Consider the following 72089-nt stretch of genomic DNA (forward strand, 5'->3'; position numbering starts at 1 on the left):
ACTGTCTGGTACCCTGGGTTACTGTCTGGTACCCTGGGTTACTGTCTGGTACCCTGGTTTACTGTCTGGTACCCTGGGTTACTGTCTGGTACCCTGCTTTATTGTCTGGTACCCTGGGTTACTGTCTGGTAAACTGGGTTACTGTCTGGTACCCTGGTTTACAGTCTGGTACCCTGGGTTACTGTATGGTACCCTGGGTTACTGTCTGGTACCCTGGGTTACTATCTGGTACCCTGGGTTACTGTCTGGTACCCTGGGTTACTGTCTGGTACCCTGGGTTACTGTCTGGTACCCTGGGTTACTGTCTGGTACCCTGGGTTACTGTCTGGTACCCTGGGTTACTGTCTGGTACCCTAGGGTACTGTCTGGTACCCTGAGATACTGCATGGTACCCTGGGTTACTATCTGGTACCCTGGGTTACTGTCTGGTACCCTGGGTTACTGTCTGGTACCCTGGGATACTGTCTGGTACCCTAGGGTATTGTCAGTACCCTAGGGTACTGTCTGGTACCCTGGGATACTGTCTGGTACCCTGGGTTACTGTCTGGTACCCTAGGGTACTGTCTGGTACCCTGGGATACTGCATGGTACCCTGGGTTACTGTCTGGTACCCTGGGTTACTGTCTGGTACCCTGGGTTACTGTCTGGTACCCTAGGTTACTGTCTGGTACCCTAGGGTACTGTCTGGTACCCTGGGGTACTGTCTGGTACCCTGAGGTACTGTCTGGTACCCTGGGATACTGTCTGGTACCCTGGGATACTGTGTGGGACCCTGGGTTACTGTGTGGTACCCTGGATTACTGCGTGGTGCCCTGGGTTACTGTATGGTCCCCTGGGTTACTGCATGGTACCCTGAGTTACAGCATGGTACCCTGGGTTACTGCATGGTACCCCTGGGTTACTGCATGGTACCCCTGGGTTACTGCATGGTACCCCTGGGTTACTGCATGGTACCCCTGGGTTACTGTATGGTACCCTGGGTTACTGCATGGTACCCTGGGTTACTGCATGGTACCCCTGGGTTACTGCATGGTACCCCTGGGTTACTGCATGGTACCCCTGGGTTACTGCATGGTACCCTGGGTTACTGCATGGTACCCCTGGGTTACTGCATTGTACCTTGGGTTACTGTACTCACCTAGTTGTACTCACCTAGTTGTGCTTGCGGGGGCTGAGCTCTGGCTCTTTGGTCCCGCCTCTCAACCGTCAATCAACAGGTGTACAGATTCCTGAGCCTATTGGGATGATCATATCTACACTTGAAACTGTATATGGAGTCAGCCACCACCACATCACTTCCTAATGCATTCCATTTGTAAACTACTCTGACACTAAAAAAGTCCTTTCTAATATCTCTGTGGCTGATTTGGGCGCTCAGTTTCCACCTGTGTCCCTTAGTGCGTGTTCCCCTTGTGTTAAATAGCCTGTCTTTATCTACTCTATCAATTCCCTTGAGAATCTTGATACTGCATGTCCCCCCTAACTCTTCTGTCTTCCAGCGAAGTGAGGTTTAATTCCCATAGTCTCTCCTCGTAGCTCATACCTCTCAGCTCGGGTACTAGTCTGGTGGCAAACCTTTGAACCTTTTCCAGTTTAGTCTTATCCTTGACTAGATATGGACTCCATGCTGGGGCTGCATACTCCAGGATTGGCCTGACATATGTGGTATACAAAGTTCTCAATGATTCTTTACACAAATTTCTGAATGCCGTTCGTATGTTGGCCAGCCTGGCATATGCCGCTGATGTTATCCTCTTGATATGTGCTGCAGGAGACAGGTCAGGCGTGATATCAACTCCCAAGTCTTTTTCTTTCTCTGACTCCTGAAGAATTTCCTCTCCCAGATGATACCTTGTATTTGGCCTCCTGCTCCCTACACCTATCATCATTATATTACATTTGGTTGGGTTAAACTCCAACAACCACATGTTCGACCATTCCTGCAGTTTGTCAACTGGTACTGTGTGTTCCCCTGGGTTACTGTGTGGTACCCTGTGTTACTGTATGGTACCCTGGGTTACTGTGTGGTACCCTGGGTTACTGTATGGTACCCTGGTTTACTGTGTGGTACCCTGTGTTACTGTATGGTACCCTGGTGTACTGCATGGTACCCTGGGATACTGCATGGCACCCTGGGTTACTGTGTGGTACCCTGGGTTACTGTATTGTACCCTGGGTTTCTGTATGGTACCCTGGGTTACTGTATTGTACCCTAGGTTACTGTGTGGTACCCTGGTGTACTGCATGGTACCCTGGGATACTGCATGGCACCCTGGGTTACTGTGTGGTACCCTGGGTTACTGTATGGTACCCTGGTTTACTGTGTGGTACCCTGGTGTACTGCATGGTACCCTGGGATAATGCATGGTACCCTGGGTTACTGTATTGTACCCTGGGTTACTGTATGGTACCCTGGGTTACTGTATGGTACCCTGGGTTACTGCATGGTACCCTGGGCTATTGTATGGTACCCTGGATTAATGTATGGTACCCTGGTTACTGTGTGGTACCCTGGGTTACTGCAAGGTACCCTGGAATATTGCATGGTACCCTGGGTTACTGTATGTTACCTTGGGTTACTGCATGGTCCCCTGGGGTACTGTCTGGTACCCTAAGTTACTGTATGGTACCCTGGGTTACTGTGTGTTTCCCTGGGTTACAGTGTGGTACCCTGGGTTACTGTATGGTACCTTGGGTTATTGTATGGTACCCTGGGTTACTATATGGTACCCTGGGTTACTGTGTGGTACCCTGGGTTACTGTATGGTACCCTGAGTTGCTGTATAGTACCTTGGGATACTGCATGGTACCCTGGGTTACTGCATGGTACCCTGGTGTATTGCATGGTACCCTGGGGTACTGCATGGTACCCTGGGATACTGTATTGTACCCTGGGTTTCTGTATGGTACCCTGGGTTACTGTATTGTACCCTAGGTTACTGTGTGGTACCCTGGTGTACTGCATGGTACCCTGGGATACTGCATGGCACCCTGGGTTACTGTGTGGTACCCTGGGTTACTGTATGGTACCCTGGTTTACTGTGTGGTACCCTGGTGTACTGCATGGTACCCTGGGATAATGCATGGTACCCTGGGTTACTGTATTGTACCCTGGGTTACTGTATGGTACCCTGGGTTACTGTATGGTACCCTGGGTTACTGTATTGTACCCTGGGTTACTGTATGGTACCCTGGGTTACTGTATGGTACCCTGGGTTACTGCATGGTACCCTGGGCTATTGTATGGTACCCTGGATTAATGTATGGTACCCTGGTTACTGTGTGGTACCCTGGGTTACTGCAAGGTACCCTGGAATATTGCATGGTACCCTGGGTTACTGTATGTTACCTTGGGTTACTGCATGGTCCCCTGGGGTACTGTCTGGTACCCTAAGTTACTGTATGGTACCCTGGGTTACTGTGTGTTTCCCTGGGTTACAGTGTGGTACCCTGGGTTACTGTATGGTACCTTGGGTTACTGTATGGTACCCTGGGTTACTATATGGTACCCTGGGTTACTGTGTGGTACCCTGGGTTACTGTATGGTACCCTGAGTTGCTGTATAGTACCTTGGGATACTGCATGGTACCCTGGGTTACTGCATGGTACCCTGGTGTATTGCATGGTACCCTGGGGTACTGCATGGTACCCTGGGATACTGCATGGTACCCTGGGTTACTGCATGATACCCTGGGATACTGCATGCTACCCTGGGTTACTGTGTGGTACCCTGGGGTTACTGTGTGGTACCCTGGGGTTACTGTGTGGTACCCTGGGTTACTCTGAGTTACTGTAGGGTACTGTTTGGTACCCTGGGTTACTGTGTGGTATCCTGGGTTACTGCAGGGTACCCTGGGATACTGCATGGTACCCTGGGTTACTGTGTGGTACCCTGGGGTTACTGTGTGGTACCCTGGGTTACTGTGTGGTACCCTGGGTTTCTGTATGGTTCCTTGGGTTACTGTGTGGTACCCTGGGTTATTGTATTGTACCCTGGGGCACTGTATGGTACCCTGTCGTACTGTATGGTACCCTGGGTTACTGCACGGTACCTTGGGGGTACTGCACGGTACCCTGGGCTACTGCATTGTACCCTGGGGTACTGCACGGTACCCTGGGTTACTGCATGGTACCCAGGGGTACTGTATGGTACCCTGGGTTACTGCACGGTACCCTGGGATACTGCACGGTACCCTGGGGTACTGCACGGTATCCTGGGGTACTGTTGGAAATTTCCAACGCTAATACCACACTGTTGTGTTATTATTAATTATTACTAAATCTACTAATCATTGTAGTAATTAAAATTAACCAAACGTAGAATTCACATGTACTAATAATTACATCTGTACAATAAGGCTAGAATTCTTACGTCACCAGACGCCAGTATTGCGTCAGATTCCATTGTAATAAACACATCTATATCCAGTGTGTCTGAGAATTGAGTTTGATTCTCTATAAAACAACGGTGTTCTGTGTGATAATTATTTACAGATAATTATTTACAAAATTTAACGTCACACGTGAATGCCCTGGAGAGACTTTAATTCCTCTCCATTGCTTGTTTACCATCGTAAAACGGGCGAATAATAATATTTAACTCCTCTGAATAATAAACCCGTCCTTATCCGAGCATTTCAGTCACAACTGCGAGAAATGATAATATTCGTAGTAAATAATTTGTGTATCAAATGCGGGACGCGGAGCGGGGCAGGGGAGACGCCAGTACACGAGGCGACGTTCACGGAGAGAGACGCCATTACCCAAGCCGCCGGGGTGGACGCCACCAAGAGCGGAAGACGAAAGTCGCCACTGTGAGGTGTGAAGAACAGTTGCAGATAACAACTTAGCTGGTGTCAGTGTCACTTTATTCGCCGTGCTGAATTGTCAAGAGATTTAATTTGACATTCAGCCAGGAACCTGTTAATTTGTTCCTTGTAACCCAACGTGACCGGCCAGAGAAGCGCGTCAACATCTAGGCAAGGCTCGACACCACGTGTTCGTTACGACGCCTGAACCTAGGACGCGAACTTCGGCAAGCTTTAACTTACACAGTGCCCTATTAGCTAAGTACCCTTATTCCTGTTTGATGCATCATTTAGGATAGGATATAGCTGGGTAGCTTGTCGTCACGCAGAGCGACTATAAAAAACCACAGGTTATTATCCGTCTTCATTCTCTATTTAATTTTCTTGAACATAGATGTCTAGCAGCTTAATATGTTGCTACTGAATATATTTGATTTGCAGCGTGTGATGAATTCTCCGAGCTGCCATTTCCCGTGTTAATCATCTCCCAGTGTTCCATGATGAGTCCAGGAGATTCCGAGGATGAGTCATAACAGATGTCATGGAAACGTCTTCAAGCTAAGACCCTTTTCCGTATTCTTTAAATTATATTATCTGTAACACATTATTATACGGATCACTGCTGTTTTGGATTAACATGTGTTTATTATAATTATTAATTTCTCATGTTCATAATCTATATTCTTATTGGTGACAAATACAATGATTCTATAATTGGTCATAGGATTAGATTATTGCATAATGAACTGGTGCACGAACCACACTAGTTCCTGGACATATATGAAGTTCCAGTAATAACCCCCCAATGTAGGTGTTTGAGGCTTTGATTCAGTTAAATTATACAGCCCATTAATTATATAAGTGATCATATTCTCTAGTATTTTATCCATAGTTACTGGTTCATCTAGGAATTTTCTAATGATCATATTTTATTAGTTTACCTCTTTACTATAAAAGCGGGTGGTCCTTCGTAATAGAATTTCATTACATTAATATTTAAATAAATAGAGTCAAGCCCCAAATGTCCCACATTATGGTCCTTATCGAACCGGATAAACATAAATCCTAGAGACCTAGAGACTGAATCCTAAATCCTAGAGACTGCTATGGGGAGTATATCTTCGCCAGCTTCAGAGTCAAGGGTGCCGAGTCTGTCCTGTCTGTGGGTGCTGTTTATAGAATTCCTAACACTGATGTGTCCGAATTCAACTCAAACCTTAGAAATCTAATACTTGATAACAGACTGAACAAAAACCACCTAATTATTGCAGGGGACTTTAATATTGACCTCTGCGAGTCAGAACACCCTACTGCTGTTAGCTTCCTCAACTGTATGAATTCCTGCTTCCTCATACCCTTAATCACTAGACCTACTAGAATCACTGATAGCACTGCCACGACTCTAGATCACATCTGGACAAACATAACCTCTCCGCTTACTTCAGGTATAATCACCGATAGCACTACAGACCATTACCCCACATTTCTCTTAACTAACATTAGCAAACCACCTCTTGAGTCAAGAGAGATACGTTTTAGACTACACAATGAAACTGCTATAGACAATTTTATAACTGCTGCTGATAATGTCAACTGGGAGTCCGAGTTAGGTAACATAGAGGACATCAACCTAGCAGTGCAATCTTTTCTTCAAAAAACTCTTAGCCTTTATAATACCCACTGTCCTATGCTTACAAAACAAGTCACAACCAAAAGGCTTAACAATCCCTGGCTTACAAAGGGAATACTTAAATCTATTAATAAAAAACATGACCTTGAGAAGAAGTATAGGTTAGGAATTGTCTCCAAAGAATTCTCAAAGAATTACTCATTATTGCTATCTAAGATAATTAGACGAGCCAAAACTAAATACTACGAAGATAAATTTACCCAAATAAAGAGCAACATTAAACAAACTTGGAGAACAATTTCACAAATATTGGGATCAAAGAAGTCTTTCAATAACAAACCGACTCTCCTGTCTAATAACGATGGTCAGCTTTCAGCCTCTGATTCTGCTATTGAATTCAATAGGTTCTTCTCTTCCATTGGTTCATCCCTTGCTAATGATATTCCATCTTCCAGTACTGACATTAAGGACTATCTTACAGGTAACTATCCACAGTCTCTGTACCTAAAGCCTATTAATTCCACTGACGTCAATGAGATAATCCTTTCCCTTAAAACCAAGTCTGGTGCCCTTGAGGAGATACCAACTTTAATCTACAAAAAAGCCTCCAGATCTTTAGCCCCTGCTATTGCTTTGCTCTTCAACAAGTCACTTGAACTCCAAACCTTTCCAGATATTCTAAGAAAAGCGAGAGTAACGCCTGTCCACAAATGTGGTGATCTCACAGATGTTAACAACTACAGACCTATATCAATCCTGCCAAACTTGTCAAAAAATTTTTAAAAACTAATCTATAAGCAGCTTTACTCATATCTAGCCAAACTCAATATACTTAGCCCTTGCCAATATGGCTTCAGACCCAAAAAAAGCACCAACGATGCACTTATTAGTATGCTTAACTCGATTCATACAGCTCTTGATAAAAATGAGTTCCCTGTTGGGTTATTTGTGGACCTGCGTAAAGCTTTCGATACTGTCAACCACCAAAACCTTCTTCTTAAATTACATCATTATGGAGTCAGAGGACACTCCCTACAATACCTCAAATCCTACCTTACTGACAGGCTCCAATGTGTTTCTGTGAATAATACAATTTCTCCCACCCTACCCATCAACATTGGAGTTCCCCAGGGCAGTATACTTGGCCCTCTCCTCTTTCTCATCTACATTAATGACCTTCCAAATGCCTCCCAACACCTCAAACCAATTCTATTTGCTGACGACACAACCTTCATTTACTCCAGTCCTGATCCCCTTGCTCTAAATGCCACAGTAAATACTGAGCTAAATAAAGTCCATCTGTGGCTAACTGCCAACAAACTCACCCTTAACATTGACAAAACTTTCTACATTCTGTTTGGCAATAAATCCTCTAATCAAATAAATCTCAAAATAAACAATACCCAAATTTGTAACAAATTAGATGGCAAATTCCTTGGCATTCTCATTGACCACAAGCTGAATTTCCAGGGACACATTCTAAACATATCAAAAAAAGTTTCAAAAACTGTGGGCATTCTTTCTAAGATCAGATATTATGTACCACGCCCTGCCCTGGTTACTCTCTATTACTCCTTTATCTTTCCATATCTCAACTATGGTATTTGTGCTTGGGGCTCTACTACCCAAAATCACTTACGTCCTCTAATTACTCAACACAAAGCTGCTATTTGGACAATATCCAATTCTGGCCCCAGACATCACTCGGTACCCCTACTCAAATCTCTGAATATGTTAGACATTAAGTCACTTCACATTCTCTCATGTGTATTATACATATATAAAACGCTAAACTATAATGCCAATCCTGATCTCAAAAGCTTCATAGAAGGTTGTAACAGAACCCATGAGCACCACACCAGAAATAAATACAGTTTTGATATTCCTAGAGTACGACTTAATCAAACCAGAAATGCTCTACAAATCAAGGGGCCCAGAATGTGGAATGACCTTCCCAACCATGTTAAAGACTGTACCTCTCTCAACCAGTTTAAGTTAAAAACGAAGCTATACCTAATAAATTCCCTGTAACCTACATTACCCCTCTGTTGTCAACCCTTGTATATTTTTTGTTTTTGTTTTTTTATCAAATCAACACTGTTTGATTGTAATTTTCTGTAATAATTTGTAATTGTATTTGTGCTGCTTTTTCAACAATGTTCCCCCCTCTTTTACCTCTATTTTTATTTGTGCTCAACACATTTTATTTTTTTTACCCATTAGTTTTAAGCTTTAGTCATTAATGTTTTTCCTGCCCGAAACGCTTTGCGTAATAGTGGCTTTAGGCATTGTATGTACTAGCTCTATCTATAAAGCCAACAAACTCTGTAAAATCTCTTTATGTATGTACCTTACCTAAATAAAAATTATTATTATTATTATTATTAAATTATAATTATAAATACTAATTATTAATAACTAATCCTTGTGTGATGTAGTCTAGACTAACCATTTAATTAATTGTGTCTGCCAACAGCGTAACACATAAGTTAGTCTAAGTCACACCAATTCATTGCTACTTTCACCTCATGTATAAGGTAGCACTAGAGGAACACAGTCAATTACCCACAACACTTAGACCTATACCTCATACTGAAGTAAGAATCTTTAGGTCACCAGGAGCAACAGCTCATAACTTTTATAACAATTCCACACTAACACCTGCGTTAGAGTGGCCTCACCATCTAACCATTATATACTTAGATGGTAATGACATCCATCCCACTCGTCATCCAGCTGAGGTGATCAAACACCTTAAAGCCATAATTTCTTCTTCTTCTTTCAAGCTCATCAGTAATTCGGTAGTATTCACGTTAGTGGAACCTCGCCAACCAAGTCAAGATAATCGTTGGGGAGTAACACCAGAATACTACCAGAGAGCTGCTAAGTACATAAATTTCAGGCTGAAAAAACGAGTGAGATTGGATGCCACTTATATCCAATTTACAGCCAGACCTTATAGACAAAACCTGACTAGAGATGGTGTACACTTGTCAGGTGAGTCTAGGTTGCATGTGGTTGACAAGTTGATCAACACCATCAACTATCACAAACGGCTGTGGCTAGCAAGCCAAACTTAACTGGTCATAATTGTTTTCACTTGTGTGTGTAAGTACACCCTTATAAAAACAAAAAACCCAAAAATACAGCACAATTATATTCACCTTACTGCACCACAATAATCTTTACCAATCTTATTAGGTAGAATTTAGGCTGAGATTGTGCTGAATTTGGTACAAGCCCAGACTAAATAAATTTATAGTTCTTAGGTAGGAATTATCACGACTAGATTTAAGCTAGTCAGTAGTGTATGTATTATATTATTTGTGCTGACCCTATCCAGGGTGGGATTAAATTTGGAGATAACTCTGATTGGAGTGTCTCCATAATATTTCATCTTGTACTCATTATTTGTATGTATCTATTTTGTGTATTGCTGGATGATCCCCATTACCTCTGATGGTGATATAGAAGAGCTAACCGGACGAGAACTAGTGGTGAAGTTCAGGCAATGCACAAAATATCTAGCTACTTGTTGTTAGGTAGGTACATTTAACCTCAAGTGAGGTAGAGTATAAATTAGCCACATTAAATTAGGCTACATTTAATGTTACTTGTCAACTAATGAACAAGTACCCAAGCTTCATTAGTAATACATATACTAATTCCATGAAGTTTGGACCCAAGCCCAACATGGCTACTCCTGAGCAATTAAGGAGAACCTATATTGGCCTTAAAGGTCATTTGACCAGACTAATTAACAAGGCTGAGGGCTTATCTAAAGATACTCCCATTGACTCCTATCACTTAGAGACATCAGTAAGAGTAGCTGAACTGAAATTTGATCAGGTTAGATCTACCAGTCAGTCTTATCTTACTCTACTGAATACCACAGAAACTGATCCTGATGAAGTAAGTCAAATTGTAGACGATATTTCCCAGTATGAAGATGAGACTCAAGATAAACTTTACATGCTATCTAAACTAGCAAAACAATCTGGATCCAATACCAGTAACACAGGGTCTCAATTCAGTAATTCAGTAAACTACCAGAGGTTCGTTTACCTACTTTAGACCTACCTACATTTTCAGGATTAGATACAGAAAATTGGGACAATTTTTGGACTTCATTTGAAGTTCATATACACAAGAAACAGTCTCTTGACAAGGTTTCTAAATTCTCATACCTGCTTAGTCTTCTCAAAGGAGAGGCTAAAAAGGTCATACATAACCTAACTCTCGATGAGAGTAATTATGAGGAGGCTATAAAACTGTTGAAGTTAAACTATTGCAACAAAGAATTGAGTATAGCTACCCTCTATTACCAATTGCTAGATCTGAATGCACCAAATAGTAGACCAGAGTCACTTCAAAGCTTCAGACTAGAAGTAGAGTCTCTAGTAAAGGCCTTATGTACTAAAGTTAATATACCAGCTTCAGAATGGTCAATCAAGTTACTTTTGCAGAGGAAATTACCTCGAAATGTCTTAACAGAGCTCTGCTCACACTATAACACCGAGTTTCTCACTCTTGACCAAATATTCGAGGGATTGAGAATAACGGTTAACAGGTTGAAGACTCATGATAAAATTAAACCCGAGTCTAAACCAACTAATACTGACACTTCAGTCAAACCCAAACAGGCTTTGAATAAGTCTAGTAAATATAAACCCAAGACTACTCCATCCACTGGGAAAAGAAGTGGAAATGTAGGTACTTATTCGGTGTCTCCTTCTGAGATAACCAATGACTTGTCCACTAAAGAGACCAAGTCAACTAACCAGAGAAAGTGTCTGTTCTGTAATCAAGGACATGCCACTTACCAATGCTCTGTTTATCCTACTTATAATACTAGGATTAAAAGGTTGCAAGAAATACACAAGTGCACCAGGTGCATGGGCTCTCATGATCCCAAAAAATGTGTAGTGCAGCTACGTTCCTGCAATAGATGCAACCAAGGTGTACATCACTACGCCTTATGTAGAAAATCTTCTACACCAACCATGACCACTGGGGAGAATTCCACGAATTCTACCACAGTGCAATATTGCAAAGTGCATCAAGAAATAAATGTACTTGCTACTGAGTCAGGCAATAATACCACTCTGCCTACAGCTCAACTTAGACTAATAAACCGGAGATCTAGAGTTAACACTAGAGGTCTTTTTGATCAAGGATCACAGAAAACCTTCATTACACAACAGTTAGTAGAGCAGTTAAATTTAAAACCTGCCAAAAGTGTGAGGTTAAATATTTCTGGTTTCTTGACGAATAGTGGACCTCGTGAATACCAAGTAGTTAAGGTATTAGTGAGACTTGGATCTTCCACTAGTCCAATACAAGCGGTAGTAGTAGATAAACTTCCTACAGACCTACAGGTCACAGGGTTAGCTCGCACTGCGAAACATCTTAGACGAAACCGCATGAGGCTAGCAGACTACAAAATAAATTCTGACTGCCTCACTGATGTTGGAATACTTATAGGCGCAGATCATTATTACAAATTTATAACTGGATGCACCAGACAACACGGAATGAATTTGTTGTCGTCTGCTGGAGGCAAATTGCTTACGGGACCGGTGCTTTTCCGACATAATCCAGCGTCAACAAACCAACAATCTAATAACATAATAGTGGCGTGACTGGGCTTGGAACAGTCACCCCTACGTTTCAGAGAAATATCTGAAGATATTGAGTCTGATCCACCTGTACATCGTTTGTGGGATTTAGACACTTTAGGTATTATCCCTGAACAACCAAGCCCTGATGATATGTGAACTTACCAGCAATATCTGGATACAGTTGTCTATGAAAATAAACAATATTGGGTAAGACTCCCATGGAAGTTGAATCGTCCACAACTTCCAGTTAATTATTTTATGGCAGCCTCACAATTGCAGTCTCAATTAGCACGACTACAGAAGCAGCCAGACAAACTGAACATGTATCATCAACTCATCCAACAACAACTTAACAGTAAATTTATTGAAGTTGTTGATAACGATGACCGAAAATTAGGTCATTATTTACCTCATCACGCTGTGGTGAAAGACTCATTGACAACACCTATTCGTATTGTCTTTAACTGTAGTGCTAAAGTAAAGCCAAGCAGTGTGTCTTTAAATGAATGTCTCCAAACGGGACCTAGCCTAACACAAAGGCTACATGATGTGCTGTTACGATTTTGCACTGGTATTTTCGCCTATACTGCTGATATCAGCAAAGCTTTCCTCCGAGTAGGTTTGCAGGAGGAAGATCGTAACTACACAAAGTTTCTCTGGATTAAGGACCCACTGGATCCTAACAGTGAGATCATCACATATCGTTTTGCCTCAGTATTATTCGGAGCTACGTCCTCACCGTTTCTTTTACAAGCAACATTAGACACACATTTGAGGAAATCAAATAGCCCTTATAAGGCAGACATTAGCGGCAACTTGTATGTCGACAATTTCCAGGGAACAACTAATGATCAAACTAATTTGGTAGAAATCTACCATGAGGCTAACCGTGAGCTATTAGGAGCCAATATGCCACTACAGTCATGGGCCTCAAATAATGAATTACTAAACCAGGTAATCGAGAAAGAATTTCCAGGTTATCAGGTACCCAATCAATTAAAGGTTCTAGGCGTGGAATGGAACACCAGTACTGACGAGATGAATGTCAAGTCAGTACAAACCGATAACTCAACCCTTACCATGAGAACATTGCTCTCGTTTGTCAGTCAACCATTTGACCCTTTAGGCTTAGTCCTATATTAATAAGGGGCAAACTCCTAATGCAGGAGTGCTGGCAGAAACATATGGGATGGGATGATCCGTTACCAAGTGAGTTACAAGCTAAATGGCAGATACTCTCAACGGATTTTAATCAGTTAGGTGTTTTGAAATTTCCTCGTAATGCTTCAGGACCAAATTTACCCACCAATTTGCACGTTTTCTGCGGTGCCTCTGGCAAAGCATATGGCACTGTAGCCTACTTAGTTAATAGTGCACAATCAATTTTGCTCACATCTAAAGCAAGAGTTGCTCCCATTAAGAAGAGATCTTTACCTCAAATGGAGTTGACTGCTTTGCTGGTGGGAGTAAGATTGGCTCATTGCCTGACAAAGACACTCAATAATATCCACTTTGGTGAGATTGTCGTGTGGTCAGACAATGAGGCAGTCTTACAATGGGTAAGAAACAGCAACAACAAGACTCCCTACGTCAGTAATCGTGTTAGGGAGATTCATGAGTTATGTGCTGGATATAAATTCAGACATGTTCCTACTAAGGACAATCCTGCAGATTATTTATCTCGAGGATTAACGATAAAACAACTTATCAAGTCTTCGCTGTGGTTCAATGGACCTTCATGGCTTGTTGGTGGTCAGTGGCCCAAACAAAACCCACAAGTCATAGTGACCAATATCACCACTCCCATGAAAGAACCAGAACCTCGACGAATCTTAGCCATTGATCCTCACAATTATTCTAATATAAGTAAGTTATTAAGAGTGACTGCACATGTGTTTGACTTTCTTGCTAAGATAGGAATTCGACATAAGTTTCCCAATCCTATCCTCTACTGGATCAAACGTGCACAACAAGAGACATATGGAAGCGAATATGAAAATCTTCCAGATAAATTAACTAAGTCTCTAGGTATCTGGTATGATGCCAACACTCATAATATACTAAGATGTGGAGGACGTTTGCTTCATGCAAAAATTGATTTGGACACAAAGAATCCAATTCTTCTACCTCGTCACCACATCGTCACTAAACTTCTTGTTTTACATCACCATCAATATGGTACTTTACATGGTGGAGTGTTAGATACTCTCACCGACCTTAGACAAAAGTACTGGCTTCCTCAAGGCCGTCAGACAGTCAAGTCAATAATTAAATTCTGTGTAATCTGTAAAAGATACGATGCTAGAGTATGTCCTTATCCAGGACCTCCTCCACTCCCTGAAGAAAGAGTAGTTCATCTTCGTCCCTTTGAAACCACCGGTGTTGATTACACAGGAGCCTTACTTCTCACTGGCAACCCAGATAAGATTCCAGTGAAAGCAAACATTTGTCTCTTTACGTGTGCTACAACCAGAGGCGTACATTTAGAAGTGACTTCAGATATGAGTGCTGAAGCCTTCATCCAGGCTTTCCGCAGATTTGCAGCTCGTAGGTCTTGTCCCAAACTATTGATATCGGACAATGGTTCCAATTTTGTGGCAGGAGAAGCCTGTCTGCGAATCACTGGAAATTTATAGCACCAAGAGCCCCTTGGCAAGGTGGGTTCTATGAGCGAATAATAGGCACAGTCAAGAAGTGTTTAAGAAAAACTTTATACAGACAAAAGGTCAGTTACTCCGAGCTCCAAACCATTGTTGTGGAAATCGAGGCGCGAGTCAATAACCGCCCATTAACCTACCTGTCTGATGATTTCACCCAGAGAGAGCCTCTGAGTCCCTCACACTTGATCCATGGAGGTCTACTGAGCCCTCTCATCCCTTTAGCCGAAGAGGACCCCGTAGACCCGTCACATGTGACCAGAGGTGACTTGGTGGAAAGCTACCAGCATCTCTCAGGGGTTATTAACAGGTGGAATGAGGTGTGGACTCGAGAGTACCTCACAGCTCTACGAGAGTACCACTACGGAGCTTCGAGTCCTTATAATAAAGTGCACCTAAAACCAGGGGACCTAGTACTAGTCGATAGTGATGGACCAAGGTCAGAGTGGCCCATAGGCAAAATTGTTGCCATTCATCCAGATCATCAAGGTGTCCTGAGAGTAGTGAAAGTTTTATGCCGAGGCAACACTACTCTAAAAACTTTAGAGAAGCTGGTTCCTCTCGAATTGGCTGAACGAGAGTATCAACCAGAACTAGCTTCCCCAGTAGTTTCCGAGGACAGTAATGCTGATCCTCCGAGCAACCGCCCCACTAGAGCTGCTGCTCAACAATGTAAGCGGAAACTGCAAGCCTATTACAGCTCTGACCAAGAGTAATTCCTTTTACATCCAATTTAGATAACTATGATGATACTGTGGTGTGATGTCAAGTAACAAACCATTACAAGTCACTATGACCCAGGACATTCTCATCACCGTGGATTCTGTTGTTTGAATTGTGTAATTTAAATCTTTAATTGTTGTATAGGCTATAAATAACATTATTTATCTAGAGTATCTGAGAGTTTGCAGACTTTGAGATTTTGTAACATACACATTACATGTCATAACGACACCAGTCACAGAGTCTAGTGTAAGTTCTTAGTTATCAGCTTTAGGTAATTCTTAATAACATGTTCCATTTAACATGAAATCTGCAAGACTTAAGTTTCTTGTATGTCCTTGACAAATACGGGACATTCGTTATGTGTGTACTAACATACTAACATACTAATATTAATATTAACTTCTGGATGGGTGTGTCAGTACTCCACATTACACTGCGACCCGATAAATCTCCCCCCGGAGTTATGTTGGAAATTTCCAACGCTAATACCACACTGTTGTGTTATTATTAATTATTACTAAATCTACTAATCATTGTAGTAATTAAAATTAACCAAACGTAGAGTTCACATGTACTAATAATTACATCTGTACAATAAGGCTAGAATTCTTACGTCACCAGACGCCAGTATTGCGTCAGATTCCATTGTAATAAACACATCTATATCCAGTTTGTCTGAGAATTGAGTTTGATTCTCTATAAAACAACGGTGTTCTGTGTGATAATTATTTACAGATAAACTGATCCCTAACTCATGCCAAATAGAGCGTTTATAGTTATAACTGTTATCTGGTAATAAATTTAACGTCACACGTGAATGCCCTGGAGAGACTTTAATTCCTCTCCATTGCTTGTTTACCATCGTAAAACGGGCGAATAATAATATTTAACGCCTCTGAATAATAAACCCATCCTTATCCGAGCATTTCAATCACAACTGCGAGAAATGATAATATTCGTAGTAAATAATTTGTGTATCAAATGCGGGACGCGGAGCGGGGCAGGGGAGATGCCAGTACACGAGGCGACGTTCACGGAGAGAGACGCCATTACCCAAGCCGCCGGGGTGGACGCCACCAGGAGCGGAAGACGATAGTCGCCACTGTGAGGTGTGAAGAACAGTTGCAGATAACAACTTAGCTGGTGTCAGTGTCACTTTATTCGCCGTGCTGAATTGTCAAGAGATTTAATTTGACATTCAGCCAGGAACCTGTTAATTTGTTCCTTGTAACCCAACGTGACCGGCCAGAGAAGCGCGTCAACATCGACACCACGGTGTTCGTTACGACGCCTGAACCTAGGACGCGAACTTCGGCAAGCTTTAACTTACACAGTGCCCTATTAGCTAAGTACCCTTATTCCTGTTTGATGCATCATTTAGGATAGGATATAGCTGGGTAGCTTGTCGTCACGCAGAGCGACTATAAAAAACCACAGGTTATTATCCGTCTTCATTCTCTATTTAATTTTCTTGAACATAGATGTCTAGCAGCTTAATATGTTGCTACTGAATATATTTGATTTGCAGCGTGTGATGAATTCCCCGAGCTGCCATTTCCCGTGTTAATCATCTCCCAGTGTTCCATGATGAGTCCAGGAGATTCCGAGGATGAGTCATAACAGATGTCATGGAAACGTCTTCAAGCTAAGACCCTTTTCCGTATTCTTTAAATTACATTATCTGTAACACATTATTATACGGATCACTGCTGTTTTGGATTAACATGTGTTTATTATAATTATTAATTTCTCATGTTCATAATCTATATTCTTATTGGTGACAAATACAATGATTCTAAAATTGGTCATAGGATTAGATTATTGCATAATGAACTGGTGCACGAACCACACTAGTTCCTGGACATATATGAAGTTCCAGTAATAACCCCCCAATGTAGGTGTTTGAGGCTTTGATTCAGTTAAATTATACAGCCCATTAATTATATAAGTGATCATATTCTCTAGTATTTTATCCATAGTTACTGGTTCATCTAGGAATTTTCTAATGATCATATTTTATTAGTTTCCCTCTTTACTATAAAAGCGGGTGGTCCTTCGTAATAGAATTTCATTACATTAATATTTAAATAAATAGAGTCAAGCCCCAAATGTCCCACAGGTACTGCATGGTACCCTGGGTTACTGCGTGGTACCTGGGGTATTTCCTGGTACGCTGGGTTGCTGCATGGTACCCTGGGAAACTGCATGGTACTCTGCGGTACTTCATGGTTCATCTGTTATCACGGAAACTCGAAACATTTAAAATCATTTGAAAATAATTGGGGGAAATACCAAAGTGCCTGAGAAAGGCGCCGTTTAACTGTAAATATAGAAAGTGGGATGAGGGGGAAAAACTGTTATTCGTGTGTCAGGATGAACGTGAGAGAGGGAGCAGCACCCGACATGAACTAGGACGAGCGACGACCGGAGTTGTGCAGCTATTGGTGAACACGGATCACCAGTTAGGAGTGAAGGGAGGACCCTACTGGTGGAGCTTTGTGGTGAACTGTTGAGCAATACTGCAGGATGTTGTGCAACACTACCGGGGTGTACTGAGCGGGGCTGTGCAACACTAGGTACCTGGGTGTACTGTGCGTGGCTGTGCAACACTAGGTACCGGGGTGTACTGAGCGGTGCTGTGCAACACTAGGTACCGGGGTGTACTGAGCGGTGCTGTGCAACACTAGGTACCGGGGTGTACTGAGCGGGGCTGTGCAACACTAGGTACCTGGGTGTACTGTGCGTGGCTGTGCAACACTAGGTACCGGGGTGTACTGAGCGGTGCTGTGCAACACTAGGTACCGGGGTGTACTGAGCGGTGCTGTGCAACACTAGGTACCGGGGTGTACTGAGTTTGGCTGTGTAACACTAGGTACCGGGGTGTACTGAACGGGGCTGTGCAACACTAGGTACCGGGGTGTACTGAGCGAAGCTGTGCAACACTAGGTACCGGGGTGTACTGAGCGGGGCTGTGCAACACTAGGTACCGGGGTGTACTGAGCGTGGCTGTGCAACACTAGGTACCGGGGTGTACTGAGCGGGGCTGTGCAACACTAGGTACCGGGGTGTACTGAGCGGGGCTGTGTAACACTAGGTACCGGGGTGTACTGAGCGTGGCTGTGCAACACTAGGTACCGAGGTGTACTGAGCGGGGCTGTGCAACACTAGGTACCGGGGCGTACTGAGCGGGGCTGTGCAACACTAGGTACCGGGGTGTACTGAGCGGGGCTGTGTAACACTAGGTACCGGGGTGTACTGAGCGTGGCTGTGCAACACTAGGTACCGAGGTGTACTGAGCGGGGCTGTGCAACACTAGGTACCGGGGCGTACTGAGCGTGGCTGTGTAACACTAGATACCGGGGTGTACTGAGCGGGGCTGTGCAACAATAGGTCAGGTACCGGGGTGTACTGAGCGGGGCTGTGCAACACTAGGTACCGGGGTGTACTGAGCGGGGCTGTGCAACACTAGGTATCGGGGTGTACTGAGCGGGGCTGTGCACCACTAGGTACCGGGGTGTACTGAGCGTGGCTGTGCAACACTAGGTACCTGGGTGTACCTAGCGGGGCTGCGTAACACTAGGTACCGGGGTGTACTGAGCGGGGCTGTGTAACATAAGGTACCGGGGTGTACTGAGCGGGGCTGTGCAACACTAGGTACCGGGGAGTACTGAGCGGGGCTGTGCAACAATAGGTCAGGTACCATGGTGTACTGAGCGGGGCTGTGCAACAATAGGTACCGGGGTGTACGGAGCGTGGCTGCGCAGCAATAGGTCAGGTACCGGGGTGTACTGAGCTTGGCTGTGCAACAATAGGTACCGGGGTGTACTGAGCGTGGCTGTGCAACAATAGGTCAGGTACCGGGGTGTACTGAGCGGGGCTGTGCAACACAAGATACCGGGGTGTACTGAGCGTGGCTGTGCAACAATTGGTACAGGGGTGTACTGAGCGTGGCTGTGCAACACTAGGTTCCGGGGTGTACTGAGCGTGGCTGTGCAACACTAGGTACGGGGGTTTACTGAGCGTGGCTGTGCAACACTAGGTACCGGGGTGTACTGAGCGGGGCTGTGCAACTATAGGTACCGGGGTGTACTGAGCGTGGCTGTGCAACACTAGGTACCGGGGTGAACTGAGCGGGGCTGTGTAACACTAGATACCGGGGTGTACTGAGCGGGGCTGTGCAACACTAGGTACCGGGGTGTACTGAGCGTGGTTGTGCAACAATAGGTACCAGAGTGTACTGAGCGTGGATGTGCAACAATAGGTACCGGGGTGTACTGAGCATTCCTGTGCAACAATAGGTACCGGGGTGTACTAAGCGTTGTTGTGCAACAATACGTACCGGGTTGTACTGAGCGTGGCTGTGCAACAATAGGTACCGGGGTGTACTTAGCGGGGCTGTGCAACAATAGGTACCGGGGTGAACTGAGCGGGGCTGTGCAACAATAGGTACCGGGATGTACTGAGCGTTGCTGTGCAACAATACGTCAGGTAACGGGGTGTACTGAGCGTGGCTGAGCGTTGCTGAGCAACAATAGGTACCGGGGTTTACTGAGCGTGGTTGTGTAACAATAGGTCAGGTACCGGGGTGTACTAAGCGTGGTTGTGCAACAACAGGTACCGGGATGTACTGAGCGTGGCTGTGCAACAATAGGTACCAAGGTGTACTGAGCTTTCCTGTGCAACAATAGGTACCGGGGTGTACTGAGCGTTGCTGTGCAGCAATAGGTCAGGTACCGGGGTGTACTGAGCGTGGCTGTGCAACGATAAGTCAGGTACCGGGGTGTACTAAGCGTTGGTGTGCAACGATAGGTCAGGTACCGGGGTATACTGAGCGTGGCTGTGCATCAATAGGTCAGGTACCGAAGTGTACTGAGCGAGGCTGTGCAACAATAGGTACCGGGGTGTACTGAGCATGACTGAGCAACAATAGGTCAGGTACCGGGGTGTACTGAGCGTGGCTGTGCATCAATAGGTCAGGTACCGGGGTGTACTGAGCGTTGGTGTGCAACAATAGGTCAGGTACCGGGGTGTACTGAGCAAGGCTGTGCAACAATAGGTCAGGTACCGGGGTGTACTGAGCGAGGCTGTGCAACAATAGGTCAGTTACCGGGGTGTACTGAGCGAGGCTGTGCAACAATAGTTCAAGCACCGGGGAGTACTGTGCGTGGTTGTGCAACAATAAGTCAAGTACCGGGGTGTACTGAGCGTGGCTGTGCAATAATTGGTCAGGTACCGGGGTGTACTGAGCGCGACTGTGCAACAATAGGTCAGGTACCGGGGTGTACTGAGCGTGGCTGTGCAACAATAGGTCAGGTACTGGGGTGTACTGAGCGAGGCTGTGCAACAATAGGTAAGGTACCGGGGTGTACTGAGCGTGGCTGTGCAACAATAGGTCAGGTACCGGGGTGTACTGAGCGAGGCTGTGCAACAATAGGCACCGGGGTGTACTGAGCGGGGTTGTGCAACAATAAGTCAAGTACCGGGGTGTACTGAGCGTGGCTGTGCAATAATAGGTCAGGTACCGGGGTGTACTGAGCGTGGCTGTGAAACAGTAGGTACCGGGGTGTACTGAGCGTGGCTGTGCAACAATAGGTCAGGTACCGGGGTGTACTGAGCGTGGCTGTGCAACAATAAGTTAGGTACCGGGGTGTACTGAGCGGGACTGTGCAACAATAAGTCAGGTACCGGGGTGTACTGAGCGTGGCTGTGCAACAAATGGTCAGGTAACGGGGTGTACTGAGCGTGGCTGTGCAACAATGGTCAGGTACCGGGGTGTACTGAGCGTAGCTGTGCAATAATAGGTAACGGTGTACTGAGCGTGGCTGTGCAACAATAGGTACCGGGGTGTACTGAGCGTGACTCTGCAACAATAGGTACCGGGGTGTACTGAGTGTGGCTGTGCAATAATAGGTCAGGTTCCGGGGTGTACTGAGTGTGGCTGTGCAACAATAGGTCAGGCACCGGGGTGTACTGAGCGTGGCTGTGCAACAATAGGTACCGGGGTGTACTGAGCGTGGCTGTGCAACAATAGGTACTGGGGTTTACTGAGCGTGACTGTGCATCACTAGGTCAGGTACCGGGGTGTACTGAGCGTGGCTGTGCAACAATAAGTATCCGGGGTGTACTGAGCGTGGCTGTGCAACAATAGGTACCGGGGTGTACTGAGCGTGGCTGTGCAACAATAGTTACCCGGGTGTATTGAGAGTGGCTGTGCAACAATAGGTACCGGGATGTACTAAGCGTTGCTGTGCAACAATAGGTCAGATTCCGGGGTGTACTGAGCGTGACTGTGCAACAATAGGTCAGGTACCGAGGTGTACTGAGCGTGGCTGTGCAACAATAGGTCAGGTACCGGAGTGTACTGAGCGTGACTGTGCAACAACAGGTACCGGGGTGTACTGAGCGTGGCGGTGCAGCAATAGGTCAGGTACCGGGGTGTACTGAGCGTGACTGTGCAACAATAGGTCAGGTACCGGGGTGTACTGAGCGTGGCTGTGCAACAATAGGTACCGGGTTGTGCTGAGCGTGGCTGTGCAACAATAGGTCAGGTACCGGGATGTACTGAACGTGGCTGTGCAACAATAGGTCAGGTACCGAGGTGTACTGAGCGTGGCTGTGCAACAGTAGGTACCGGGGTGTACTGAGCGTGGCTGTGCAACAATAGGTACCGGGGTGTACTGAGCGTGGCTGTGCAACAATAGGTCAGGTACCGGGGTGTACTGAGCGAAGCTGTGCAACAATAGGTCAGGTACCGAGGTGTACTGAGCGTAGCTGTGCAACAGTAGGTACCGGGGTGTGCTGAGAGTGACTGTGCAACAATTGGTCAGGTACCGGGGTGTACTGAGCGTAGCTGTGCAATAATAGGTAACGGTGTACTGAGCGTGGCTGTGCAACAATAGGTACCGGGGTGTACTGAGCGTGACTCTGCAACAATAGGTACCGGGGTGTACTGAGTGTGGCTGTGCAATAATAGGTCAGGTTCCGGGGTGTACTGAGTGTGGCTGTGCAACAATAGGTCAGGCACCGGGGTGTACTGAGCGTGGCTGTGCAACAATAGGTACCGGGGTGTACTGAGCGTGGCTGTGCAACAATAGGTACTGGGGTTTACTGAGCGTGACTGTGCATCACTAGGTCAGGTACCGGGGTGTACTGAGCGTGGCTGTGCAACAATAAGTATCCGGGGTGTACTGAGCGTGGCTGTGCAACAATAGGTACCGGGGTGTACTGAGCGTGGCTGTGCAACAATAGGTACCGGGGTGTACTGAGCGTGGCTGTGCAACAATAGGTACCCGGGTGTATTGAGAGTGGCTGTGCAACAATAAGTACCGGGATGTACTAAGCGTTGCTGTGCAACAATAGGTCAGATTCCGGGGTGTACTGAGCGTGACTGTGCAACAATAGGTCAGGTACCGAGGTGTACTGAGCGTGGCTGTGCAACAATAGGTCAGGTACCGGAGTGTACTGAGCGTGACTGTGCAACAACAGGTACCGGGGTGTACTGAGCGTGGCGGTGCAGCAATAGGTCAGGTACCGGGGTGTACTGAGCGTGACTGTGCAACAATAGGTCAGGTACCGGGGTGTACTGAGCGTGGCTGTGCAACAATAGGTACCGGGTTGTGCTGAGCGTGGCTGTGCAACAATAGGTCAGGTACCGGGATGTACTGAACGTGGCTGTGCAACAATAGGTCAGGTACCGAGGTGTACTGAGCGTGGCTGTGCAACAGTAGGTACCGGGGTGTACTGAGCGTGGCTGTGCAACAATAGGTACCGGGGTGTACTGAGCGTGGCTGTGCAACAATAGGTCAGGTACCGGGGTGTACTGAGCGAAGCTGTGCAACAATAGGTCAGGTACCGAGGTGTACTGAGCGTAGCTGTGCAACAGTAGGTACCGGGGTGTGCTGAGAGTGACTGTGCAACAATTGGTCAGGTACCGGGGTGTACTGAGCGTGACTGTGCAACAATAGGTACCGGGGTGTACTGAGTGTGGCTGTGCAACAATAAGTACCGGGGTGTACTGAGCGTGGCTGTGTAACAATAGGTCAGGTACCGGGGTGTACTGAGCGTGACTGTGCAACAACAGGTACCGGGGTGTACTGAGCGTGGCTGTGCAGCAATAGGTCAGGTACCGGTGTGTACTGAGCGTGGCTGTTCAACACTTGGTCAGGTACTGGGGTGTACTGAGCGTAGCTGTGCAACAATAGGTAACGGTGTACTGAGCGTGGCCGTTCAACACTTGGTCAGGTACTGGGGTGTACTGAGCGTAGCTGTGCAACAATAGGTAACGGTGTACTGAGCGTGGCTGTGCATCAATAGGTACCGGGGTGTACTGACCGTGACTGTGCAACAATAGGTCAGGTACCGGGGTGTACTGAGCGTGGCTGTGCAACAGTAGCTACCGGGGTGTACTGAGCGTGGCTGTGCAACAATAGGTCAGGTACCGGGGTGTACTGAGCGTGGCTGTGCAACAATAGGTCAGGTACCGGGGTGTACTGAGCGTGGCTGTGCAACAATAGGTCAGGTACCGGGGTGTACTGAGCGTGGCTGTGTAATAATAGGTCAGGTACCGGGGTGTACTGAGCGTGGCTGTGCAACAGTAGGTACCGGGGTGTACTGAGCGTGGCTGTGCAACAATAGGTTCCGGGGTGTACTGAGCGTGGCTGTGCAACAATTGGTCAGGTACCGGGGTGTACTGAGCGTGGCTGTGCAACAATAGGTCAGGTACCGGGGTGTACTGAGCGTGGCTGTGCAACAATAGGTCAGGTACCGAGGTGTACTGAGCGTGGCTGTGCAACAATAGGTACCGGGGTGTGCTGAGAGTGACTGTGCAACAATTGGTCAGGTACCGGGGTGTACTGAGCGTGACTGTGCAACAATAGGTCAGGTACCGGGGTGTACTGAGCGTGGCTGTGCAACAATAGGTCAGGTACCGAGGTGTACTGAGCGTGGCTGTGCAACAATAGGTACCGGGGTGTGCTGAGAGTGACTGTGCAACAATTGGTCAGGTACCGGGGTGTACTGAGCGTGGCTGTGCAACAATAGGTCAGGTACCGAGGTGTACTGAGCGTGGCTGTGCAACAATAGGTACCGGGGTGTGCTGAGAGTGACTGTGCAACAATTGGTCAGGGACCGGGGTGTACTGAGCGTGACTGTGCAACAACAGGTACCAGGGTGTACTGACCGTGGCTGTGCAGCAATAGGTCAGGTACCGGGGTGTACTGAGCGTGACTGTGCAACAATAGGTCAGGTACCGGTGTGTACTGAGCGTGGCTATGCAATAATTGGTCAGGTAACGAGGTGTACTGAGCGAGGCTGTGCAACAATAGGTAACGGTGTACTGAGCGTGGCTGTGCAACAATAGGTAACGGTGTATTGAGCGTGGCTGTGCATCAATAGGTACCGTGGTGTACTGAGCGTGGCTGTTCAACACTTGGTCAGGTACTGGGGTGTACTGAGCGTAGCTGTGCAACAATAGGTAACGGTGTACTGAGCTTGGCTGTGCATCAATAGGTACCGTGGTGTACTGAGCGTGGCTGTGCAACAATTGGTCAGGTACCGGGGTGTACTGAGCGTAGCTGTGCAACAATAGGTAAGGGTGTACTGAGCGTGACTGTGCAACAATAGGTCAGGTACAGGGGTGTACTGAGCGTGGCTGTGCAACAATAGGTCAGGTACCGAGGTGTACTGAGCGTGGCTGTGCAACAATAGGTCAGGTACCGGGGTGTACTGAGCGTGGCTGTGTAATAATAGGTCAGGTACCGGGGTGTTCTGAGCGTGGCTGTGCAACAGTAGGTACCGGGGTGTACTGAGCGTGGCTGTGCAACAATTGGTCAGGTACCGGGGTGTGCTGAGAGTGACTGTGCACCAATTGGTCAGGTACCGGGGTGTACTGAGCGTGACTGTGCAACAATAGGTACCGGGGTGTACTGAGTGTGGCTGTGCAACAATAGGTCAGGTACCGGGGTGTACTGAGCGTGGCTGTGCAGCAATAGGTCAGGTACCGGGGTGTACTGAGCGTGACTGTGCAACAATAAGTACCGGGGTGTACTGAGCGTTGCTGTGCAACAATAGGTCAGGTACCGGGGTGTACTGAGCGTAGCTGTGCAACAATAGGTAACGGTGTACTGAGCGTGACTGTGCAACAATAGGTCAGGTACCGGGGTGTACTGAGGGTGGCTGTGCAACAATAGGTCAGGTATTGGGGTGTACTGAGCGTGGCTGTGCAACAATAAGTACCGGGGTGTACTGAGCGTGGCTGTGTAATAATAGGTCAGGTACCGGGGTGTACTGAGCGTGGCTGTGCAACAGTAGGTACCGGGGTGTACTGAGCGTGGCTGTGCAACAATAGATCAGGTACCGGGGTGTACTGAGCGTGGCTGTGCAACAATTTGTACCGGGGTGTACTGAGCGTGGCTGTGTAATAATAGGTCAGGTACCGGGGTGTACTGAGCGTGGCTGTGCAACAGTAGGTACCGGGGTGTACTGAGCGTGGCTGTGCAACAGTAGGTACCGGGGTGTACTGAACGTGGCTGTGCAACAATAGGTCAGGTACCGGGGTGTACTGAGCGTGGCTGTGCAACAATAGGTCAGGTACCAGGGTGTACTGAGCGTGACTGTGCAACAATAGGTCAGGTACCGGTGTGTACTGAGCTTGGCTGTGCAACAATAGGTAACGGTGTACTGAGCGTGGCTGTGCAACAATTGGTCAGGTACCGGGGTGTACTGAGCGTGACTGTGCAACAATAGGTACCGGGGAGTATTGAGCGTTGCTGTGCAACAATAGGTCAGGTACCGGGGAGTATTGAGCGTTGCTGTGCAACAATAGGTCAGGTACCGGGTTGTACTGAGCGTGGCTGTGTAACAATAAGTACCGGGGTGTACTGAGCGTGGCTGTGCAACAATAAGTTCCGATATGTACTGAGCGTGGCTGTGCAACAATAAGTACCGGGGTGTACTGATCGTGGCTGTGCAACAAGAGGTCAGGTACCGAATGGATGGGTGAAGGGATGGAGAAATGGATGGATAAATGGATGGATCAATGGATGGAGAAATAGATAGATGAATGGATGGATTAACGGATGGATAAATGGATGGATCAATGGATGGAGAAATGGATAGATGAATGGATGGATTAATGGATGGTTAAATGGATGGAGAAATGGATGACACGTGCGCGCCCCATGACACACACACACGGCTCAGAACACATACACGACGCATGACACAGGCATCGTGTCACACAGATCTCCAGGACTTCTAGAAACATTGATGCCCTATGACGCAGCACACATGCCCCTTGACACATTGATATCACATGATAGGTGCTTTAAAACCCCATGATGCCGCATGACACACACGTCCTATGACACACACATGACACTCATAACTCACTCCCATGACACATCGGCAGCCCAATGATAAACACGCACCCGTGGCATTCAGGAGCTTGGATACATACAGATGACCCGTGACACAGTCATTGGTGTATCCAGTGTCCTGATCACACACATGGTCACACAGACTAGGGGGATACATGGCTCATCAGAGCCACAAGAGAGGTGCGAGAATAACAGTCTTGGCGGCCAGGGAGGACACGGCGTCAAGACCATTCCCAGGAGGACAATTACAGTATTGTTACCACGTCGACCCGTCGTCTGGGGGAGGTACACAGTGTGAGCGATTTACCCTGCTTCTCCCAGTATATACTCCAGTGTCAACACAATCCCGGACTACAGTATATGTTCTGGTGGCTTAGCAGCTCTACCCTAGCTCATAATATATATGTGCCGCCGGATGAAAATATATAAATAAACACAGGTTAAATGTATGCTATATTGTATAGACGTGCTATATTGAGGCTTATATGGGGGGTATAATTTGTACATGTCAGGGCTCACATTACGGCTGTTGTTACATTGTTTGATCAGAGCGGACTCAATCACGTTTTCATCAACGAAACCCTTTCTTTTAACAATGCATTTCGCCCCTCTGAAGTCGATAGAATGATCACATAAACTGGAAAGTAAATACAAGGCACTGGAGTGCTGGGCTGTACGAATAGCATATGAATGTTGTTCAAAATTTGAGGAAAGAGATTTACCAGTCACGCACACGCGCGCGCGCACACACACACACACGCACATACATATATGTATATGTATATATATATATTATCAGGGGGATTGGATTTATAAAACTGGTTATTGAATCAAACTGATACTTGCTTACCGACGAACAGAGACCCCAACCACTCCCTGATAAAAAATATTACCAACCACGGCAACCACATTCCTCCTGCCGTCAGTCGACCACCAATGGACACTGCAGTGCTTGCAATTAGTTAGATCACCCTGTAATCGTCTCGTTCTCGGAGAGGAGGTTCAGCGTCACCTTTAATCAGGGGAGCGGCTCCCAACTGGCTTAGTTGTCGTGAGTACACACCCACTCGAGCCGCCGTGACTCCCCCCCCCCCAACACACACACACACACTCTCCTTGCTATATGATGATCTCCTAATTCCCCTTTGTGGTGTCACTGACCTCTGTCCACCAATTTGAACCTCTCTCTCTCTCTCTCTCCATCCATGAAACCTCATCAGGATAAGGGCAACAATCAACTGGTAACATACAAACATTTATCACATAAAATATAGAAGAAAATATATAACAATAATATTGCAGTGCAACCTCCTAGGCTGCTACCAACCGATAACACTTCAATATTCCACCAGGTCTCCATCACTAGTAACTGTATTAGGTTGCTGCTCAACCTTCAGCACACAACCTACTGCCCCCTCAGTGCTTGCGGCTCAAATACCTGGTACGGCTATATATAACACACACATATATATATATATATATATATATATATATATATATATATATATATATATATATATATATATATATATATATATTATGTAATATGTAATGTCGTACCAAGTAGCCAGAATGCACTTCTCGTCCTATTATGCAGGGCCTGATTTGCCTAATAGGCCGAGTGATTATCTTTATTTATACACAATTGTTTCCAATTAGTTTATTTGAAATATTATTATTATTATTGTTATGGTTTTGGTCAGACAACCTTCGTCCACATGGTTTATATTCTCTGCCAGTAACAACAACAAAACATTATCAGGTACATGAAATATTATTAACAAGATCATAAACAAAAGAGCATCTGCTCCAAACATGCTACCTCCAACATCTGTATTACTCAATCCCAACATTCCTCCCCTTTTAAATAAACTATATCCCTACAGGTGAAGTCTATCAGGCGGTCGTATGACTCTTCCTGATTTTCTCAACTGGGAGTCCTGACCTGTTACTTCTGGGAAACATTCTTCTGAATTACTCCTTGTAGAGTCCATAGGGTTAACTGTATCCCCATTACCCTCTACTGCCCCTTGCTCTGCCTCCCGGTCTCCTGCAGGTGCTGCTATCCCTTCATTATAAGGCTGGATATCACTAGTTGCCCCACCCCCACCTGAAGGGTCTTCAAAATTCCCTGTGAACCTTGGCATGAGCTGATCGGCATGCCTTTTCCAATTAATGTTCCCAAAACTCTGCACTTGCACAGTGAAGTTCCTGCGGCCTAGGACCTCCCTAATTTTCCCTTACACCCAGGGCTTTCCACTTCCAAAATTCCTTGCATCTACTGCATCCCCCTCATTAAACAACAATTCCTCTCCCTGAGCCAACTGACTGGCCAAGCTAGTTACCGATTTCTCTTTATTGGGATCTGTCTTTACTGCTTCCATGTGCACTTTAAAGTGTCTATTAAACAGTAATTCAGAAGGAGATTTACCAGTAGTAGACCCCCTCCCCGCTCAGCTCGTTGTCGCCGTGTGGGGGCTTCGTGGGCGGCTGCCGGAGTGTGATGCTCCTTGGGACTGTCCTCTGTCCTTTTCTAGCCTTGTGCTCCTGCTGCCGTCCTCTCCAATTCTGCTGGGCACCTTTTCCTTTTCCTTCTGTTTCGTTTTTCTCCCCCTCTTCTACTATCTGCTTGCCGTTTCCTGCCGACCTTTTGCTCGTTCTGGTTCTTCCCTTGGACTTCTTCTATTTTGACGCCCGGGTGCTTGAGGAGGCATACTCATGCACCCGTAGAACTGCAGTACCCGACGTCGAGAGCGAGGGGACCCTTTTATTGTCAATCCCAACTTCGTCACTGAACCCGATCTCGACGGACTGTCGGTTTCTTAAGGTGGCGTTTGTGGGGCGTATACTCACGACGCACCCCTAGGAGGCCCCGACAAGATCGGCGATAGCTTCTTGTTGGGTGTCCTGCCTCTAATTGTGGCTCCATGGTGGGTGTGGGGGCACATTCGTGAATGAATTCTTCTTCTCGTCAAGATGATAACCCCTGTTTCGGCTGCTTCTGGCTTACCTTCTCAGGCTCGTGGGGTGGGCGACCAAGCCCCCGAGTCGGTCCGTATTGGAAGACCGGGCTCTGTAGCCTCCGCTGCATTGGGCCCCGACCTTGCTTCTCCTTTGGCCTCTCTGACTCCTTCCCCTGGGTCCCCTCCCTCCTCTGTGGTTGGGTCGAGCCCCAAGCCCCAGTGGTGACTACCTCGTCCCCTGGCGCGGCTCCTTCTCTAGTTGTAACTACTGCGCCTTTTAACCCCTCTCTCTCTGGGGGTTCTCACCGCCGTCCTCGTCACGGCCGCCCTCGCTCGATTCCTTCCAGTTCTGCTACCTATCAAGCCTTGTTTGGTCCCGCTTCGTGGGCCAAATATTTTGATCTCCTCCCTCTTGATTCTGCGCCTCCTGACGATTTCTCCCTCCATCGACATCTCATTGATTCCGTGGATGCCTCCATTACTTTCAACCCCACTCGTCTCGGTACACGTGTCGTTGCTGCTCCTTCTCAGGATGCTGCTTCCCGCTTGGCTGCCTTATCCTGCCTTGGCGAGACCCCCGTTCGGGTCTCGAAGAACGCTCAGTTGAATGCCAGTGTTGGCACTATTTTGCTCCCGCCCCATGTTGCGACCGGTGTTCGGGACCTGCGCGACTGCCACGACGATATTCGACATATCCTCGCTGCCCAGGGCCATTCTATTCTCCAGGTGGACACGTTTACTCGTCCCCCTCGTGGTAGTCGCCGTCAACCCCTCCGGGTTGTGAAGATTACCTTTGATGGTAGGACCCTTCCACCCTCTGTCATTCTTACTGGTGCCAGGTGCTCTGTCCAGGAGTACATTCCTTCTCCTCGGCTCTGCAACAAGTGCTGGAGGTTTGGGCATGGTGCCCTCCGCTGCTCCGGGACTGTCTCTCTCTGTCCTTTGTGTGGTGGCGAAGGTCACTCTAAGTCGGAGTGCACTTCTCCACAGGCTCGTTGCCTCAACTGCGGTGAGGCCCATCCTACCTTCTCCCGTGCGTGTGTCCATTACAAGCTTGAGGCAGCCGTCCTCAACCTGAAGCACCGGGAGCGTTTATCTTTTCCTGAGGCGAGGCGCCAGATTCGCCGGCTCCCGCCTTATGCTAATATCTCTTATGCACACGTGTTGCGCTCTTCCTCTCCTCGTCCTTCCCGCCTTCCTCAGACTCACAACCGTTTCCGGGCCTTGGACCCTGATGCGCCCACTGCCCCCTCCTCTGTTCCTTTGGGTTCTCTCCCGAAGGTTCCTCCTCCTGGTCCTCTGTCTTGGGTTCCCCTTCCTTCTACCCGGTCTGTCGTGTCTTCTGTGTCTTCTTCCTCGTCCCCCTCCGATCCTCCGTCCCATCCTCTTCCTTCATCAATCGGCTCTCCCCACCGCCTGTCGGTGCGGGCGGATGTCCATCGCTCTCCTCACGGCCGTCGTGTGTGCTCTCGTTCGGCTTCTCCTGTTGAGACACTGGAATCCGTTGCCCGGTACGTAGTTGCTGGGACACCGGTCTCTTTAAGTCAGAAGCGTAAGCCTGGCTCCTCTCCTTCCTCTTCCCCGGCAGGTAAGAGGGCTTCGCTTTCTTCCTCAGCTCCTCCTTCTGGCTCTGTTGCTCCTTCCCCTCCCGTTTCAGTGCTTGCGCCCCCTGTTCCTGCTATGGAGGTTTCTTTGGCCCCTGCTTCCCTTTCGGTTGCTGCTCTTGCTGGGGTGCGCTCCCCTCTTTCTACTCCCCCTCCTCCTGCTGCTGTCCTTGACTGCTCCTCTCCGTTGTCTCCTCCTCTTCCTCCTCCTCCGGACCCTGCCCGCCCACCTCTGATCTGTTCTCCCGTTTCCTTCCCTCCGTCTTTGCTCAGTTTACCCATGCCCCCTAACCCTGACTTTGCTGACCCTGATCCCGACCCTGATATTCTTTAACGTGCTCTGTTGCTCTTTCGCCTTTGTTTCTTCCTTGTTCTCTGTTTTTGTCCTTTCTCTTCTCGTCGTTGTCCATTCTTCAATGGAACGTTCGAGTTTATTACGCCAATTTCCTCGAACTCCAACTTCTGATTTCGCGGTTTTCGCCCCTTTGTGTCTGTCTCCAGGAGCCAATGCTTGGTGCTCGTCCTGGTCGTTTTCGTGGCTATTCCTTTCTTTCCCCCCCCCCCCCAGCCATTGCTGAGGCTTCTAATTCTTCTGCTCTCTTGATTCGGGCTGATGTTCCCTTTGTTCCTTTACTTTTTCCTTCGCCTCTCCATTGTTCTGCTGCTCGTATCTTTGTGGGGAAATGGTACACAGTTTGTTCCATTTATCTCCCCCCGAGTGTCCTGCTCTCTCTTCCTGATTTGAAACACCTCCTAGACTCCTTGCCGGAGCCAGTGCTCCTGCTGGGTGACTTCAATTGTCGTCATTCTCTTTGGGGTGACGTTCTGACGAATACCCGGGGTCGCCTCCTTGAGCCGTTTCTCCTCTCTTCTTCCCTGTCTCTTCTGAATTCTGGTGAGCCCACTCATTTGGACTCTCGGACTCGCACCCTTTCTTGTCTTGATCTTTCTCTCTGCTCTTCTTCTCTTTACTTGGATTTCACGTGGCAGGTTCTTGATGACCTCCATGGAAGTGATCATTTCCCCATCCTTGTTTCCTTTTTCTCTTTTCGCCCTTCCCTCTCTTTCCCTAGGTGGCAGTTTGCTAAGGCAGACTGGACCCTATTTACCCTCAGTGCTGCTCTCTCTGACCTCTCCCTTCTGCCTCTCTCTCGCGCTCTCCTCCTTTTTCATGACACTGTCTTCAACGCTGCCCTTCGCTCTATTCCTCGCTCTTCCTCTCGGGGTCCACGGAAGTGCGTTCCCTGGTGGAATGCGGACTGTGCTCGGGCTGTCCGCTGTAAGCGTGCAGCCTGGAAGAGGCACCGCCGTAGGCAGACGACTGATTCTTTTCTTTTCTTTCGGACAGCGAGTGCGGTGGCCCGTAGGGCCATCTGTACGGCTAAACGTGAATGTTGGGCATCTTATGTCTCAACAATTACGTCTGAGACCCCTCTGGCCCAGATCTGGAAGCGTATCCGCAAGATAGCGGGTAAGTTCGTTCCCGATGTTTCACCGGTCCTTCACCTCCGTGATACTCTTGTGGCGGACCCGTTGCAGGTCGCTTCCGAACTGGGTTCTCACTTTTCTTCTGTTAGCTCTGGTCTTCATCTTCCCCAATCTTTCCTTCTTCGTAAACCTGTCCTTGAGTCTCGTCCTTTAGATTTCTGCACTCATCTTCAGCTTCCCTATAATGATCCTTTCTCTCTCTCTGAACTTCGTTCTGCCCTGGCCCTCTGCGGTTCTACAGCGGCGGGCTCCGATGGTATTCATTATGAGATGCTTCGCCATCTCCCTCCGAGCACGTCTCAGTATTTACTGAGTTTGTATAATCGGATCTGGGAGTCGTCGTCAGTCCCTGAGGACTGGCTCGATGCCGTTGTCCTCCCTGTTCGCAAACCGGGGTCTCTGGGTACTTTCCCTAAGGACTTTCGCCCTATTGCTCTCACAAGTTGTGTCTGCAAACTCTTTGAACGTATGGTTAACGTTCGTCTGATGTGGTTCCTGGAACACCATCACCTCCTCTCCCCTTCTCAATTTGGTTTCCGCAAGTGCCGCAGCACGACAGATGTCCTGGTGAACTTGGAGGTCTATATTCGTACTGCTTTTGCTGCGAAGACCTCCGTTGTTGCCGTCCTTTTTGACCTAGAAAAGGCTTACGACACCACTTGGCGTTATCATATCCTATCTCAACTTCATTCTTTTGGCCTTCGTGGTCATCTCCCTCTCTTTCTCCGCAGCTTCCTCTCTCGTCGTTCCTTTCGGGTGCGCCTTGGTACCGCTCTCTCTCCCTCTTTTCAGCAATACGAAGGTGTGCCCCAGGGTAGTGTTCTGAGCACTACTCTTTTTCTGGTTGCCCTCAATGGTCTTCTTTCCTTTCTTCCTTCTGGTGTCTTCTCCGCTCTCTATGTCGATGATCTTACCCTTTGTTGTCAGGGTGATGATTCGCCTCTCCTTCAACGCCGGCTTCAACTTGCAATTGATGCCGTGTCGTCTTGGGCCACAGGTCATGGCTTCAAGTTCTCTACTTCTAAGACTTGTGCCATGACTTTTACGCGGAAACGGGTTGTTCTTCGTCCCTCTTTGTCACTTTATGGTCATCCCCTTGAATACAAAGATTCCACAAAGCTTTTGGGGTTATTCCCTGACACTCGTTTGTCTTGGTCTCCCCATATCTCTTACCTCCGTGTTGAGTGCTCTAAGGCCCTTACCCTCCTTCGGGTCTTGTCCCATACTTCTTGGGGGGCAGATAGGCGCACTCTCCTTGCTTTACATTCCTCTCTCGTCCTGTCTAAGCTCGATTATGGTTGCCCTGCTTACTCGTCTGCTTCTCCTTCTACTCTTCGCCGTCTTGATGCTTTGCACCATACTGGGTTGCGCGTCAGTTCTGGTGCCTTTCGTTCGACTCCCATCCTTAGCTTGTATGTTGACACTGGCTTCCTGTCTCTCCAGGACCGCCGTGATCGCTACTGTCTTCGCTATCTTGCGCGGTCCTTGCAACATCCTTCCTCTCGCCTCTGTCGTGCTTTAACTTTTACCCCTCCTGCGGTTCCTGTTCCTCTTCACCACCTCCCTCTTTCTGTCCGGTTATCTCGCCTACAGGATTCTCTCTCCGTTCGTATTTCTGATGTTTCTCCTCATGTTGTTCCTTCTTTGCCCCCGTGGAGGGTCCCTCTTCGGCGGTTTTGTACTTCCTTGACCCGTATCACTAAAGCTTTTACCCCCTCCTATGGTTCTAAAACGCCTTTTCCTCGAGCACTTTTCTTCTCACTCCCGCTCCATTTCTGTCTTCCCCGATGGGTCTAAGTCAGCGGACGGTGTTGGCTACTCTGTTGTTTTTCCTGATCGCACTTATATGTGTCGCTTGCCTCCGGAGACTAGCATCTTTACAGCGGAACTTTATGCTATTCTCTGTGCTCTTCGTCTCCTGCTTTCTCGTTGTCAGTCTTCCTTTGTGGTTGTTGTTGACTCTCGTAGTGCCCTCATGGCTCTCGGGTCCTTTAATCCGGTTCATCCAGTAGTTGTCGAGATCCAGCATTGGCTGTTTCTCGTTCACAGTAAATTTAAGTCGGTTGAGTTTTGTTGGGTTCCCAGCCATATTGGTGTTTCTTTAAATGAGCGTGCGGATGCTGCCGCTAAGGAAGCTGTCCGCTCTTGTCCCATCTCTCGTAAAGGCATTCCGTATTCCGACTTTTACCCGGTTATCCATTCCTCAGTCCTTACCCGTTGGCAGGCTTCTTGGTTGTCTGTTACTGGTAACAAGCTACGTACTCTTAAATGTTGTGTTTCCTCGTGGCCGTCCTCCTTCCACCGTCACCGGCGGTGGGAAACGGCTCTGGCGAGGTTGCGTATTGGCCATACTCGCTTAACCCATGGTCACTTGATGGAGCGCCGCCCTGCTCCTTATTGTCCTAGTTGCATTGTCCCTCTTACGGTCGTGCATGTCCTTCTTGAATGTCCTGACTTCCAGGACGAGCGTGTGTCTTGCTTTCCGACCGCCCCTCGCGGTCACCTGTCCCTCGATAGAATTCTTGGTGACTCGGATACTTTTGATATCGTTCGCCTTATGCGTTTTTGTTCTCGTATTGGCATCCTTGGTGATATTTAGCGCCCTCTGATTATTTTGCGTATTTGATGGTGCTACATAGCCTTCCCGGTTTGGTGCCTTCTTTTGATAATTACTTACTACTTACTTACTACCAGTAGTAGAATGAACAGTTTTCCTTTGATTATATAAAAATCTACAAAGTCTTGTATTAATAGTACCTTCCATAAACCGCTTTAACCCTTCTTTCAAGGATCTCACTGCTCTCTCTGCTAGACCATTTGAAGAAGGATTATAGGGGGCAGGTGTTACATGTTTAATACCATTTTTCCGAAAAAAATCCTACATTTCCACAGAAACAAAATAAGGAGCATTGTCTGAGACAATTATGTCTGGCAATCCAAAATTACAAAATGTTTTCCTTAGTAATTCACAAGTTACAGATGATGTGGTGGAATTACACACAAGCACATCCAGAAATTTGGTGTATGAATCCACCACCACTAGGTAATATTTATTATCCATAGGTCCCGCATAATCTACATGAAGTCTAGACCAGGGTTTTCCAGTGCATGGCCAAGAAAGTACTGGGGCCTGTGGTTTCTGATAATTCTTAAAGCAAATATGACAATTTTTTGTTACCTCAGCAATATCCTGGTCTATTTTTGGCCACCAAACCCAACTTCTAGCTTCTGCTTTCATAGCATTTATGCCATTATGGCCTACATGCAGCTGTTCCAAAATCTTACATCTCAGTTCCCCAGGCACCACCACTCTATTCCTATACAAGAGTACATCCTGGTGAATACTAAGGTCAGCCTTCACTGCAGCATACTCTGACAATAACAAATTATCATTCCAACCATATTTGACATTTTTCAACAACAGACTTAATTTAGGATCTCTACCAGTTGCCTTCCTAATAGTCTGGAATGAAATATCCTCAAAAGACATAGATTCCACCAGGTTAACATACTCCACTGGAATACTGGAATTTAATTCTTCTGTCACAGGCAATCTACTTAATGCATCAGCTACTACATTATCCTTGCCTGGCATAAACTCTAAATCATACTCAAACTGAGAGAGTAGTAATGCCCATCTTTGAATTCTAGCATTGGCATTAACTGGAATCTGCTTACCTCTGCCAAACAATCCTAGCAGGGGTTTATGATATGTTCTAGCAAGAAATTTCCTCCTCAGCAGAAAATACCTCAGTTTTCTTACAGCATATACCAAAGCTAAGGCTTCTTTATCTAACTGAGAATAATTCTGTTCTGCAGGAGATAATTTCTTGCTAGCAAAATATACTACTTTATCCTGACCATCTACTTTCTGTAATAATACACACCCCACTCCTACTGGGGAAGCATCTACCTCCAGTTTTAACGGGAGTCTACCTGTAAAATTAGTGAACACTGGAGAATTGATCAATTCCTGCTTAATATTCCTGAATGCATTTTCCTCTCCTGCTGCCCACTTAAATCTAGCCCCTTTTTTCAACAATTCATACAAGGGTGCTAATTTTGTTGAAAAGTTCTTCACGAACTTAGAAAAATATGTAATCATCCCAACAAAAGACTGTACTTCCCCAACTGATGTTAGGGCTGGGGCATCTATTATAGCAGCTACATTTTTGTGAGAAGGAGTAAAGCCCTTACCTGAAATATGGTACCCCAGATATTCAATGGCCTTGGTCTTCAACGTCGTTTTTTCCTTATTAATCTTCACATTGTGCTTTTGCAAAAGATTCAAAACTTGTTCTAATCTAGCATCATGCACTTCCTCATTCTCCCTACATACAATAATGTCATCTAAAAAACTAGCCACTCCTTCAATGTTAACTAACAACTGGGACATGAATCTCTGAAAAATTGCTGGAGATGAGGAGAGTCCAAAAGGAAGTCTTTTATACTTAAATAACCCCTTGTGGGTTAATCACTAACACTAATTGTTAATCACTAACAATTTCTGGCTCTCCTCCTCTACAGGAATTTGCAAGTAAGCATCTTTCAGGTCAATCTTAGAAAAAATTGCTCCCTTGCAGACCACTGACAACAACTCATCTATCTTAGGTAAAGGGTACTTCTCACAGTGTATGCGGTTGTTCAGTTCTTTGAAGTCTGCACAGATTCTCAAGGATTTCCGATCTGCCTTCAATACTGGTACAATTGGGGCTGCCCACTCACTATGTGTAATTGGCTCTAAGATGCCTTCTGCCACATGCTTTTCCAGGGTTGATTCTACCAATTGCTTGTAATGAAACGGCACTGTTCTTGCCTTGAAAAATTTAGGTAAAGCCCCACTTTTCAGGTGAATTTTTACCACCATGCTATTAATTGGCTTATCTGCCTCCACTGAATATTTGTCTAACATTTGTTCGGCACTTTTAATTGTTTTAACTATTGACAATTCATCTAGGCCCGCCAAGAAAATTCCCACTTTTTCCATGAGATCCTTACCACATTGGCTAGGATTATGTGAATCCACTACATAAAAATCCTGGTTAATTTCTTTTCCATTATAACCTACTTTTGCCGACACCTTGCCATAGACCTTAATCGGTACATTATCATAAGCACTTAAAGATTTTTTACCTGGTTTTACATTCAATTGCAAGGTATCTGCCCAATCTCTAGACAACGTTGACACTGCAGCACCAGTGTCCAGTTCCAAGGGAACTAACCCCATTAATTACAAAATTCACCACTTGCGACTTCACTGAACATACCTTTTCTTTCACCGAATATAGTCGGTTTTCCTCACCTGCAGCTTCTTCAGACTGGTTACCTTCCTCTACTGCCTTGACCACAGTACCACTACCTCTTCTTCCTGCATTCCCTGGTCGTCTCCTCTCCCAGGTCTTGTTGTTCCTGTTCAGATATTCCCTACACACTCTCTGCAAGTGTCCCTCCTTGTTACAAAAGTTGCATATATAGGCACTAAACTTGCACTTGCTACTTATGTGCTTGTATCCACAGTGTGTACATCTGGTCTGGCTCTGTACGACCATAATTTCCTGAGTAGAAGTCTTACTTCCAAAAGCCCTTTCCAGGTTCAATATCTTCTCGAGCACCGTCCATGAAGTCATCGATTGTAGATCCAAATTTTCTGCCACCAGGTTAGGGAAATAATTCTTCTTTTCCACTGCCATGAACAACTAGTCCCTAACCCTGCCGTCCAACTGTGCTCCGAAGTTGCAGTGGTTAGCCAAAGCCTTCAATTCCGCTAATAAATCCTGTACGGATTCCTGCTGCTTTTTCGTCCTCTTCTGAAAATCCATCAAACTCCTGTGATATGATGGTTTCACCACATACTGACGTTTAAGCAAAGCAATCAAGTCTACATAGGTCTTCGTGTGCGGTAGCTCAGGTGCACACAAATTTCCGAGAACACTATATGCTTCAGAACCCAGTGAAACTAAGAGTACCGCTTTCTTGGTGGCGTCCTCCTTAATCTCCCGGTACTGAAAGTTTGCTTCCAGCAGGCTGAGCCACAGGTCCAACGAGATCTTGGCCGTGTTTAACGGCTCGATTGACATGGTAGCCATGGCCACGGTGTAACACACTTCACTGTTATATGCGAAGCGTCCACTCGTCCACACGACGTACCCAGCACTGTCTTGATCCTCACACCACGTCTCGTACCCAGGCTCTCTGCCAGCGATGTTTAATTCTCGTCGCCACTGTTATGGTTTTGGTCAGACAAACAATCTTCGTCCACATGGTCTTTATTCTCCGCCAGTAACAACAACAAAACAATTATCAGGTACATGAAATATTATTAACAAGATCATAAACAAAAGAGCATCTGCTCCAAACATGCTACCTCCATCATCTGTAGTACTCAATCCCAACATTTATATTTGATTAAGAATATAAATTATTGACTTAGTTATGTTTAGGTTAGGTGAAGATAGGTTAGGTTAGGTTCGGTCATATATCTATCTTAATTTTGTTTAATTTGAGTTAAAACTAATTAACACATAATGAAATGGATAGCTTTATCATTTCATGAGACAAATAACACAAAAATATTTAAATTCTGGAAAATTTGCCTTATTAGTCAAATCGGGCCTTGTATAGTAAGCCAAGTACTGCGTTCTGGCTACTAGGTAGCAGTCTTTCTTGTAAACATACGTTGTTGAATATGAACGAAAGGGTAAGATTAATGATTCTAACACGAATCTTCTCAATATTTCTTACGTTTTCTTCACTGTCAGGGGTAATTGAGAAATTAACTCTCAAAACTTACAGTAATCAACACAGAAATCATCGATAAATACAGCGGTAGCAGGAGACTCGACATTAGCGAGGCCCAAAACATCAAAAACTCAATAGCAGCCAATTAACACAACTATATTCTACACACTTCAAGACCCTGAACCAACATGGAAGCAGCAAGAGCATAATAACAATATAGAAGCAGCAAATATGCAATATGCTCATTGATTCATGTCACCTCACCCAAAAACATTTATGTCATATCACCTCACCCAAAAACAAATATAAGCATGAAATGATGTGTGTAAAAATCTGTCTTTGAAAATGTGAAAGTCCTTACGAAACGCTTTTAGGCGTCAGACCATAAATAAAAATGCGAAAATTAATTTTGGAGAGTTACTTTTTCAATTTCCCCCGACAGTGAAGAAAAACGTCAGAAATATTGAGAAGATTTGTGTTAATATCATTACTCTTACCCTTTCGGTCATATTCAACAGTATATATATATATATATATATATTGGTGTATACTGGCAGCAGGTTTTCTTTCAAACATGTTTCATTGAATATGACCGCATATTCTGTATTTATTATTTTCTGGTTTAGGGCTTTTATCCCTCTAACTATTTTCTTAGCATCAGGGCTTAATTGAAATAGGAGTTCTCCAAAACTCATTTTCGTACTTTTAAGGTGAAGAAAAGAAGTGATTTACTATAGAGTGTATTACACTTATTTGTATAATTTGCACGACGTTTCGAACCTCCATGGTTCATTCTCAAGTGAACAGATCTTACAATACTAGTTGATTTTATACCCGCATTAGGTCAGGTGATAATGCAATGAAGGTGAAAATATGGGGGGATACATAAGGGATAAACATAGGGGCTGCAGAAGGCTTATTGGCCCATACGAGGCATCTCCTATCTAAACACAAAGATTAATCCAGTGTAATTGGCCTGTTATGTTGGACATTGTCTTCTGTGTTGGCATCGATATGTTCTTGTCTTGTCCTTACTCTCATGGTGGGTAGAGTAAATAGTTCCGTGATTTGGGTGTTCATGGTAGGTCGCTCTATTCTTATGTGAATTGCCTCAAGAATTTGTAATCTTCTTGAATCTTGGGTTTTGTCTATTATGCAAGTATTCTTGTTCAACATTTCTCTTGTTAGAGTAATGTCATGGGCTTGTCTCATGTGATTCCTAGGGGCACCAGATTGAAGATGGCATGTCAAACGCCTCGTCAGCTTGGTCGACGTCATACCTATGTACTTACATTGAAGGTTACATCCTTCGTGGGGGCAAGTTTACATGTATACAACGCTTGACTGCTGTAGAGGGTTCTCCGTCGGCTTCGGGCTGTTTTTGATAAGGAGTTCGGAAGTCTTCTTGGTTTTGTAGAATATTATCAGGTTTATGTTTTGGTTAGGAGTAGTGCTTTTTACTCCTTTACGGATTATTTCTTTCATTATTCTTTCCTCTTTTATATGTTCACTGTGCATGGTTGATTTGTAATATAATTTTATTGGGGGTGTTGTGGTTTCTGTTCTAGGTTCTGAATTATACCAACGGTCCAAGTGTCTTCTTATAGCAGCGTTTATTTCCGCGTTGCTATATCCGTTGTTCACCAATACCTGAGTTACTCTTTCAAACTCTCTACTCACGTTGCTCCATTCAGAGCAGTGGGTAAGCGCTCGACGAATATAAGCATTGAGAACACTGGCTTTGTATCTTTGGGGGCACTCACTTCTACCGTTCAGGCATAATCCTATGTTGGTGGGCTTGGTATATACGTTGGTGCTTAAAGAGGTTCCTGTTTTTGTTATTAGTACATCCAAGAATGGCAGACTGTTATTTTCACTATTTTCATGTGTAAATCGGAGTACTGACTCTCTCTCTAGGTGTCTTTTTAGGTCAATTAGTTCATCTGAGTCTTTTACTATTACGAATATGTCATCTACATAACGGCAGTATACAGTTGGTTTTTGTCTGCTACTGAAGACCCTATCTTCGATGGTTAACCATCAAAGATAGGGTCTTCAGTATAACCATCGAAGATAGGGTCTTCAGTAGCAGACAAAAACCAACTGTATACTGCCGTTATGTAGATGACATATTCGTAATAGTAAAAGACTCAGATGAACTAATTGACCTAAAAAGACACCTAGAGAGAGAGTCAGTACTCCGATTTACACATGAAAATAGTGAAAATAACAAGTCTGCCATTCTTGGATGTACTAATAACAAAAACAGGAACCTCTTTAAGCACCAACGTATATACCAAGCCCACCAACATAGGATTATGCCTGAACGGTAGAAGTGAGTGCCCCCAAAGATACAAAGCCAGTGTTCTCAATGCTTATATTCGTCGAGCGCTTACCCACTGCTCTGAATGGAGCAACGTGAGTAGAGAGTTTGAAAGAGTAACTCAGGTATTGGTGAACAACGGATATAGCAACGCGGAAATAAACGCTGCTATAAGAAGACACTTGGACCGTTGGTATAATTCAGAACCTAGAACAGAAACCACAACACCCCCAATAAAATTATATTACAAATCAACCATGCACAGTGAACATATAAAAGAGGAAAGAATAATGAAAGAAATAATCCGTAAAGGAGTAAAAAGCACTACTCCTAACCAAAACATAAACCTGATAATATTCTACAAAACCAAGAAGACTTCCGAACTCCTTATCAAAAACAGCCCGAAGCCGACGGAGAACCCTCTACAGCAGTCAAGCGTTGTATACATGTAAACTTGCCCCCACGAAGGATGTAACCTTCAATGTAAGTACATAGGTATGACGTCGACCAAGCTGACGAGGCGTTTGACATGCCATCTTCAATCTGGTGCCCCTAGGAATCACATGAGACAAGCCCATGACATTACTCTAACAAGAGAAATGTTGAACAAGAATACTTGCATAATAGACAAAACCCAAGATTCAAGAAGATTACAAATTCTTGAGGCAATTCACATAAGAATAGAGCGACCTACCATGAACACCCAAATCACGGAACTATTTACTCTACCCACCATGAGAGTAAGGACAAGACAAGAACATATCGATGCCAACGCAGAAGACAATGTCCAACATAACAGGCCAATTACACTGGATTAATCTTTGTGTTTAGATAGGAGATGCCTCGTATGGGCCAATAAGCCTTCTGCAGCCCCTATGTTTATCCCTTATGTATCCCCCCATGTTTTCACCTTCATTGTATTATCACCTGACCTAATGCGGGTATAAAATCAACTAGTATTGTAAGATCTGTTCACTTGAGAATGAACCATGGAGGTTCGAAACGTCGTGCAAATTATACAAATAAGTGTAATACACTCTATAGTAAATCACTTCTTTTCTTCACCTTAAAAGTACGAAAATGAGTTTTGGAGAACTCCTATTTCAATTAAGCCCTGATGCTAAGAAAATAGTTAGAGGGATAGAAGCCCTAAACCAGAAAATAATAAATACAGAATATGCGGTCATATTCAATGAAACATATATATATATATATATATATATATATATATATATATATATATATATATATATATATATATATATATATATATATATATATATATATATATAAATATAAATTTGTGAGGGTACCACCTCTGGTGCCAATGTGGGGACCCATAGCCTCGGAGAAGAAAATAAAAAGTATTCAGAGGAGACCTTGTGGTCTCTCACTGAACACTAATATTATCTTCTCCTACCACCCCCATTCTTTTGTATGTGCACATATATATTTGCTTTATTTGAACCTTGTTACAAAAAAGGAGTTACATATAGGTTACAAAGATGGTTATCATAGGTTGTCGAGTTCCTCCAGCTCCTCAGATGGGGGGCAGGAACCCTGGATGCAGTGCGCATTTCCCCTCTGTATCGCCACGCTGAGGCGCTGGAAAAGAAAGCTGGCAGCTCTAGGGTCCCTTGTTGTTTCAATGAGCCTAGAACCCAGTTCCTTCAAAAAACTGGTAGCACTTTTACCCCAGGCGCCGAGTGTCTCAGAAGCAATGGGACAAAATTGTAGTGGTGATCCAGTTCTCTATACTTATGGGATTTCGCTGCTTCCCTGTGGGTGGCAGCGCCACCTGGTTGTGCAACACTGAGGTTAATGTAGGTGTTAGCCAGGGTTGATACGCACGTGTAGTCCCATACCAACTGCTTGCCATTCTTCCAGGGATTCACTGTGATACCATCCAGGTGACCAATAAGAGCATCAGAGTTACGGGGCGTTAGGTAACGGGGCTCTCTTTCAGCTGGGCATCCAGCTGTGGTGAGGCTCCTCTTGATGATGTCGTTAACTTCACTGTGCCTCGAGTGCCATCCCCCTGTGCTCTGGCAGAGTAGGCCATGGTGTCCGTACCTGTCAGCCACCACCTCGCCGCAAATACACCTATATCTGGTGTGGATTGGGGCAGCAAGGTGGAGGGCCACAGCAATTCAGAGGGTGTGTGGTGTGAGACGGGTGCCAGTTGCCGACATTGGGGCTGCTAACAGGAAATCCCCTGCATGTGGGGCTGCTACTGCTGTGAGGCGAGCAATGTCGTGTTGTGTTGTTGCAGCACCCAGGCACTCTGCAGCAACTTGGTCTACAATGGGGCCATCGCAGCTGGATTGCTTGTGGGCTTTTGGGGATGGTGGTTGAGGTGATTGGCCTGCACGAGAGGCCCACTCTGTGGCACAGCGTGTAAAATTGGGATCATGTACACCTGCCAGCTGATGTAAGTGGGCAGGTAGAATTTCCTTCACAAGGTCGTCGGATGCTGATAAGGAGGACAGGAAGGCTGGAACAGCGATTTGCGTTGCTGTTCGAACTCCGAGGCCCCCAAGTCTTACGGGAAGAAAGGCTTGTTTCCACTGTAGGTCATCAAGAGAGAGGTTAAGGGCTTTTTCTAGCATTGATTTCAGTAACCGGTCATACTCACTTAGTTTTTGGCTGCTGTAAGATGGTGAACACCTCAGAAAGTAGGTTAACCTGGGGAGGGACAGACATCTGGTGATGAGGTAGAGTGCATCATGAGCATGAATATCCTCAATCCTCCCATCCATCCTCTTAAGGTCGGCGATTTTCTTATCAAGGACCTCATCGATGGCTTTCAACCCCAGGGGAGCTCCTAGGAGTGTACTGTCTTCAGGTTTAGTTTTATGGATATTTGGCAGAAGACCCTCTATTCTCTCTACGATTCCTTGGTTGGAACATATTATTTCACATTTAGAAGGGTTCAGGGTGAGGCCTAAAACTGCACCTTGCTCCTGAATTTTTCTGATGTCCTCCAGGAGGGAGTCTTGGGAACCAGCTAGGGTACCATCATCCAAGAACCAGATGTTAAGCTCGCTGGACAGGACCTCTGTGACTTGTTTGATGACTAAGCAGAAAAGGAGAGGAGCAAGGGGGTCACCCTGTTGGACGCCTTCTCGCAAGTCAGTTTCATGTTCGCCAAAAAGTAGCTTAAGGTCCATACTGTAGCATGAATGTACAAAAGGGTAGAGGGAAGGGAAATGACTATGAACCGCACGGAGTACAGCATCCCTCCGCACCAAATTGAAGGCATTTTTTAAATCTAGCTTGATAAGGGCCTTTTCGTCTGTGATGTTGGCGATGAAGGCTCAAGCTGCATGGGCTGCCGCCTCACACCCTTGTGGAATGCCAAACCCGAGCTGTTTTGGCTTCAGCATGTTGGCCGCTGCATCACTAACTGTTCTTGCAGCTGCCTTTGCGACGAGACGCCGGAGAGAATTGCCCACAGCTATCGGCCTGATCCCTCCATCCTGTTTCTTTAGAGCACAGAGAGATGCTCCAAAAAAGATAGGTCTTATGGTCGCTGGTATGTTGCCAGCTAGACATGTGTTGGTGAATCTGGTTAGTTCCACCAAGAGGTTCTTTGCAATGTCACCCAGTGCAGGGTTGAGCATTTGCTTGAGGTGGTTGGGTTTTAGTCCTGTGAACCCACCTGCTGATCCTGTAGGGAAGGACATGGCTGCTTTATGGACCACAGATTCAGCCACCCAGAGAGGTTCTGCTCCGGTAGCCCCCACTTGTACAATGTCGTCCTCACGCGGAGCCCTGGGTGGGTGTTTCTCCCTTAGGGCTTGAGCTGTTGCGGCATCTCTGTCGGCAATTGAGTCCTCACTGGTGATGACTCTTATTGCGCCAATAGTGTTTCCTTCTTCTATTTTCTTGGTGACTGATGTTCTGATTTTTGATGTCTCGGATATGCCACTGTTGCTCTTCCTGCCGTGGGTGTTTCTCGCGCGAGTGGGAAGGCGCACCTGGTTGTCCTCCCTGGGAAAATCATTTATAGCTTTGATGACTGAGGCAGCTAAGGTTTTGTCTCTCCTTGCAGGGGTGGCTAGACATATGTTGCCAAACATTAGGAGGTTGTGCCATGCTTGGGTCGTTCCAGGAGAGTCGTTGACCTTTCTCAGGAGGGCAGATAATTTGGCTGCTGCATGGGGGCGGGCTGCTTTAGGGATGTGTTGCAAGGTTCTGGCTGATGTTGCTTTGATAGCTTCTAATAAGTTTTCTGTGGGAATGAAGGTCTGGGAGGTGTTTTGCTTTACGGGCGGTGTGGGCTGTTGATTGGTGTTCTCCCTGGGAGGGCGCCCAGAACCCAAACACCTGGCTCCGTTGTGGTAATGAAGGCGCACAATATCGTCCCTCAACCGGATATAGCATACCCTGTCACACGTCTGACATCTACCTTGTCTACCCCTGCTTGATGGCTCATCTTGGCTTGGAGAAGCCTGGCTGTCTGTTGAGAGCTGCGACATGGGCGGGCGCTGGGCGGACGCTGGGCGGGAGGGTGGACGGCGGGTGGAGACTGGGGGGATAGTCAGCTGGCCGTGGCACTTACTACTCAGATGAGTGGTAATACATATACCACCTCTATACGAAGTGTGGGTATACACCCACTACACAATATGTGGGTATACATTTGTAGACACACATGGGAGTCTCCCGGGTTCTATGGGCGGGTGGCAAGGTGGCCTCGTGGGTGGGGAGGCGACGTGGTGGGTGGGGAAGGAGGGGGAGAGCGGGTACTTCCCGGCCTGGGGGCTGGGTGGGGGCGGGGGTCAGGGCGACACTAACACTGGTATAATTCCCCCGTATATCACTGCATAATAATGAATGAATCACACACTTGTAATCTGACTCACTGCACGTGTGATGTACTAACAATATGATAGATATGTTGCGCCAATTATCGCTGACAACGTAACTTGTTCAACAAAACTTTCAAAAAAGAAAAACAGAAAACATTATTTGGCACACGGGTAACCCCCACCTCTCTCTCCTGACCACACAACACCCCTCACTCACCCCCCACCTCCCCTCACTATGGGAGGCCTGCAGGGTCCATCCTGGCCCCTCACTCCAGCCTCCATGACTCCACACTGCCAACCCACCTGTTTTGATAAGTTTTCACATAGATGGTACACCGTAGGCACTTCCGGCCACTCCCACGTCTGCTTGGTGTATTCACAGTGAATATGGTTGAGTCTTGGTACGGTGAGGCCAAGATGTCTCAGGGTAATGGCTGAGAAGGCAGCAGCTCCTCCGCCACACGTCCGTCCCTTAGGCCTCTCTCTCTCTCTCTATCTATATATATATAGATGATGACTCTATCTATATATCTCTATCTATATATATATAGATAGAGCCCCCCCCTATATATATATATATATATATATATATATATATATATATATATATATATATATATATATATATATATATATATATATATATATATATATATATATATAATGTCGTACCTAGTAGCCAGAACGCACTTGTCAGCCTACTATGCAAGGCCAAATTTGCCTAATAAGCCAAGTTTTCCTGAATTAATATATTTTCACAATTTTGTTTCTTATGAAAAGATAAAGCTACCCATTTCATTATGTATGAGGTCAATTTTTTTTTATTGTAGTTAAAATTAACGTAGATATATGACCGAACCTAACCAACCCTACCTAACCTAACCTAACCTATCTTTATAGGTTAGGTTAGGTTAGGTAGCCAAAAAAGTTAGGTTAGGTTAGGTTAGGTAGGTTAGGTCGTCGAAAAACAATTAATTCATGAAAACTTGGCTTATTAGGCAAATCGGGCCTTGCATAATAGGCTGAGAAGTGCGTTCTGGCTACTAGGTACGACATATATATAATATATATATATATATATATATATATATATATATATGTCGTACCTAGTAGCCAGAACTCACTTTTCAGCCTACAATGCAAGGCCCGATTTGCCTAATAAGCCAAGTTTTCATGAATTAATATATTTTCTCTAATTTTTTTCTAATGAAATGATAAAGCAACCCGTTTCATTATGTATGAGGTCAATTTTTTTTATTGGAGTTAAAATTAACGTAGATATATGACCGAACCTAACCAACCCTACCTAACCTAATCTAACCTATCTTTATAGGTTAGGTTAGGTTAGGTAGCCAAAAAAGTTAGGTTAGGTTAGGTTAGGTAGGTTAGGTAGTCGAAAAGCAATTAATTCATGAAAACTTGGCTTATTAGGCAAATCGGGCCTTGCATATTAGGCTCAGAAGTGAGTTCTGGCTACTAGGTACGACATATATATATATATATATATATATATATATATATATAGGGGGCTCTCTCTCTCTCTATATATATATATATATATATATGTCGTACCTAGTAGCCAGAACGCACTTCTCAGCCTACTATGCAAGGCCCGATTTGCCCAATAAGCCAAGTTTTCATGAAATAATTTTTTTTCAACTGCCTAACCTACCTTACCTAACCTAACCTAATTTTTTTCGGCTACCTAACCTAATCTAACCTATAAAGATAGGTTAGGTTAGGTAGGGATGGTTAGGTTCAGTCATATATCTACTTTAATTTTAACTCCAATAAAAAAATATTGACCTAATACATAATGAAATGGGTAGCTTTATCATTTGATAAGAAAATAATTAGAGAAAATATATTAATTCAGGAAAACTTGGCTTATTAGGCAAATCGGGCCTTGCATAGTAGGCTGAGAAGTGCGTTCTGGCTACTAGGTACGACATATATATATATATATATATATATATATATATATATAGGGGGGTACCACCACTGGTGCAATTATAGGGACCCACAGCCTCAGAGAAGGGAACACAGAGCATTCAGGGAAAAACTTGCCATTTAACTCTGAATACATAAGAGTGTTCGCTTCTCCTAAAACCCCCCTTTTTTTATGGTGTACACTTTATTATGCACGGTTATACAGTTACATATCTGACTTTATACAAAAAATTAACATTAAGAGGACACAAAAAAAGTTCGCTTCCTAGAGGCTGTAGATTTCCTCGAACTCCCCCGAGGATGCAGCGGGCATTCCCCCTCTGGATCACGACACTGAGGCGTTGAAAGAGAAAACTTGCTGCTCTAGGGTCTCTTGTGGTGTTAATGAGCTTGGAACCAAGATCCTTAAGAAACCTTCTTGCACTCTCTCCCCATGGGCCTAGGGTCTCAGACCCTATTGGAATGAAGTTGTACCGATGATCTAATTGCCTGTACTTGGCTGACTTGTCTCTTTCTCTGCGTATCGCCGCGGCTCCTGCTGTGCCGGCAGAGAGGTTGATGTATGTGGTTGCCAGGGTGGATACACAAGTATAGTCCCATGCCAACTGTCTGCCACCCTTCCACGGTCGCAGTGTGATTCCGTCTGGTCGGCCGGCAAAGCTAACAGAGTCACGGTTCAGTAGGTTGCGGGGCTCTCTCTCCGCTGGACACTGAGCAGAGGCAAGGCTTCTTTTAATGATGTCATTGACTTCGTCGTGTCTAGTGTGCCAACCACCAGATTTTCCACAGTGCAGGCCATGCAGTCCATATTCGTCAGCATCTGCCTCACCGCAAATACACCTATGAACAGTGTGGATAGGGGCAGCAAGACGGAGAGCGACTGCAATACGGAGCTCCTGCGAATCAAGACGTGTGCCTGTCGTAGACATAGGGACTGCCAAAAGGAAGACCCCTGCATGGGGAGCCTGCACAGCTGTGAGGCGTGCACGGTCACTGGGGGTTGTTGCTGCCTCCAGCAAAGCTGTGGCTGTTTTGTCTACAATGGGACTGTCCCAACTGGATTGTTTCTTGGCTTTCGGCATGGCTGGTCTGAGTGCTGGGTCTGCCATGGCACCCCATTTCGTGTCGCATTCCGTGTATATATATATATATATATATATATATATATATATATATATATATATATATATATATATATACATATATATATATATATATATATATGTGTGTGTGTGTATATCACGAAAATAAACACGTGATTAAGAATGTGACAATGTCAGACCACGGAGGAAAATGAAACAGGAATTTCCTTAAGTACTTTCGTATATTAAATACATCTTCAGAAGGAATGAATCCTTCTTCCTTCTGAAGATGTATTTAATATACGAAAGTACTTAAGGAAATTCCTGTTTCATTTTCCTCCGTGGTCTGACATTGTCACATTCTTAATCACGTGTTTATTTTCGTGATATACACACACATATATATATATATAGTCATTATGTATATATATATATATATATATATATATATATATATATATATATATATATATATATATATATATATATATACATATACATAATGACTTTTCAGTCGCATATAGTCCTGGGGACCATTCAGGCTTGTTCGCATTTGTGTTCCTCACGTGTGCCCCAAAGAATGAGGTGATTTGGTGAAATGCTATGCCCAAGATTACCATCCGAGTTGCCGGCGGGGAAGTGGTTCAAATAGCCTTGGCTATCACTTCCTTTTGTCCGGCCGTTATGGTCATGCGGATTAAGGCGCCCTGTAGTTACCAGTTGCGTTGCTCCTGGGAGTATGGGTTCGAGTCACTTCTGGGGTGTGAGTTTTCAGTCGCATATAGTCCTGGGGACCATTCAGGCTTGTTCGCATATATATATATATATATATATATATATATATATATATATATATATATATATATATATATATATATATATATATATATATGTCGTGTGCCTAATAGCCAGAACCGCAGTTCTTGGCCTAGTATGCAAGACCCAATGTGCTTAACAAGCAGAATGATTTTCGTTTTTTTGGCCAATATTCTGGAGCAGTTACCCTGGTGGAGAGAGCCCTGATCACAGCGACTAGCAGTTAACCCCAAAAATCTGTTATATCATTAGCAATTATGAATTCAGTTATCAGCTCAATAGTCCATTATTGCAATTGTTAGTAGATTAAAATGCACGAATTTACACTTCAACAAAAGCCACATTAAATGAGGGCCATTTAGGCTGTATGTGTATAAATAAAAAAAGTTATATTTTTACGTAGTGTTAAATTATTGGTTCAAACCATTGCATCTTTTTCCCCCATGGTATAGAACCTGTTTCATGTAAGTTACTGTTTGGAGCGATGGCTCTGTATTACACACACACACACACACACACACACACACACACACACACACACACACACACACACACACACACACACACACACACACACACACACACACATATAAGAAGAAAAATGTCGGTGAACGACCAAGTGACAAGACTAAGGAAGACAGAGGGGGCATATACTGAAAGTGACAAGGAAATCTGTGAGGCACTGAATGCCAGTTTCCATGGAGTGTTCACTACCGAGCCTGAGCAGCTCCCATTGTTGGAAGGGGTTACCTTAGATGAAAGACTATCAGATATAGAGGTGACAGCAGAGGAGGTAATGAAACAGTTGACAACTCTAGATGCAACTAAAGCAGTTGGATCAGACAAAGTATCACCGTGGATACTAAAAAAAGCAGTGCAGGCCCTCAGCGTGTCTCTGGCAATGATCTTTAATGAGTCACTTATGTCGGGAGAATTGCCCAGTTGCTGGAAGAAGGCAAATGTCGTGCCAATCTTCAAGAAAGGTGATAGGGAGGAGGCACTTAACTATAGACCTGTATCACTGACAAGCATCCCCTGTAAAATACTGGAAAGAATAATTAGGCTACGACTGGTTGCACACCTGGAGAACATTAGGTTTGTGAACAAACATCAACATGGGTTCTGGACAGGGAAATCGTGCCTAACAAACCTTCTGGAATTCTATGATAAAATAACGAGGATAAGACAGGACAGAGATGGTTGGGCAGACTGCATATTTCTGGACTGCCAAAAAGCCTTTGATACAGTACCGCACATGAGACTGCTGTTCAAGCTCGAGAGGCAGGCGGGGGTGGGGGGAAAGGTCCTAGCATGGATAAGGAACTATCTAACAGGAAGGAGCCAAAGAGTTACGGTAAGGGGCGAGAAGTCGGACTGGCGAACAGTAACAAGTGGAGTACCTCAAGGATCAGTGCTGGGACCAATTCTATTTCTTGTATATGTTAACGACATGTTTACAGGCGTAGAGTCCTACATGTCGATGTTTGCGGATGACGCAAAGTTGATGAGAAGAGTTGTGACAGATGAGGATTGCAGGATCCTCCAAGAGGACCTGAACAGGTTGCAGAGATGGTCAGAGAAATGGCTACTGGAATTCAACACGAGCAAATGTAAAGTTATGGAAATGGGACTAGGGGATAGGAGACCAAAGGGACAGTACACAATGAAGGGGAACAGCCTACCTGTGACGACGCGCGAAAGAGACCTGGGTGTGGACGTAACACCTAATCTATTTCCTGAGGCACATATAAACAGGATAACGACAGCAGCGTACTCTACACTGGCAAAAGTTAGGACATCATTCAGAAACCTAAGTAAGGAGGCATTTAGGGCGCTTTACACTGCCTACGTGAGACCAGTCTTAGAGTATGCAGCCTCATCATGGAGTCCCCATCTGAAGAAGCATATAATGAAACTGGAAAAGGTTCAGAGGTTTGCAACGAGACTCGTCCCAGAGCTACGAGGATGGGGTATGAGGAGCGCCTGTGTCGGAAAATCCGACACCATTTAATATCATACAGACAGATAATAATTGCTGCTGTATTACCAACAAGTTACCCATAGAAAACGTAACTTGTAGTGGAATTACCGTCTAAAGAAAACGGGATATCATCACCACATACTATTATAAATCACCACCTATTATGGTGGGAATTATTCTTAAATACATTAGTCTTTGGACTTTACCATCATAAAACATCTCATATAAATTAACCTAATTATCAATATTAAAGTAGAGTAAATGTGACCCTTCTATCACTTTGTCATCTGGACAATGTAAGCCAGGCGTCAGATGAGGAAGGAAGGGCAGCCATTGTTATTGTCACCTCCGAGACGTGTGGAGCAAATTCGGCTCCTATCATATCTGGACAATGTCGGCCAGTAGCGTCAATAGTATGGAGTGTTAGACATTGCCATTGTTTTATACTAGACCAGAGGCGCAGGGAGCAATTCGGCTCCTGTTAATTTTACTTGGACGAAGTGTTATGGAAACCAAAGGTGTACCATTATCACACGCTGTCAACAAATTCAAGTTAAGTGTCTTTCCGAAACCCGTATATCTATCATTAGTGGCCATTAATGTCATTGGGTAGGGTGGACCGGTTAGATCACGAAATCGCTTCATACTAAAGGTAATTAAGCCAGGTCTTCATTGTTCCATGTACAGTATTTTCTCTGACATAGCTTGTCATATATAGGTATCTGGCTTTACAGCTAGCGCCCTTTTGACAGGTCAAGACGAGGAAGCAAGATTTTGTGCACCAGTTACTGGGTGATGGAAGCTACCTCAAAGAGGGAAAATGTGGCGTCTACAACCTAGTTATACCTGCTGGACTAACCTGCTGTACTATAAGATAAGGAACCTTTTCAATGTATGTAGTTAATACTGTAGTTTGATTGGCTGCATATATATTTAATTAATATAAACCCCCCCTAATGTGTAGAGGATCGATTTGTGAGATTGAGATTATTGCAGAAATACAGTCCACTTATCATTATACAAATTGCTATCGAAGTATATAAATTAACGTAAATATAAATTCATATAAATTAAATAAATATAAATCTCACAGGTCGGTTCCCACAGCCTGAGGGAACTGTGCCTTACGACACTAGAAAGAAGAAGGGAGAGGGGGGACATGATAGGAACGTATAAAATACTCAGAGGGATTGAAAGAGTGTACATAGACTAAATGTTCACACGAAATAGTAACAGAACGAGGGGGACATGGATGGAAGCTTGAAACTCAGATGAGTCACAGAGATGTTAGGAAGTTTCTTTTAGCGTGAGAGTAGTGGGAAAATGGAATGCACTTCAGGAACAGGTTGTGGAAGTAAATACTATTCATAATTTTAAAACCAGGTATGATAGGGAAATGGGACAGGAGTCATTGCTGTAAACAACCGATGCTAGAAAGGCGGGATCCAAGAGTCAATGCTCGATCCTGCAGACACAACTAGGTGAGTACACACACACACACACACACACGAGGGGGGCCTCGTAGCCTGGTGGATAGCGTGCAGGATTCGTAATTTTGTGGCGCGGGTTCGATTCCCGCATGAGGTAGAAACAAATGAGCAAAGTTTCTTTCATCCTGAATGTCCCTGTTACCTAGCAGTAAATAGGTACCTGGGAGTTAGTCAGCTGTAACGGGCTGCTTCCTGGGGTGTGTGCGTGTATGTGTGGTGTGGGAAAAAAAGAAGTTAGTAAACAGTTAATTGACAGTTGAGAGGCGGGCCGAAAGAGCAAAGCTCAACCCCCACAAGCACAACTAGATGAATACAACTAGGTGAATACACACACACTGAGCCCAGTAGGCTCAGGAACCTGTACATTAATTGATTGACAGTTGAGAGGCGGAACCAAAGAGCCAGAGCTCAACCCCAGCAAGCACAAATTGGTGAGTACACACACACAGACACACTGCCACTCCGCACCTAAGGCCAAAAATCGTCGTACTAGAAAATCGTGGCTCACGAAATTGACATACTGTCCCGTTTTCTGTTTTGGGTCCTCTGGCAGGTTAGGATAAGGCCCCTTCAGTACGACAGTTTCTTGAGGATGGGGACCTTAGGAGGACGGACTGCATGTTTGAACTGAGGTTATTAAACATATTTACGCATTAATACACAACCATTCACAAGTGTTTGTAAGGAACCACACGCGCATACAGCGCTTACCGTCCGTATAACCAACTATGGGTCTACGTTAATACATTACTCTTGCCAAACATTGCCCGCTCGTTAATACGTTGGTGTTGCCCACTGTGCGCGAGCAATAATGTGCAGGGCTCGTGTTGCTCCTCCATTGTTGTGCTGACCGGCTCGCTTCGGCTAACTGGTTGTCTTGAATTGTGTATGTTTGGCATGTCCTTGTGTGAGTGGACTAAATGGTACACTCTCGATTTCATTTGAAATGTTAGTTCAAAGGTCATTTTAATAATATAATTATAAATATATATATATATATATATATATATATATATATATATATATATATATATATATATATATATATATATATATATATATATATATATATACCGTCCGTGTGTCTCATCGTCTGGTATGAATGATTATATATATAAATATATCATAAAATATGACTGCACATTGTATTTATTATTTTCTTGTTTAGGGCTTCTATCCCTCTAACTAGGGATCTTGCCTCGTGGTTTAATTGGAAGAAGATTTCTCTAAATGTCATATTTGTTCAAGGTTGACTAAATGAACAAAAAGCTATAATATGTTAGAGATATTATAATTGGCATAACGTTTCGAACCTACAAGGTTCATTTTCAGCTGAGAAGACATAGGAAAACATCTGACTTATAACATTTACATTAAAAATGTCAGGTTATTGGCCAAAGTTAGCAGAAATAAAAATATAAGTTGGAAATGAGGTGATTAGCCGATGGAAAACTCTTGTCGTTCAAAGTTGTCAGTTTTTCTCTACCATAGACGTGGTCTTTCATGTATAATGCTAATCAGCATATATACATTTATCTCCTGTTTCCCATGGACAGGAATATATATAGAGATATGTTGAACCTATAGTTCATATGATATATTGAACATCAACCACAGGTGATTGTAATGCTTATACGTATTGTTTTAGATTCAGCTTCTCGGAACAAAATTTCCATGTAGCACGGGCTATAGTGAGCCCGTAAAAGATTAATCTGACCTACACACATAAATACATACATTTACGTCCGTCTGTGTCAGGTCAATGAGAGCTCGGGTGACCGTAGTGGGCATTGCGTTTTGGGCAGTGACGACATCATTAGCGTGTTTTCGTTCAGATCTTGTTCTCACTCTCATGGCCGGAGAGTGAATAGTTCTGTCATTTGAGTGTTTATGGTGAGTTGATCTGTTTTACGTGAAGGGCTTTAATTATTTCACACCTTCTTAGCTCTTGGTCTTTGTCTAATATGCAGGAGTTTTTATTAATTATTTCTCTTGTCAGGGTGATGTCGTGAACTTCTCTCGCGTGATTATTTTAAGGCCATCACCTTGAAGCTGACAGGTTGAGCGCCTCGTCAGCTTGGTCGACGTCAGACGTGTGTACTTAGATTAAAGCTCACATCATTCATTGGGTTCAGGTGTATATAAATACATATACACCAGACGTCGGTATACATATATACTCAACGTCGTCGTCTCCTCATCTTCTGGTGGGTTGTTGGGTCATCATATATTCAGCCCCGTTATTGTGACTCATCGTCTGGTATATACCCCGTTATTGTGACTCATCGTCTGGTATGTACCTCGTTATTGTGACTCATCGTCTGGTATGTACCTCGTTAGTGTGTCTCATCGTCTGGTATATACCCCGTTATTGTGATTCATCGTCTGGTATGTACCTCGTTAGTGTGTCTCATCGTCTGGTATATACCCCGTTATTGTGACTCATCGTCTGGTATATACCTCGTTATTGTGACTCATCGTCTGGTATGTACCTCGTTAGTGTGACTCGTCGTCTGGTATATACCACGTTAGTGTGACTCATCGTCTGGTATATACCCCGTTAGTGTGACTCATCGTCTGGTATGTACCTCGTTAGTGTGACTCATCGTCTAGTATATACCCCGTTATTGTGACTCATCGCCCAGTATATACCCCGTTATTGTGACTCATCGCCCAGTATATCCCAAGTTCGCTGCTACAGACGGTAGTCACTTGTCTTGTCAACTAGAAGGTTTTCTCTGTGTTATCGTGAGCGTTGATAAGTGTGTTGTGGAGAGTGGTTGTGCTTTTGACTCCTTTACAGACTATTTCTTTCATTGTTCATTCCCTTCTTGTATTTACTTTGCATGGTGGAGTTGTAATGTTACTGGAGGTGTTGTGCTTTGTGTTGTTAGTTAAGGATTGTGCCACCGGGCCAAGTGTTGTCTTAGAGTGGTGTTGATCACCTAGTTACTACCCGCCAAACACACACCGAAACTACGACGTTGGTACAACGTTCGAACAAGTATTAACACCTAACCAGTTATAACAACCAATATAGCAAGTTGTAACAACGTTCTTATACGTCATAAACACGTTAAGCCAAGATGTAACAACTTTGTTACAAGTTGTAACAAGCGGAAAATAGAGACAGTTTCGGTTTGTGTTTCCAGGGTATAGCCATTGTTCGCCAGTACTTGTGTTGTCCTGCAAGACTCTCTACGTGTTGAAGGGAAGGTTCTTGTATCAGATCTGAAGGAAACGTGTCTCTACAGAGTGCCAGTTTAGTAACGGGTTCCGCCCTAAGAGTGTTATTTGCTAATGTTTACATAACGAGAGTCTTCAATTGCCAGCACAAATTAAGCGTTTCACCACCTTCCCTACCCTTCACCACCTACCCTTCACCACCTTCCCTACCCTTCACCACCTACCCTTCACCACCTTCCCTACCCTTCACCACCTACCCTTCACCACCTTCCCTCCCCTTAGTAGTGTAATATGTGACTAGAGTGACGCGCGCCATCTGGCCAGGTGGCACTCGTAATTTCCCGGAAGTTTGGCGCGTGTCGGACACGTGTGAGCGTCCGGTGTTTGGGTATGTGGTCAGGAAAGAGGGGAGGAGATGATGCTTGAGTGCCAGCTGAGCAGGTGTGGCGCGTCGCTCTAGTCACAAAGGGTTTGGGGGGAATTTCCTGGAAGTTTGGCGCGTGTTGGACGCGTCCGGTGTTTGGGTATGTGGTCAGGAAAGAGGGGAGGTCATGTTGTTGGGGATGTAGGAGAGTATGTGGTAGAGTAAGAAATACAAGGATAAGAGTGGAATATGTGGAAAGAGTAAATGAATATGTATGTGTGTTTGCCGTAGACTTAATCCTGTGTGTGGATAATAGTTTGATGATAGTAAGCTATGTAGAGGTTGAGTGTAGGTGAGAGGGGTCCCAACATAGTCTGTTATGTTGTTTGGGGTGGGGGAGGGAGGGAGTGAGGGAAGGGTGAGGGGAGGTCCCCCCTCGGCGTGAGACTGCTCAGGGGTCATTTGCGGTTTTGACAAACCATTAGCTCCCCCTACAGGAAGCCGTAAGTGGGAGAGGATGAGAGAGTAGAGTCCAGCAGGAGGGATGTGGTCCATTTGCCTTAATCGTTTTTTCAAGTCTATTTTCTTCGAGTTATGCAGCTGTGTTTGGAGATGGACATACATGGTAGGAAGTGTGGAGGAGGATGAGAAGGAGGAATAGAAAGAGAGAGCAGTCACTCTTAAGTTGTGAATGAGATGAGGCAAACAGTTGGTGGCGAAGGAGTGTATAGGTGACAGAGTTGGACGGATGTGAACCATTACCCTTAAGCGTTTTTCATTGTCCGCGGAGGGGTGTGCGTACAGGCCACTGGTTAGAGGGTAACTGAAGAGTCTTTTCCAAGTAGTTTTGGTTATATCTTCCCCTCCCGGAGGGTAGGCAATGACTGCCATTACTTCCTCAGACACGACGGAAGTGGTTGGGTATCCATTACCCACTGCGTTTTCGTTTTCGTTAAGGAAGGGGAGATGTGCGCAACATACAAATTCCAAAATGCAGTCCTGGGAGTTTGACACACATTGATTAACAAGCCATCTGATTATTTATACAGCTTCTCTCTCTCTACATTATATGCGAGTTACATAGTGTGTCAAGAACTACCTTCGTGTTGCTAAACAGTCCAATCTCACACAAGGCAGTCATATGGGTAGTAAAGGCTTGCAGAGACTCATAAAGGAGTCCAGGACTGAACTCCAACAATTCATTTTTAGTTAAGCAAGTTACAATCATGACGAGCTAGTTACAAAATTCAATATAAGTCAACACATCGTCACGGGAGACGCGATCTCTACCTACAAATTATTCTTGTTAACTGTGATCACAACATCTGCTGGCTCAAATAAATATCATTGAAATGTATGCATGGCTCCATTACCTCTTCTTCCTACACCCATTACTGCTGTGAAGACCTTGTATCACACAACGGCGTTATCATAGCAAGACAATGTCGCAGAATGTTCAAGACTCCTGAATGAATGAAACGGCTTGCCATCTCGTTAAGGTCTAACCTTCGCGGCGGTTTGAGACGTTGTGAGATGGATGGACTAGGTAGTGGGATGGCCTTACCCTCTCCCCATCCACCCGCACCAAACCCCTACCCCCTCCCACCCCCATCCTCTCTCCTTACCATCAAGTATCACTACACCCTTCCCAGACCGGGTGTTCTGTGCAAAGCCTTAGTATTATTTCTGATCATATGTATAACCTTGTATCGCAATGTGACCAACATGGTATCATCATTCTTTGCTCAAATAGCATTTTTTAAGAATATCCAGTCATAAGCTGGTCTTCAATCTTATTATTATAACAAATCATAATTTGTTGTAAACACAACTGCATGGGATATAAATAGCAGTCAGTGGTTTCTTTCTCTCTCTCTCTCTCTCTCTCTCTCTCTCTCTCTCTCTCTCCAGATCATTTAATAGTTGGGGAAAGTAATATCAATTCCTTTCTCCTGCTGCTGCTGTTCACGTATCTTTTTCAATTTCACTTAGACTGACAGCGCATCAGAGGATGGACGACTAATGTCAATTTTCGAGCCCCCATCACTCTTACCCTTATAACCTTGTAAGGTAACACGACCAATATGCTAACTTCGTTCTTTGCCCAATATCATTTTAAGAGTAACGAGCAACTTTCTGTCCGATGTCTGAATAATGAAATGTAAACCATGTTTAACCATTACATCCAAACACAATAAAAGATTACCACAACCTTGTTTACTTCTTGTATCACATAACGCAACGTAACGTTTATTTAACAACTGGTAGACATAACATAATGTAGCTTCATATTCACTGTGGTAAAACAAACAAACATACACATCACGGTCAGTCCTCGCTTTAGCTCGAACGCGTCCTTCATTCTCATTCCTTTAGGTGAGCAACGTTCCACACATACAAATTCCAAGCAAAGTAAACATATATGAGACAATGTGGAAAAACACAGTCTTGATACTATTATTAAATTGAGTTGTTCATTATCCCAGAGTTCAAGGCTGTCTCTCTTAAGACCTACATCATCCAAATGTAAACACCAATCGATAAGAATAAGACCGGATGAGTCGATAGTGAAATAGCTCTGGGCTATGTCTATTTTCAGTTCTTGTAACACAGTCAATGTAGCATAATGGGAAAACAGACTTTCTACTGCCTACATAAATAGCATTTGAAAATGTATGCAAGTCTAGACAGTCTCCTATAGCCCTTACATTCTAAACACAAATAAAATATTAACAGACGCTTGCATCGCATTATATTTTCATTAAGTAACGCGGAGATCAACTTTCTGGCTGTTGTCCGAATATCATTATTGAAATGTGAACCCCATTTAGCCAAACACAATATCTCCATTACATCTCATAGCATATAAATATTACAGTCTGCAAGTTTTTAGCCCTCTGTAACAATATGTAACGTAACGTAACGTAACGCAAATCAACTTTTTGCAGTCCAAAATGTCATTTTGAAACGAAAAGTGAGGCTTAGTCCATCTCCATCACATCTCTTACCATATAAATATTGGAGTCTACCAGTTTTAGCCCTCTGTAACACAATGTAACGTAACGTAACGCAAATCAACTTTTTGCAGTCCAAAATGTCATTTTGAAACGAAAAGTGAGGCTTAGTCCATCTCCATTACATCTCTTACCATATAAATATTGGTGTCTACCAGTTTTAGACCCTGTAACACATTGTAACGTAACGTGGTAATCATCCTCATATTTCTACAGACCAAATAACATTTTTAAATGAAAGTATGACTTAGTCCATCTCCATTACATCTCTTACCATATAAATATTAGCGTCTACCAGTTTTAGCCCTCTGTAACACAATGTAACGTAACGTAACGTAACGCAAATCAACTTTTTGCAGTCCAAAATGTAATTTTTAAATGAAAGTATGACTTAGCCCATCTCCATTACATCTCTTACCATATAAATATCGACTTTTACCAGTTTTAGCCCTCTGTAACGCAATGTAACGTAACGTAACGCAAATCAACTTTTTGTAGTCCAAAATGTCATTTTGAAACGAAAAGTGAGGCTTAGTCCATCTCCATTACATCTCTTACCATATAAATATTGGCGTCTACCAGTTTTAGCCCACTGTAACACAATGTAACGTAACGTAACGTAACGCAAATAAACTTTTTGCAGTCCAAAATGTCAATTTGAAACGAAAAGTGAGGTTTAGTACATCTCCATTACATCTCTTACCATATAAATATTGACCTCTACCAGTTTTAGCCCTCTGTAACACAATATAACGTAACGTAACGCAAATCAACTTTTTGCAGTCCAAAATGTCATTTTTAAATGAAAGTATGACTTAGCCCATCTCCATTACATCTCTTACCATATAAATATTGACCTCTACCAGTTTTAGCCCTCTGTAACACAATGTAACGTAACGTAACGCAAATCAACTTTTGCAGTCCAAAATGTCATTTTTAAATGAAAGTATGACTTAGTCCATCTCCATTACATCTCCTTCCATATGAATATTACGGACTACCAGTTTTAGCCCTCTGTAACACAATGTAACGTAACGTGGAAAATCAACTTTGTCGGATGACCAAATAACATTATTGAAAATGACATCCATGTTTAGCCATTACATCCAAACACAAGAAAAATATTACCGCTTTCTTGAGAAACTTATATGTGGAGATCAGATCTCCAGAGTCCACACAATAAGCCGCACATCACACATCTTCTGTTTTCAAATCACAGCTCGCATCTAACTTAATGTTATTTTTTTTTGCAGAAACTATTTTTTGAGATTATGCTCAATGTCAGCAATTACTATTCGTATCATCAAACTCCTTTCAGTCAACAAAAACAAGCAGAGGTGCCGCATAAACCACTAAAGATTTGATGTATGCAAGGTACATCATTTTTGACAATTCTGTCGCTGTTACGAACCCGGATCCAGCGTCCGAGCACGGAGCAGTGACGACCGCGCCATCTGTGGGTCAGCTCCCAATACCCCCACCAAATGTACGACGACACCTGGTGAGGACGACGTGTACTGGCTACGAGGGCCAGTTTCCAGTCCTGTTCAGCACACAACACCGCCGCTGCTGACCTCTGGTGAGGTGGTACTCAGACGACAACGCCATCTATGGAGTGGATATGACGGGCGTTTGTGTCTGAGCCTGTAAGTGAGGTGTTTTAGTGCCCCTGTTATTGATGACGTGTCTGCTTACAGAGTCGACCTGGGACTGCTGTGATGGAAGTTGAGTCAGTCTACCCAAGGCAGCCATCTCCATACCTTGTGCTTTGCTGCAGCAGCTGTGAAGTCGTCCCCCGGAAGAACACTGTGGTGTTACCCTGCCAGTGGAGTGGCAGTAGAAGGATTACCCGGGACCGACTGCTGGAGACGATTATCCACTGGGGTACTGAGGACAGGAGAGTGATTTGTGGTATCACACGAGGCTCCTGTCTAGGGCGTTACTCTAATATCGCTCGTGGAGTGGCCTTACCAGCGTTGCTGGTCCGGAACCTGCCAGCAGACCTGCTGGACTTGTGGTTGACGGCCTCCACGGCGGTGCCCCCAGTAGACCTGTTTTGGCTGACCTGTGGCCAGGGTAGACTCAGCTTGGTCGAAGGATTCGTCAAGAGACCACGAAAGCACCGAGGACTCAGCACCGAGAGTATTTGGATCCAGAGTCTTCAGGAGAAGACGATTGTGTATTTCCCCTGTACAGTGTTAATACCCCTCCCCCTGTGCACTCTTTTATATATTATTTATTTGGTGATGGCAATAATTATAGTCTTAAGTTCTTAACTTTCCCTTCCCCCTTTAAGTTTCTTGCGTCACGGATCTCATTCCTTGAAAGCCACTACTGGCTTGGGGCCGGATACTACTTCCTCTAATAACATCAGAGTGAGAACCCCGTTGCGTCCCGAGAGGGCCGTAACATAATTGGCATCCCCAGCGGGATCCGTCCCCTTGTTAAGTATGTTTGACAGGGGTGGTGAAGTGGCGTAATCCCTGTATATAATTCCCCCTGTGTGTGACGTTATACGTCCTGTGCGGTGCTCAAGTGTGACTAAGTGCGATATTGTGCAGTGCGGTGCTCGCTGTGATTAAGCGATTAAGTGCAATATTGTGTAGTGCGGTGCTCGTCGTGATTCAGTGCAATATTGTAGAGCGAAGTGTTCACTGTGATTCAGTGCAATATTGGGTAGCGCGGTGCCAGAAGTAATTACGTGCAATATTGGCAAGTGAAGTGCCAGGTGCGATAAAGTGCAATATTGGCGTAGAACAGTGCTCGGTGCTTTAAGTGCTAACGTGTAAGCAGTGTGTTAAGTGCTAGTTGAGTGTTCCATCTGTGACAATGGCAGACAAAGCTACCATCGATGATCTGGACGATGTGCAGGCTTTTCTGAACAGAGAGGACTGTCTTGCCAGATTAAAGTATCTGAGCAAACCGGAACTTGTACTAGTGAGCGCCTACCTGGAGATCAAGATCCATGCCAGTGGTTCCCGTGTGGAGATCTTGTCCAAGGTTCACCGGCACTTGAAGGCAGAAGAGAAACAGGAAGGCGAGGCTCCTAGTACAAAGGAAGGTGAGGAAATAGCTTCCACGGAAAAGGAAGATAAGGGCAGTGACATTGACAGTGATGCAGGTGAGCTTAATATTAGCTTTCTTACAGTCAAAATGCGTGCCCTAGAGATAAATCGCGAGATAGAATGGAAGAAGCTAGAAATGGAACGAGAATTAAAAGAAAAGGAATTGGCGATGAAGCGTTTAGAATTAGAAAGAGAAGAAAGAAGAGAAGAACGAGAAAGAGAAGAGAAAAGAGAGAGAGAAGAACGAGAAAGAGAAGAAAAACGAGAGAAAGAAGAACGAGAAAGAGAAGAACGAGAAAGAGAAGAGAAACGAGAAAGAAAAAGGGAAGAACGAGAAAGAGAAGAGAAACGAGAGAGAGAAGAACGAGAAAGAGAAAGAGAAGAACGAGACAGGCAAGAACGACGAGACAGAGAGGAAAGAGAGAGACAACATGAACTAGAAGTTTTGTGATTAGGCGGTGGTCGGAGGCAAACAATGGACACCAGTAGTTTCGATCCGGTAAGAAACATCAAAATGGTCCCCAAGTTCAACGAGAGGGAAGTTTCGAAGTTCTTTGCAGCCTTCGAGAAAGTCGCTGCCTCTTTGGAGTGGCCAAGGGAGAATTGGGCCATCATGATACAGTCGGTCTTGACTGGGAAGGCCCAAATCGCTTACTCCACGTTATCCCTTGACGACTCCGGCGATTATGACAAGGTGAAGAAGGTTGTGCTCATGGCGTACCAATTGGTACCTGAGGCATACAGACAGAAGTTCCGAAACCTGAAAAAGACCTCAGAGCACACGTTCACCGAATTCGCCACAATCAAGGAGCGACTTTTTCAGGAATGGTGTGCCTCTCGGAAGGTGGAGACCAAAGAAGACCTCGAGCAGCTTATACTGCTAGAGGACTTCAAGGATTGTTTGTCTGGAGACTTGAAGACGTACTTAGAGGAACAGCAGGTAGAGACCTTGAGTGCAGCAGCCACAATGGCTGAGGAATACATCCTGACTCATAGGCCGTCTGCTAAGTACGTCCCGAGGAATTACCAACGCCGGTTCGACAGACCTCATGACGAAGAGGAAAGACCCGTCCCACAAAGCGCTAAGAAGACGCCCCCAAGTAGCCCTCGTAGGACTAGTCCTAGCAGTCCGAAACACCGTAGTCCAAGGAGGAATGTGGTGTGCTGGACTTGTGGGCAGAAAGGGCATGTAGCTGCTATGTGCCGAGGCAGAAGAGGTGGCGGCGCACGAAGGGAGGTGATGTTGCTGAGCTGTGTTACACCACCAGCAGGAAGCCAGTCGACGACGACGCAGGAAGAACCCAGATTGTTTTCCCCTCACACTTCAGGCGGGTATGTATCGAGTGATCATACTGGTAGATCAGTTGTAGTGCTCAGAGATAGTGGAGCAGCCCAGTCCCTGATCGTGAAGAGCTCGTTACCCGAGGGAGTAAGTGTGGATGGGAGACCAGAGGTTGTCCTGGTTGGGTTTCCGAGAACGCAGTATATCGCCCCCTTAGTGCCGGTACATCTCGACTCGCCTTACTTCAGCGGCACATGTGCGTTGGCAGTAGTCGATACCCTCCCTGTGGCTGGGATTGACGTGGTACTAGCCAACGACTTGGTGACAGATTGGAGCATCAATCTTCCCAAGGTCGCGGACGAGTCAGCCAGAACAGCAACGTCTGAGGTAACGACGGGCCGAGGTAATATCCAGGTAGAGGCAGACCCGGATTCAAACAGATTTAATTTGTCCTCTCGCCTACAGATTGAGAACGTTCTAGCAGTGTCTCCTGATTTTTCTCTCGACAAGGAACATGAGGTTACGATGGCAGAAGTACCTGAGCTAGAAGAGAGGCCTTGTGTGCAGGCACCCACGGATACCAACGAGTCTGGAGCGAAGGCGGATGTGTACTTGCGGTATGGCATTGTACAGCGTTCATGGAACCGGCCAGAGATTCCCCAGACGTCAGAGGTATGTGAGGTGTGTTCGAAAGGTCTAGTGCCCTCTTTGGTCCAAACCAGGCTAGTGGATATAGCCGGTTATGGACATGACAGGCTCGGGAAGCTTATCCCTCAATTGGCCCCATGTTTCTTAGCGATATTTTGTTTGATTCTCGTGTGTGTCCTCAGTAAGGATCAGTGGACGACCCGAAGGATGATGGCTCCCTTGAACATCGTGAAGAGGTCCCAGGGATTGGAGACGTGCACAGTGAGTGGTGCAGTCGAAGAAGGGACCTGGAAGGTGATGGTTGATACAGGAGGTACGAGAGATGATAATGTGAGTGACTGTTTCCGACAGGTTGACACCCCCCGCGTGACTGCTGAGCCTCAATGCAGCGTTATGTGGAACGTTGGTCGACCTGACGGTGGCAGAGCGTATGCCATCTGCGACGTACGAACAGCTCTGTTGGGACTAGGTGTGGACCTAGTAGAGGAGTATGCTGTAAGTACTATTTTACCCGCTGTCGCTGTCACTCTGAATTATCAGACCCCTGTATTCCAGGTTCCTGACTCCCTGAAGGACCGCCGGATCGATACCAGAAATGCCGTCAGTATCCAGCCATCATCGGTGCCACGACATAGGGAAGTGTCGAGTCGCCCCAGATCGTGTCCACACCGATCTTTACTTGAGAGATGTGAGATGATGCCCCTGCTTGACATCGCAGAGGAGGTGTGGAAGATTACGTCAGGCAGGTCATCGCCTGCCATTTTCAAGTTCCCTTTGTGCCAGGGTTTCTCCTTAGTACAGTTCTGTGGACGAGACAGCCTCGCCGTGCCAGTTTATAGTAATTGTGAGTCCATTTGGAGATGTGTCGCCGTACTAATTTGGTTTGTGTCTCTTTTTATAGAACCCCAAACCAAATTCTTTTTGGTGGGGAGGTGTTACGAACCCGGATCCAGCGTCCGAGCACGGAGCAGTGACGACCGCGCCATCTGTGGGTCAGCTCCCGATACCCCCACCAAATGGTCGACGACACCTGGTGAGGACGACGTGTACTGGCTACGAGGGCCAGTTTCCAGTCCTGTTCAGCACACAACACCGCCGCTGCTGACCTCTGGTGAGGTGGTACTCAGACGACAACGCCATCTATGGAGTGGATATGACGGGCGTTTGTGTCTGAGCCTGTAAGTGAGGTGTTTTAGTGCCCCTGTTATTGATGACGTGTCTGCTTACAGAGTCGACCTGGGACTGCTGTGATGGAAGTTGAGTCAGTCTACCCAAGGCAGCCATCTCCATACCTTGTGCTTTGCTGCAGCAGCTGTGAAGTCGTCCCCCGGAAGAACACTGTGGTGTTACCCTGCCAGTGGAGTGGCAGTAGAAGGATTACCCGGGACCGACTGCTGGAGACGATTATCCACTGGGGTACTGAGGACAGGAGAGTGATTTGTGGTATCACACGAGGCTCCTGTCTAGGGCGTTACTCTAATATCGCTCGTGGAGTGGTCTTACCAGCGTTGCTGGTCCGGAACCTGCCAGCAGACCTGCTGGACTTGTGGTTGACGGCCTCCACGGCGGTGCCCCCAGTGGACCTGTGTTTTGGCTGACCTGTGGCCAGGGTAGACTCAGCTTGGTCGAAGGATTCGTCAAGAGACCACGAAAGCACCGAGGACTCAGCACCGAGAGTATTTGGATCCAGAGTCTTCAGGAGAAGACGATTGTGTATTTCCCCTGTACAGTGTTAATACCCCTCCCTCTGTGCACTCTTTTATATATTATTTATTTGGTGATGGCAATAATTATAGTCTTAAGTTCTTAACTTTCTTTCCCTTCCCCCTTTAAGTTTCTTGCATCACAGATCTCATTCCTTGAAAGCCACTACTGGCTTGGGGCCGGATACTACTTCCTCTAATAACATCAGAGTGAGAACCCCGTTGTGTCCCGAGAGGGCCGTAACAGTCGCCGACTCTCCTTAGCGAGATGACTGCGCGCAACAGTACCCGAGCACTCTTAATAATTTTATTCAAGCACTGTTAACATAGCATAATGTAAGATTTTTTTCACATTTCATATCGCGTGTGTAGATTAGAGAGAGAGAGAAGGCAAACATAGCTTGCAGCTAGTCAAAACTTATCATAACAGATATGATTTCACAGAGTTGGATGTATTGGATGTCTCAGTCATTCAGTTAACAACAACTTAGTAGGTGTTTAATGAACGCGAGAATCACTTCATGTGCCCTCATTTTAGTTTAGTTTAAAGTTTTCCATCTTGAATTAATACTACTATCACCAACTATGTATTGGATAGCTCAGACATTCAGTTAACATCTCAGTAAGTAAAAATCACTTCATGTGAGCTCATTTTTAGTTTAGGATAAGGTTTTTCCATCGTAAAATACTATTATCATTAACCAGGTATTGGGTAGCTCTACCATTCAGTTTACATCTCAGTAACTGTTTACTGAACATTGTTATCCCTCCATGCGACCTCATTTTATAGTTTAAAGTTTCTCCATCGTAAAAAATAAAATATTACTATCACCAGCCATGTATTGGGTGACTCAACCATTCAGTTTACAACTCAGTAACAGTTTACTGAACATAGATATCCCTCCATGTGACCTTTTTTTTAGTTTAAAGTTTCTCCATCGTAAAAAATAAAATATTACTATCACCAGCCAAGTATTGGATGGCTCAACCATTCAGTTTACATCTCAGTAACTGTTTACTGAACATTGTTTTCCCTCCATGCGACCTTTTTTTTAGTTTAAAGTTTCTCCATCGTAAATAAAAAATAAAATATTACTATCACAAACCTCATATTGACCGGCTACAGCATTCAGTTTACAACTCAGTAAGTGTTTACTGAATGCAAAATCGCTACATGTGTGGTCATTTAGTGTAAAGTTTCTCAATCTTAAAATATTGCTATCATCATCAACCATGCATTGACCGGCTCCAGCATTCAGTTTACATCTCAGTAAGTGTTGACTGAATGCAAAATCGCTACATATGTAGTCATTTAGTGTAAAGTTTCTCAATCTTAAAATATTGCTATCATCATCAACCATGCATTGGTCGGCTCCAGCATTCAATTTACAACTCAGTAAGTGTTTACTGAATGCAAAATCGCTACATGTGTGGTCATTTAGTGTAAAGTTTCTAAATCTTAAAATATTACTCTCATCATCAACTATGCATTGGCTTGCTTAGTCTTTCAGTTTACAACTCAGTGAGTGTTAACTGAACGTGGAAATTATCACGTGTGAGCTTTTAGTTTAGTTTTAAGTTTCACATTCAATTAAATACTATCATCAACCCCATATTGGACTGTCGAGCATTCAGTTATCCACTCAGCGAGTGTTTACTGAACGTCGAAATCATTTCCTGTGTAGCCATTTTTACTTGAACCCGTCTCCACTCCAAACCAGTCAGGACCTGCGGTCCTGACTCGGACCGCAGTGCTCGGGTACTGTTGCGCGCAGTCATCTCGCTAAGGTGAGTCGGCGACAGAATTGTCAAAAATGATGTACCTTGCATACATCAAATCTTTAGTGGTTTATGAGGCACCTCTGCTTGTTTTTGTTGACTGAAAGGAGTTTGATGATACGAATAGTAATTGCTGACATTGAGCATAATCTCAAAAAATAGTTTCTGCAAAAAAAAAAAAAACATTAAATTAGATGCGAGCTGTGATTTGAAAACAGAAGATGTGTGATGTGCGGCTTATTGTGTGGACTCTGGAGATCTGATCTCCACATATAAGTTTCTCAAGAAAGCGGTAATATTTTTCTTGTGTTTGGATGTAATGGCTAAACATGGATGTCATTTTCAATAATGTTATTTGGTCATCCGACAAAGTTGATTTTCCACGTTACGTTACATTGTGTTACAGAGGGCTAAAACTGGTAGTCCGTAATATTCATATGGAAGGAGATGTAATGGAGATGGACTAAGTCATACTTTCATTTAAAAATGACATTTTGGACTGCAAAAGTTGATTTGCGTTACGTTACGTTTACGTTACATTGTGTTACAGAGGGATAAAACTGGTAGAGGTCAATATTTATATGGTAAGAGATGTAATGGAGATGGGCTAAGTCATACTTTCATTTAAAAATGACATTTTGGACTGCAAAAAGTTGATTTGCGTTACGTTACGTTACATTGTGTTACAGAGGGCTAAAACGGGTAGAGGTCAATATTTATATGGTAAGAGATGTAATGGAGATGGACTAAGTCATACTTTCATTTAAAAATGTTATTTGGTCTGTAGAAATATGAGGATGATTACCACGTTACGTTACAATGTGTTACAGGGTCTAAAACTGGTAGACACCAATATTTATATGGTAAAAGATGAAATGGAGATGGACTAAGCCTCACTTTTCGTTTCAAATTGACATTTTGGACTGCAAAAAGTTGATTTGCGTTAAGTTACGTTACGTTACATTGTGTTACAGAGGGCTAAAACTGGTAGACGCCAATATTTATATGGTAGGAGATGTAATGGAGATGGACTAAGCCTCACTTTTCGTTTCAAAATGACATTTTGGACTGCAAAAAGTTGATTTGCGTTACGTTACGTTACATTGTGTTACAGAGGGCTAAAACTGGTAGAGGTCGATATTTATATGGTAAGAGATGTAATGGAGATGGGCTAAGTCATACTTTCATTTAAAAATTACATTTTGGACTGCAAAAAGTTGATTTGCGTTACGTTACGTTACGTTACATTGTGTTACAGAGGGCTAAAACTGGTAGACGCTAATATTTATATGGTAAGAGATGTAATGGAGATGGACTAAGTCATACTTTCATTTAAAAATGTTATTTGGTCTGTAGAAATATGAGGATGATTACCACGTTACGTTACAATGTGTTACAGGGTCTAAAACTGGTAGACACCAATATTTATATGGTAAGAGATGTAATGGAGATGGACTAAGCCTCACTTTTCGTTTCAAAATGATATTTTGGACTGCAAAAAGTTGATTTGCGTTACGTTATGTTTTCGTTACATTGTGTTACAGAGGGCTAAAACTGGTAGACGCCAATATTTATATGGTAAGAGATGTGATGGAGATGGACTAAGCCTCACTTTTCGTTTCAAAATGACATTTTGGACTGCAAAAAGTTGATTTGCGTTACATTACGTTACGTTACATATTGTTACAGAGGGCTAAAAACTTGCAGACCGTAATATTTATATGCTATGAGATGTAATGGAGATATTGTGTTTGGCTAAATGGGGTTCACATTTCAATAATGATATTCGGACAACAGCCAGAAAGTTGATCTCCGCGTTACTTAATGAAAATATAATGCGATGCAAGCGTCTGTTAATATTTTATTTGTGTTTAGAATGTAAGGGCTATAGGAGACTGTCTAGACTTGCATACATTTTCAAATGCTATTTATGTAGGCAGTAGAAAGTCTGTTTTCCCATTACGCTACATTGACTGTGTTACAAGAACTGAAAATAGACATAGCCCAGAGCTATTTCACTATCGACTCATCCGGTCTTATTCTCATCGATTGGTGTTTACATTTGGATGATGTAGGTCTTAAGAGAGACAGCCTTTAACTCTGGGATAATGAACAACTCAATTTAATAATAGTATCAAGACTGTGTTTTTCCACATTGTCTTATATATGTTTACATTGCTTGGAATTTCTATGTGTGGAACGTTGCTCACCTAAGGGAATGAGAATGAAGGACGCGTTTGAGCTATAGCGAGGACTGACCGTGATGTGTATGTTTGTTTTACCACAGTGATTATGAAGCTACATTATGTTATGTCTACCAGTTGTTGTATAAACGTTACGTTGCGTTATGTGATACAAGAACTAAACAAGGTTGTGGTAATCTTTTATTGTGTTTGGATGTAATGGTTAAACATGGTTTACATTTCATTATTCAGACATCGGACAGAAAGTTGCTCGTTACTCTTAAAATGATATTGGGCAGAGAACGAAGTTAGCATATTGGTCGTGTTACCTTACAAGGTTATAAGGGTGAGAGTGATGGGGGCTCGAAAATTGACATTAGTCGTCCATCCTCTGATGCGCTGTCAGTCGATACGTGAGATACGACTGACAGCGCATAAAGAGATACGTGAACAGCAGCAGCAGGAGAAAGGAATTGATGTTACTTTCCCCAACTATTAAATGATCTGGAGAGAGAGAGAGAGAGAGAGAGAGAGAGAAACCACTGACTGCTATGTATATCCCATGCAGTTGTGTTTACAACAAATTATGATTTGTTATAATAATAAGATTGAAGACCAGCTTATGACTGGATATTCTTAAAAAATGCTATTTGAGCAAAGAATGATGATACCATGTTGGTCACATTGCGATACAAGGTTATACATATGATCAGAAATAATACTAAGGCTTTGCACAGAACACCCGGTCTGGGAAGGGTGTAGTGATACTTGATGGTAAGGAGAGAGGATGGGGGTGGGA

Source organism: Procambarus clarkii, chromosome 60 (genome assembly GCF_040958095.1).
Source record: "Procambarus clarkii isolate CNS0578487 chromosome 60, FALCON_Pclarkii_2.0, whole genome shotgun sequence".
Taxonomy (NCBI): Eukaryota; Metazoa; Arthropoda; class Malacostraca; order Decapoda; family Cambaridae; genus Procambarus; species Procambarus clarkii.